Raw genomic sequence first — 61435 nt, 5'->3', positions numbered from 1 at the left:
TATAATGTAAATACCAAAAGGTTCAAGTCAAATGACATGAACCAAACCTACCTTTGGCACTGCTCAGGTCATATAAATGACAAGCGCTTATCCCACTCCATAAGGATGGTTTGTTGGACTCATTTGATTTTGAATCATATGAGATATGAGTCATGCCTACGAGGCAAGATGACCAAGACTCTCTTTAGTGGGCACAGAGAGCAAGCGATTTGTTAGGACTCATACATAATGATGTATGTGGCCCTTTCAATGTTGCTAGAGGCGGTTATAGGTACTTCATCACATTTTGATGATTTCAGAGATATGGTTATGTGTACTTGATGACACATAAGTCTGAATCCTTTGAAAAGTTCAAAGAATTCAAGAATGAAGTACAGAACCAGCTTGGCAAGAGTATTAAGATACTTCGATCCGATCGATGTGGAGAATACCTTAGCCATGAGTTTCGTGACTACCTAGCTGAGTGTGAGATTCTATCCCAACTCACTTCTCCTGAAACACCACAGTGGAATGGTGTATCCGAAAGGAGGAATCATACCCTATTAGATATGGTGCGATCTATGATGAGTCACACAGATCTTCCGACATACCTTTGGGGTTATGCTCTAGACACAGCAGCTTTTATACTCAACTGAGTTCCATCCAAGGCCGTGATAAAGACACCATATAGGATATGGACTGGGAGAGATGCCCAGGTGTCTTTCATGAGGATTTGGGGTTGTGAGACTTACGTTCGACGTCAAGTCTCAGACAAATTAGGACCCAAATATGACAAGTGCTACTTTATTGGATATCCCAAGGAAACTAAGGGATATTACTTCTACATTCCCAGTCAGCACAAGGTAGTTGTGGCAAAGACAGGGGTCTTTCTAGAAAGGGACTTTGTTTCTAGAAGAAGTTCAAGATACGAACAATAGCACTGATGCCTCGATGGAAATTGAACTGGAACCACAAAGTGTTGTGGATGATGTTGTTCCACAAGGAGTTGAGAAACAACAACCAGTTCAAGTAGACATACCTCTTCGCAGGTCTGATAGGGTACGTCGTCAGCCTGAGAGATACTCATTTCTCTTGTCTGACCATGATGACATTATGCTCATAGAGGATGAGCCTACCACCTATCAGGAAGTTGTGATGAGACCAGATTCCGAGAAATGGCTAGAAGCCATGAGATCCGAAATGGAATTCATGTACACCAACCAAGTATGGACTTTGGTTGATCCACCTGAAGGGGTAAAACCCATTGGGTGTAAGTGGGTCTTTAAGAGAAAGACTGACATGGATGGACTTATCTATAAGGGTCGCTTGGTAGCTAAAGGTTTCAAGCAGATTCATGGTATTGACTATGATGAAACTTTTTCTCCAGTAGCGATGTTTAAGTCCATTCGGATCATGCTTGCTATTGCAGCATACCATGACTATGAGATATGGCAGATGGATGTCAAAACCGCATTTCTGAATGGAAACCTGCTCGAGGATGTGTACATGACACAACCTGAGGGTTTTGTAGATCCACAGCATACTAGCAGAGTATGCAAGCTGCATAGGTCCATTTATGGACTAAAGCAAGCTTCTCGGAGCTGGAATCTTCGATTCGATGATGCAATCAAACAGTTTGGTTTCATCAAGAATGAAGATGAACCTTGTGTCTACAAGAAGGTTGTAGGGGACATAGTTGTCTTCCTCATATTGTATGTGGATGACATACTGCTCATTGGGAAGGACATCCCTATGCTTCAGTCTGTCAAGACCTGGCTAGGGAGTTGCTTCTCAATGAAGGACTTAGGTGAGGCATCCCGTATTCTAGGGATACAGATCTATAGAGATAGATCTAAGAGATTGCTTGGCCTAAGTCAGAGTACATATATTAACAAGGTACTCCTTCGGTTTGCCATGCAGAACTCCAAGAAGGGATTTCTGCCGATGTCACATGGCGTGAGTCTTTCGAAGACTCAAGGTCCATCTTCTAGAGAGGAGAGAGACCTTATGGATCAGATCCCTTATGCCTCAGTCATAGGATCGATCATGTACGCCATGCTATGTACTCGACCTGATGACTCGTATGCTTTGAGCATGACGAGCAGATACCAGTCAGATCCAGGTGAAAGTCACTGGATAGCGGTCAAGAATATTCTTAAGTATTTAAGAAGGACTAAAGAATATTTCTTGATATATGGAGGCAATGATGAGCTAGCTGTAAATGGTTACAGTGATGCTAGCTTCCAGACCGACCAGGATGACTATAGATCGCAGTCGGGGTTCGTATTTTACATTAATGGTGGTGCTGTCAGCTGGAAGAGTTCGCTAATTCTACGACAGAGGCCGAGTACATTGCTGCATCAGAGGCAGCAAAGGAGGCAGTTTGGATCCGCAAGTTCATCACTGAACTTGGGGTGGTTCCTAACATTGCTGACCCCATTGAGCTCTATTGTGACAACAATGGAGCTATAGCACAGGCGAAGGAACCTCGCTCACACCAGCGGACCAAACACATACTACGGCGCTTCCATCTCATTCGAGAGATCATCGAGAGAGGAGATGTGAAGATTTGCAGAGTACCTACAGAGGCTAACATCGCAGATCCCTTGACCAAGGCTTTGGCACAGAAGAAGCATGATGGTCACACTAGGTCATTTGGGCTTAGAGCCTACACTGATTGGCACTAGTGCTAGTGGGAGATTGTTAGCTAGAGCCCTAGAGCCAATCATTTGATGATTGTATTTTGGACTTATTATATCATATTCTATATAAATAAAGGCATTTGGATTTTGGTTATTATACTTACTTGTATTGGTGCCAAATAAACTAAGTATAATAATATCCTTAAGTAGACAGTTCTCACCTATATCAATCGGTTAGTTGAACCGATAGTGAGATGATATAGGGAACACTACTCTTAATCATTCCTAGTTGAGTATTAACATTCAGGGGCAATGTTAATGCAATAAGACTAGCATGTAGGTCAACTCGATGACTTGATCTCACAAGTCATGGATATAAAAATATCAAGTTGACACATGGGTATACATTAGAGAATGTATACTGAATGACCCGCCATGAGAAAGTATCATGGATCGTTATATGAGTGTCATATACTTTCTCATGTGGCCATTAGTATGACTACTAGTCCTTAGACCTGAAGTCACCATAGATCCCTACATAAGGAGTTATGTACTTTAGTTTCGTCAAACGTCACCCGTAACTGGGTGAACTATAAAGGCGATTACTGGGTATATAACAAATTATGCAGAGGGATGTGAGTGATGTAGATGGGATCTATCCCTCCTATATGACGGGAGAGACATCGGTATTCTTGATAGAGTGAGACCACGAAGTGCATGGCCATGCCCAAATGAGTCAATATAGGATATTGAGCTCATTTGATTTAGTGAGTCTACTTGGAGTTCAAGATTTAGATTGGTCAGAGGATGACACGGTCTATGCCTCACATTGACCAATCTAGATGTCTAGGATAGAAGGACACTTGTCATATATTGTGAGGAGTCACAATTAGTAATCACAAGATGATGTTGGATCTCAACATTCTTGTAACATTGGGTAGTAATGATGTGTTGCTAGATACCGCTCATTACTTATGTTCCTAAATGGGTTTAGGGGCATTGTCAACGTTACAAGAACCTATAGGGTCACACACTAAGGACAATTAGATGGAGATTAGGTTCATATGATGAACCAAGAGGATTATATTCATTTGATTAATCAAATTGGATTAAGAGTAATCCTAATTGGGCTAACTTGAGTTGGACTCAAGTGGATTCATGTATTCAATGAGTCTAATTTAGATTTTGGCTCATTAAATCAACTTAATTTAATGAATTAGATTCATTATATTAAGTTGACTTGAATCAAATGGTTAAATTAGATCAACCATGGAAGAGATTTGGTCAAGTTTGACTTGACTTGAGAGGAAGATTAAAAGTCAAGTTTGACTTGACTTTATGCCACCTCATTGTTGAGTTGGCATTGATGTGGACTAATGATGTTACTCCACATCATCATGGGGTGCCACCTCATGGAGGTTACAAGCCTCCATTCCATTTAATGTGGCCGGCCACATTAAATGAGTGGGAGTTACTCATGTGGTCGGCCACTCAAGAGGTAATTGTGAATGAATTTTTCATTCAAGGGTAATCACTTCATCTTCTTCCTCTTGGAGCTTTCTATTCTCCCTCTCCTCTTCTCTTGGCCGAACAAGACAAGGTGCTAGCACACCTTTGTTTTGGTCATCTCCACCTAAGTTGTTCGTGTGGATACGTATAGAGAGTTGTCTACGTTGACAACTTCGAGATCCGGCACCGTTTGGACGAGCGGGAAGGCGAAGGGCTTCGCTTCAAAGGTATAACTCTTATCTACTGTAGATTTCGAGTATGAAACTTGTATTCGTATTTGTCGAATGTTTTTCTTCGCACGAGATCCGTTGGCTAGGGTGATTCGGGGTTTCCGTGACGCGGAAAAGCGGTTTTCGCGGCCCGAAAATCCCAACAAAGACATAATGGGTTGGATTTAAGATTCTAATTCAATTCATTAAAGAGGACTATATATTGATATGGTTAAGAGAGAATTAATACACAATTCATTATTGGCTTGATTAGGTTCTGGAAATCTAAACCCAATACCTCTCTCTCCCTCTCCCTCTCCCTCTCTCTTGTTGCCGGCCACAACAAGAGGTTCTCCTTTTGTTGCCGTAAGCCACCCAAAGGAAGAAGATCTTCTTTTTGTTTCTTCTTCCTTTTCTTGATCCTTCTCCTTCGCTCATAGCTAGTACCTTTCAAAGACAAAGCTTGTTCTCTTGAAGTTATCTTGAAAAGCTCGGCGTGGATATGAATAGAGGCAAAATTTGATAACGTCACAAAAAGTTGATGCCCTTTTTGTTACATGTCATCCGTAAGGTATACCTAGAATAATGTTTATTCAATTTCGTTTTGTTTTATGGTCGTGTTTATGCGATTGTGTCTTGCATGTTTATGGTGTGTGTGTGATGTAATAAATTAGTTCATTTATAGTTAAGTCTTCTGCTGTGCATGTTTACAAAACGTGTTTTTAACACACATCGCATGACATATCCTGTAACGACCACCCTTCTTACTACTACAACTCTCTAAAGGTGGACGCTACTTAACTACTAACTCTACTTAACCGGTGTGATTAAAAACCACATGGAAATCCTACCGAAAATTTTCGACAGAATCTCCCCTGTACCGGTGACCTTAAACTGATATACAAACACTGTATACATCAGCCACAGGCGGCTAGAACATATATTAGACAACCACGCAGTTTATATATATGAAAAAGAATCAAAATACTGAAAGAAATAACTCTATCAATGCATGATAAAAACACTCCAATGAAAATAGCATATACAAGTTCTAAACTCTTTTAACAATTCGACGGAAGCAATCTTAATAATTATTTTTAAGCTAAGTCCCAAGATCTCTCCATAGTCCTGGCATCACACACCGTCACAGCATCTCCTTGTCGCCTTCCTTCTTATACTTTTCCTCTTCCTTTATCTTTTATCTGCAGTAGGAGAAATACAGACTATAAGCAAAATGCTTAGTGAGCGCTATCTAACTCACAAAAACTCGATATGCATGTATATAAATAAAAGAAACATGCTAAAACTGAATGCTAACATGTAAAGCTACTCATGCTCATAAATAGCAAAGAAATCAACTAACTGAAAAGCTAACATATAAAGCTAAACATGCTTATCAACTAGCCAATAAATAACATGTAAGAGACTGAACATGTAAAAGCTGCTAGCATAAAAGAAAGCTAAACTTGCTGATCTTTAAAACAAAGTGAAACTTACTTCATTTACTCTAAACTTATTCTTTTATTTCACTTGTTTAAAATTTATACTTTAATACTTGAAAATAATAATCAACTTCTTCTTGGGCCCAGGCGTAGTACCATCTTATGCGCGTTCCCTAATAGGTTGGGGTAGCGAGCCACCAATCCTAAAAGAGCAGACCTCGGTCTACCAGGGCCAAGACCTCGGAATTGGACACCTGGATTTGTTTAACGACAACCTCGGAAGTCGGGTACTAGCCTCTTCTTAAAAGTAAAATACTTATAATCTTAATTACTTCTTCTTTAAATGCCTTGGCATTTTAATAGGCACCTTGTGTGCCAAAAATCCCTAAAGTCTTGACTTTGGGATCTATTTAAGGTCTTGGCCTTTTCTTTCTTTTCTTTATCTTTCTTATACTTTTCTTTATCTTTCTTATACTTTTTCTTAAATCCAAAATACTGTTAGGGTATCCTTCGTATGCATCTATGAATGAAACTAACTATGTAACACATAATCATGCATAGAATACAAAAGAAATCTGCACATACAATACTTATCATAATCTGCAAGTATTACTTATGAAAATCTACTTATTAAAAATCTGCATACTATACTTATAAAAATCTGCATACTAAAACTTAATAGAATCTGCACTAAAACTTAACAGAAATCTGCTCAGCAAGCTCCAAAGCAAACTAAACTTTCTAGAATTTACATACCTATGTAAATCTTGTTTTTATTAGTTCTAAGCTTGTACTTTTATTTTCTTCCTTTGTGATCCACTGCAATGAGTTTAAAGAAATAATCCTCAACTTCTCATCTTCATTTTACACTCACAGCATATACTACGGTAGATGGTGGACCATACTAGTTATAATTGTTTTTCTGTATTTCAACTGGCCTATAACCATACATCCAAGAAATAATTCTAACTGTAGATAGTATTAATCAGGTCATTACTAAAAAGTAGAGACTACATTTCCATGATAGTATATAGGCAGAGGCCACTAGATGGAGTGCCAGTTATCAACCTTAACATGTTTGCTTTTAATATAGCAGTGTAGATCTCCCTGGGACTAGCAATCCAAGCTTCATAAGAATACCTTATGACAACAACTTTCTGAAATTACTATCTAGCAAGGTACATGCAATCTTTCTCATTAATTTCCCGTGATGGAATTAAAATAATAGTTATAGGTAATTCATTAACTTGTCTTCTTTAATTGTAGCACATCTTCCTGTACACATCCCTCTTTAGACACTAAAACGTGGCCATTCACCTCACTTCATCAATTTGATGTTGTTTAGACATGTCTTAACCATCTTAAGCATCCATGTGAATGCCCGAATTAAAAAAAAAATCGTAAGTATGTTGCATGTTAACAACCCAATGGTTAATCCCAAACAACCTTTGAAATAAAAACATCTAAATCTGAAATGCTAACATAAGGGCAGAAGGATCTAACTTACATACCTAACCTATACAAATTTCCTTTCTTTGTTCCCTTTTTGTGACCCACGGCTTCAACCTCAAAACAAGCTTCTTGCGGCATACATCATTATCAAACATATTATATTTTTCAGAATCATCCCTTGAACCTCTTTCTGAATCAACCTACCCGTTTAGTACAGCAGAACCCCAATGCTACCATTGAAAGAACTCGCTTAAAACTTGTATCAAAACTCAAAACATGAAACTAAGTAGCATAGAATCTGATCAAAAACACATAGCACCTACAATCTGTCCCAAGCTTTCAGGAAAAAAGAAAGAAACAAGGAATAAAACCTCGGAGCTATCCTACTGCAGGTGAGTAGCAACTCACCTTCGTTTTCTTGGACTTACAACCGAGAAAGAGAGGTTCTAGGGTTTCGGGTGAGCTCCAAATCCGGCGTTTCCTCGCGTCCGCGTGCTCCCCTCGACGAGATGGCCACGAACGTGTGAGGATCTCGCAAAAACACCCCTTGGCCGGCGCCAGAGACGAAATCCTAACCTCGCTACGTTTTCGACCGAGACCGTCGTGCGCTGTCACGAGCGTGAGAGGAAAGGAAATTTTGAGAGAAATTTCTAGGTTTTTGAAAAAAAAGAAACTCAATTCCTTTCTTATACTAGGGTTTCCTATTATCTAACTACGACTTAAGAATATTTCGCACCATATATATTTAACAAAACTTGCTTAGCTCAGTTGGTTGGCTGACTTTGGTTAGGGTCTAGTTCGGTCCGAGATCTTAGATTCAAAACCCGGCATTAACATATATATTTATTATTATTTTTTTAAACTTCTTCCTCTTGGTAAAAATACCAAACGAACTCCAAAAATAGCATAAAAATACTCTAAAAATTTCTAAAAATCTTTAGAATTTTTCTATAGCATTTCTAAATATTTTTGAATTATTTTTGAGCTCAAAAGGTGGAAATTTGGGTTGTTACATATCCCAACAGTATACTATTCACATGCATTATTCAATTAAGGCATTATACTAAGGGTTCGATCATTTAATCTACATAATGTATTTATTAGTTGGGCTTACTGTATGAAAATTGTAGTATGAGATTTCTCATGTATTTTAACTAGCTGTGCATCAGCATCTTTTCTTCTGCTACTAATTAGAAGAAGAAAATAATTAGAAAGGATATTTGCTATACAAAATTCATACGTTCCAATTATCATAAATAGCCATATCATCCTTGTAAGGCAATTCCATTGTAGGTTGCATGTGTTTTAGTGGTTGGATTAATTAAAATCAAACCTAAAGATCATGCTATAAAGTTAAATAATTTAAATACTGCTTTACTTTGTATTTGGACATCCAAACTTAGCAGTGATGGCATAATGCATGCATGCTTGTTCATATCTCAATAACAATCTCTTTATTGCTTTATAGTTTATGTATCATCAAATGCTAGTATGTTAGATTCCAAGGGATTTGAAACCTTTTATTATAAGATTGGTCCCATAACTTTGGTTCAATAAGCTATCTGTGTTCTTACACTGACACAAGACTCTTTGTTCAACATTCTTGAGATTTAGCGCATTCAAATGATTTGGAATTTTCTTTTCCCATATCAAACTGAAGCTATGAATGTGACTGGACCTTTACTACTATAAAATCATTAACATTGTCAATATGTACTAGAATCAAATTCACTGGGTTAAGATGTATAATTTTACTAGTTATTGGTGCTTAAGTCATAAAAATTGTGTTGTCAAGTTAGGATATCCTTGTAATTAGTTTTTTTCTTTTCAAATTTATTTTGACACCTTAATTTGTATTCATTATATTTACAATTGTATTTTTTTTGGATAGCATCATGCAAAGAATAACAAATATTTTGTCTGCAACAAACTAACTCTTGGCATCTTCAATACAACACGTGAGATAGAAAAAAGATGGTTGAAGGTACATAAGAGGAACTAACAATGATGTGCATCAAACCAAAGGTTACATAAAATATTTTAAAATTTGGTAGAAAAATTATGCTTTCTAGAACTATTAGACACTCTTATTGGTCACGTTGATAATCTATTAGTTTGATATGCCAGATTATGAAAAATAACTGAAAGTTTAACTTCATGTAGAAACGTGATGAGATATCTAATATAACTCAAAGTTTAATTAAAAATAACTTAAAGTTTAACTCCTGATGTAATAGTATATATCATGTTGTTCAAATCTTTTAAATAGTTGGACTAAAATGAAGCATTTGTACTTTTGTTGATAACCTTCTTTAAAATAAAGTTTAAGCATTGTATTGTCGACTACTTTGGTTCTTGCTATCTTTTTTATATGAAAATTGACTTTAGAACTATCTGTCTTCTAGTACTTATAAGATGTCTTAGCACTATTGATGAACTCTAGTATTTTCAACATGCTTTGCTTTGTCCATAATATTTGTTCACATGCTTTTTCTTTGGTTTACATGAGGTATATTTAGATTTGACCTTAATATTTCTTAAAGACAATCCATATAGACAAGGATGATAATGCTTGATGTTAGATACTTTTACGAATAGATGTTCTTACAAACTGATGTAGGGTTATGAATATTCTTGTACCTATCATCTATGATATTTTTATTGTATGTTTACCTCATATGTTCAAGTTTTATGATGATGATTACAGTTACCCTGTATGTTCTAGCATTTTTTTGCCATTACCTTGTAGTTACCTTTACAAATACTTGAAGAAAGATAATAAAACTGAGTATGTCTCATTTGTGGATCCTGATCACATACCTACATGCAGTGTGCACGAAGATGATAGTAAATTATCACAACATATTGTTGCTCAGTTGGGAGCATCAAACAAAGATATCATTTGCTTCATCTCATACAACACTTGGTAAGATTTTAATTATTTATCAATTTTTACTATATTATAGTCAATGTTATATTTTTATTTTTGTAAATATCATTGGATTCTAACTATAATTAATGAAGATAAGAATATGATATATTTATTGGACTATTTGAGTAACAGGAACTGAGACCAAGTAGGTAACCATGCTTGGCAGACTATTGAGACCAAGTATGTAGTAGATTATGTTGATTGTGAATGTCTTCAGTTCATTAGATGTTGAAAAAATAACTTTCTATTTTTTACAATATAATGGGGTCAAGATATACAATGCATCAAAGGGTATTTCAAAAGGATTCAATTTTAAATAATTGATGGTTTGTATTGTAACTATGTATTTAGACATCAATTAATAATTATTATTATTATTTAGATTATGACTAATTTTATTACATTTTTAATTTCATTAGGGTAATCTAAAATAAAATGATTGTGTTGAATGTGGATATTGTATAATATGGTACATGAAACAGATAGTCTTGGATGAAGATTCACAATTGGAGAGGAAGGTGAATTTCTTCTTTATGAAATATCTTCTTTATGAAATATTAAGTCATTTTGTATTAACCCTTGAACTTCTGTTAATACTTTTAGTTTGTTGCATTAAAAAGTAAATAATATTACAATCAATCTTAGTATGATGAAGTCAGAAGTGAATGAAGTAAATTCATCTACTTCTATGTGGGTGACTAAGTGTAGTCTGTGATATAAATTTTGGATTATAATTAGAAATTTATTGATACAAAAGTTTTTGGGTGAAGTTGGTCAAACTTATTTTTTGTGAATATACTTTAGGGTTATGTTTAGAGATTTGTGGATACAAAAAGTTTTGGGTGAAGTTAGTTGCATGTCTTTTATGAATACACTTTTGGATTGTATTTGATAGATATTTGTAATGTATTTGTTCAATTTTGGTGACAAAATATATTATGTTGTAGTAAATATTATGATATATACTTTTATCAATTAAAATTGTATTGTAATAAAATATAGTCAATTATTTCGATACTATGAATAAATTGTGGAGTAATACGATACAAAAGACTTCGACAAATTTAAATAGTGGCCTAGTTAAAAAAAATATTTACTTCTCCACCGATCAAATTGTGAAGTCATTCATATAAATTACTTTGCTAAATTAAAATTTTTATTATAGTAAAATAGGTTCTATTACGTCTACACTATAATGAAGTAATACAACACAAAATACTTCGGCTAAGTCAAATTATGCAGAAGTAAATTTAACATTCACTACACCAGATTACAAAACTTGTAAAGTTGTATACATATTTTACTTCGTTAATCAATGTAACCTATGAAGTAATTTATCATCAACCACTTCAATACTTTTATTGACCTCGATGAAGTAATAAAGCTTTTTTACATCGAAAATGGTCTGATTTTAAACTAATTTTGGACCAGCGATAGACTTTAATAATTGTGTGGGCGAAATTAAAATTTTTGTTATAGCAAAATAGGCTCTATTACGGATCTACACTATGATGAAGTAATACAACACAAAATACTTCGACCAACCCAAATTATGCAGGCGTGAATTTAACATTTACTACACCAGAAAGCAAAACTTGTAAAGTCGTATACATAGTTTACTTCGTTAATCAATGTAACCTATGAAGTAATTTATCATCAACCACTTTAATACTTTTACTAATCTTGATAAAGTAATAGAGCCTTTTTGCTTCGAAAATGGTCTAATTTTGAACTGATTTTGGATTGGTGATAGACTTTAATAATTGTATGACAAAGTAATAAATTGATCCTTTTACTTCACGTGAATATATTTCAGTAATTATCTATCTATTGCTTCAGATAATATTTGAAGTCTATTGTTGATTTTCAATATAGTGCTCCCATGTGGTTAGAGGCGCCTTGGAGCATGACGCGAAGGCGCCCTAGAGAGGACGAAAAGTGCAGTCTGCGGAATTTATCAAGACTAAAGTTTTTGAGATCATTTTGATATTAGAGACGCCCTCATTGGGCTTAGAGGCGCCCTCAATGGTCAATAAGAGGAGTATTCGAACAACAATAAGAACATAACTTGTTTACAACTTCTATACGCGATCTTTTGGGATTCCAGTTGCTCCAACTTCGTCCTCCCGCTGTGTTGCAATGTTGTGACGTCCTACTATTACAGAGAAGTCATACAACACTAAGTTCAATCTGATAATCTTCAAGTGTTGGGTAACAAAATTTTTAATTAAGTATTTAATTATTGTATAAAGGAAAGTTAGGTTGTTAACTTATCCTTAGTACTCGATTCCCTCTTCTAGAGGTTTCGAAAGGGGATTATAGTAGATTGTTTGTCAATATGATCCGAGGGATCGTGGGTCTTGGAGTAGGAGTTGCCGAAGGGTTCAAACCAAGTAGCTCTCTGAGTTCATGTTCTTACTTTTTGTTTTTGTGTTGTTTTATTTTGCTACGTACTAGTTGTCAAAATCAAAAAAGACAAGTTTTTAAAATATGTACATATGATTCACCTCCTTTTACGTGTGCATCGATCCTACATAAATGATGTCCGTGACATATCTAGCACAAACAGTGCAGTCAGTCGAACTCTTACCTCCTTTGACTAGATTCGAGGGGATGCTTATGATGCGGAGATAAGAATCCATGTGGCGGGCCCTTAACAAGATCAATGGGACGTGGGATGAAGTGACCCCCTATTATCAGAATAGTGACGGGCATCTCCCATACTCCTATAAAAGATTATCGTAAGCACATGGACATCATTTCTCACCCAAAGGGAATGTATAAAAACAAGCCCACTCTTCTGGGTGGAGGTATGCGCATTAAACCCTTCTCCAAGCACTTCCCTTTCAGCTATTGTTAATCTCCTCTTCTATACCGGATAGAGATCTTACTTGAGCATTAGAATAGCTGAGCTACAGCACCCCCTCCTAGCCTCTATTCTAATCCTTCTTCTTTCTCTCCCTTTCAAAATTGGCTAGCATCCTTGATGACCCATTCCTCCTCTTGGTGATCGATGACTTTTTCAACATCAGAAACAACTCATCGATGATTCATTCTTTAGCTATCTCACGCATGAACATCTATATTTTAAAAAGATAGTTAATTATTTGACATATTAAAGAAAAAATTAATACAAACTTAATTCCTTAATAAAAAATGTCTATTGAATTAAAATTTGATCCTTGAGATCATTGATTGACTTGGTAGGCTTGATTGTTAGACAGATTGACTTGTCCTCTATCCTTGAAAAGTCAAACATCACCATAACTCACTGCAATCCCATTGTTTTATGCTCTGTTTACTCTAAAGTGCAGATGGGGAATAGATAGACATGCACGATGAAAACTATAAGGAGGGAAGTAAAAGGGAAAGAAAATAGATAATATGAAAGAAACAGCGAGAAGGGTACAAAGAGATGGAAAGCTGAAGATAATGTTGAAGCATATATAGAATACGACAATGACATCGACGACAGTTTCATTATGAGCATATGATAACAAAAAATTATAGATCCATCATTATCCAATCAAAATAGATTTTTTTTTTACCTTCAAAATTTTCTACCTTCAATTGCAAATCAACGTAAATGTACAATAACAGTCGTTGAGATTAGCTAAAAGATCGATCTTCCTAAAATGTAAGACCACTCACCGAGCCTTCCTGTGGGACTTGAAGGAGAAACCTCCCGACGACGATGGGGAGAATTAAAGAGGGAGGTGTGGAGGTTCTAACTCACTGATGAGCATTCTAAGTATGTCATTGGTTAAGGGCCAACAAATAGGAGACCTCTGCAGGTAGAACAATGCCACCATGATACAGAGAAGGGTATGCTCCCTGTCAACACACTAAAGGGAGGGATCAAGAAGATCCAACAACCTCCCTGAGTGGGTGAGACGGCGTACCCATGAGATGAGGTTGGCTTGCTCAAACTCTGACATGGTCGATGCTATTGTTGGTACGGTTAGCACTAACGATTTAACCCAGGTTTTGATGAATGACAAATCAGGTTAAGTTAGTTTGGTGTTGTCTGACACTTTGATCGAGTGTGCAGGAGAAGTCCAGACAGGTCGACGGGCTGACCGGATGTCTGGCACGAAGCCCAGCTAGGTCGACGGGCTGACCGGATAGTTGGCGAGAAGTCCAAGCGGGTCAACGGGCTGACCGGACGCTTGGCGAGAAGTCCAGCTAGGTCGACGGGCTGACCAGATAGCTGGCGAGAAGTCCAGACGGGTCGAAGGGCTGACCGGACGTCTGGCAGGTAAATGAGGTAAGTCACTGGAGGGGAGTGACTGCGAGGACGCGTTCCCGGGAAGGGAACATTAGGCGTCGATCCAGCTTAGATCCATTTCGGATATCTAAGTCGAGATCGTGACTAGATTCCGGTCTCGGAAAGACGGAATCTAAGTCATACTCTTTGCTATTACTTTGTTGAACTGTAATTATGCTAACACTTTAATTTGCAGGATCTATTTTGTCTCGGACTAACCTTGTTTTGCAGGAAAGTTGGTCGCTGGAAAAAGGCGGTCCGGGCGCCCGGGAGGCACCCGGGCGCCCTGGAGGCAAAATTTATCCTGACCACGCGTCGCCACTTGGAGCTCGCTGGTTGGACTTGCCACGTCTCACCAGGGCGCCTGGAAGGGATCCAGGGCGCCCCGAACTTCATATAAAAGATGGGGCGGAGGCAGAAACAAAGATGAACTCAGAACTCTCAGACTGCCTGCTCTACTGCTCTGCGCTCCTGTGACGCTAACGAAGATCCGACGATATACTCTTTTTCTGTTCTTAATTCTTGTCGGTATTTTCTTTATTTTGCTAAGCATTACTGTACCTTAAATTGTAATCATTTTCGAACTGCTAGTAATTGCCCAACGAAAGTACTCACGGAGTACGGGCCTTCGAGTAGGAGTCGTCACAGGCTCTGAATGAAGTAAAATTCATTGTGTCCAATTTTTATTCCGCTGCGTTTATACTCGTTATTTTTCGAATCGATATTCACCCCCCCTCTATCGACGTTTCACGATCCAACAAGTGGTATCAGAGCAGGTACCGCTCTGATTTGGTGCAACCACCAATCAGACAGGGGGTGAAAATTTTTTACGCCTAATTATAATATGATATTATTATTATTAATCTGGGAAGTTTTTTCTTTTCCTTTTTCTTTCCTCCGTTGCAATTAAATCCATATTGGTGTAACACTAATATAGATATTCTTATTATCTTTCCCGCACTGCTAATCCAAGACCAAGTCTTGGGATATTTTTTTTCGTTGTTTACTTGTGTGCAGAATGTCTCAACTAGAAGGCTTTAGCACAGTACGTCCTCCCCTATTCAACGGGGATGACTTCTCGTACTGGAAGAAAAGAATGGAAGTATACCTAAAGACGGATTACGATCAGTGGTTCAGCGTTATAAAGGCCTACCGAGCTCCAACCGACAATTCCGGAAATCCACTAGATATGGAACAGTGGACTCCGGACATGAGGAAAAAGGCGTCGACAGAAAACAAAGCGATCAATACGCTACACTGCTGCCTAACACGAGAAGAGCTGAACCGGGTCGGACCACATCAGAATGCTAAAGAATTGTGGGACAAACTGATCGAGTTGCACGAAGGAACAAGCGACGCAAAGGTAACAAAAAGAGACCTACTTTTAAATAAAATATTTAATATAAAAATGCAGGAAGGGGAAACGGCAAGTCAACTGCATGCAAGAATCAAAGACGTCCTCAACGAACTCTACGCGATAGGCCACCAGATGGAAAACAGAGATTTAATAAGGTACGCTCTAAATGCTTTTCCTCGTAATAGCTTGTGGGCATCAATCGTAGATGCCTACAAAATTTCAAAAAATTTATCGAAGTTAAAATTAGACGAGCTTTTCTGTGAATTAGAATTACACGAACAAACTAATGCTGGAGCCGAGAAAGGTATTGCTTTATTTGCAGGCTCATCTAAAGAAAAGAAAAACAAGCCTGAATCTGAAGAAGATTCTGATCAAGATTCCGAAGACGAAGAACACCTGGTGAACCTGGTAAGAAAAATGTTCACCAGGAGAAAAAGAAGCTTCAGCAAGAAGGACCTTCAAAAGATCAGTTCTCCCTCGGAACAAAAGAACGTGACGTGCTTCGGATGCAACAAAAAGGGGCACTACAAGAACGAATGCCCAAGACTGAAATTCGACAAACCGAAGCCAACCAAAAAGAAGGCCCTCAAAGCAACGTGGGACGACTCCTCGGACGAATCTGAGGGAGAAGAGCAGAAACACCAGAGCCACCTCGCGCTGATGGCCCGCGAAGCTGAAACAGAAGACGAGTCGGAAGATGAAGACGGGTCTGAACCCGAATCAAGCCACGAGTCCGTACTCGTTTCCGAAGGCCCGGATGAGGTATATTTTAATTTAAACAAAAAATTCTTTAAAATTATTTCTTGCTTAAATAGTAAGTTAATTAAAATAGAAAATGAAAACAAATCACTCCTTGAGGAAAATCAAGACCTCAAGGAACAAATAAAGAATTTAAATCCAACTCAAGATATAATACTTGAAGAGAACTCAACGTTAAAATCAGAAATTAATAACTTAAAAGAAATACTAGAGAAATTCACTACAAGGTCAAAAAAATCTAGACTTAATCCTGAACAATCAAAAAGCATGTTATAATAAAACCGGACTTGAATACAAGTCGAATTCAAATAAAACTTTCAAATCGTTAATAACCCAATACAAATCAACTAATCAAGCTTGGGTTCCGAAAGCGTGTTTGACCACGCAAGTAGGAATTAATCAATATTACATACCTAAAGAAAAAATATGCTATATTAACTCGAATAAACTAAATCAAAACCCAAAACACAAATCAAAGAAATCAAAATTTAAAAATATTAAAACTCAATAAAATATAAATTATCACCAAGTTAATTATAACTATAAAAGGAATCGACACAAACCTAAAACCAAAATTTAAATTAATGGCCAATAATTCAGGGGGAAGCTCCAGAATAGCTGACACCTCCAAAACTAACTTACCCGATAGGGTAACCTAAACAAACTAACCCGGCAGGGTAATTAGGATTAGTTAAAAAGAGACCAAGTTTAACTTGAATCATGGTACTGGTGAAGTTTTTGGATGATAGTACGTTAGGGAAGCTTGGGCATCGCATGTCTAGAAAGATATGGTTTCGATCTGGTGCATTTGGCCAAGTGGAACTGACCGAAGCTACCCTTAAATGAATCCCAACCAGTTAGACCAAGTTTTAGTACTAAGCTCCGTGGACAGGACTATTCGGAAAACCTCGAAAGGTTGGTTACTTCTAATGACGTCCATGTGACTCACCAAGCTTAGAAGTTTATCCGAAGAATGCCTGTTTGTAGAGATCAAAGCTAAAACTGAATCTAACACAAGTTAAACCAAAACTCCATAATTAAAAATCCAATCCATCTCATAAAATTATAGGATTCCCTGATTGACAACTTAGATCAGGTGAGATGACTAAGAATCAAAATTAAATTTCAAATTGAATTAATTAAATTAAAATTTAAATTAATTAAATTAAATTTTGAATTAAATAAATTAAATCTCAAATTAAATTAATTAAATTAAATTTCGAATTTCAAATCAAATTTCGAACTGAATCAGTTAAATTTCAAACTTCGAATTAAATAACTAAAATGAATTATGATTAATTTACTTTTAATTCTAAAACCAAATTAACCTGAAAAACTATTTTTAAAACTAACCTTAAATCCTACTCATTGTAGGAAACCAAGTGAATTTTGGACAGTGGTTGCTCCAAACACATGACTGGAGATCACACCAAGTTCACTCAACTCACCTACAAAAGCTTAGGAACAGTTGCCTTTGGAAACAACGGCAAACTCAAGGTGATCGGAATAGGTAATATTGAACTAAAAATAGATTTCATAATTACAAATGTTCTACTTGTCGAGAATTTTAAATACAATCTCCTAAGTATAAGTCAATTGTGTGATACTAGGTATAAGGTTAAATTTCTATCCACAAAGTATTTAATCAAATATCTAGATAATCCTACTATAAGCCTAAAAGGTTTTAGAAAAGACAACATCTATGCTATCAACTTAACCACCTCTTCAATTAAGTGTTTTTTAACACAAAAAGAATAGACTTGGTTATGGCATAGGAGAATGTCTCACACCAACTTTAGAAATATAAGCAAATTAAATGGACTAGTGAGAGGCTTACCGAAATTACCTAACCTAGATTCAACCATATGTAATGCTTGTCAACAAGGTAAACAAACAAAATCCACTCACAAACCAACCAATCAACCATAAACCTACTCGATATTAGAACTTCTACATTTAGACCTTTTTGACTCCCATGGGGTCAAATCCATAAATGGAAACTTATACTACTTAGTAATAATAGATGACTATTCTAGGTTTACTTGGGTTAAATTCTTAAAACAAAAAGACGAAACTTTTGAAATCTTTGCAAACTTTTACAAACAAATTGAAAACGAAAAAGATATTAAAATTAAAAGAATTAGGAGTGACAACGGGGGATAATTTAAAAATCATAATTTCAACAAGTTCTGTCTTGAGAGTGGCTACCATCACGAATTTTCGTGTCCTAAAACCCCCCAACAAAATGGAATTGTAGAAAGAAAAAATAGAACCTTACTAGAAGCCTCTAGAACTATGTTAAATGAATATAACCTACCTAAATATTTTTGGGCAGAAGATGTAAGTATAGAACAACATTAAATAAAAGACATAATAAAACTTTCTTTGAAATATTTTATAACAAACAACCCAACATAAAATATTTTAAAGTATTTGGGTGTCCAGCCTACATCTTAAATACTAGAGAACACTTAGGAAAATTTACATCTAAAGTAGAAAATGAAATTTTTGTAGGTTATTCTCTAAACAGTAGGGGTTACAGAATATATAATAAAATTACGCTAAAAATCGAGGAAACCACAAATGTAAAATTTGAAGAACCCCAAGAACAAACTCAACTTTAACCTGTTGAAAATAATAATTCTAAAGAAACCAATCAATCCCTAGATCATGAAGAAGATGAACGCACTCAAGCAAATCAACCTCCTAGAACTATAAGAATCAACCCTAACCATCCAACTGATCAAATAATTGGTGACCCAGACCTAAGGGTTCAGACCAGATCATCCTTTAGGAACCTAAGTCAAATTTCCCTGATTTCAAAAATTGAACCCAAAACTGTAGCTGAATCCCTACTTGATCCAGATTGGATCATTGCTATGCAAGAGGAACTAGCTCAATTTGAGCGTAATGAAGTTTGGGATCTAGTACCACCACCTAAAGATAAGAAAATAATAGAAACAAAATGGGTATTTAGAAACAAATTAAGTGAATATGGGGAAATTACTAGGAATAAAGCTAGGCTAGTTGCTAAAGGGTTCAGTCAAGTTGAAGGACTTGACTACGATGAAACCTATGCTCCAGTAGCCAGATTAGAATCCATTAGAATGCTACTAAGTTATGCAGTCCATAAGGGATTCAAACTATATCAAATGGATGTTAAATCAGCCTTTCTCAATGGACTAATAAAAGAAGAAGTTTATGTAGGTCAGCCTCCTGGATTTGAAAATCTAGAACATCCTGATTATGTTTTTAAATTAAAGAAAGCATTATATGGACTTAAACAAGCACCTAGGGCATGGTATGAAAGGCTAACATCTTACTTAACATCCAAAGGATTCAACCAAGGTCAAATTGACCCAACCTTGTTTGTTAAATTACTAAAAAATGACATATTTATAGCACAAATATATGTAGATGATATAATATTTGGTTCAACTAACTCAGACTTTTTAGAAGAATTTATCAACCTAATGGAACAAGAATTTGAAATGAGTTTAGTAGGAAAATTGACATATTTTCTAGGATTATAAATTAAACAAACAAATGAAGGAAATTACATTTATCAACATAAATACACTAAAGAATTACTTAAAAAATTTGGAATGGAAAATACGAAAGAAATAAAAACACCCATGGCAGTAAACACAATCTTAGACAATGACCCAAATGGAAAACCAGTAGATCTAAAGTATTATAGAAGTGCAATAGGCAGTCTACTCTACTTAACTACAAGCCGACCTGATATCTTATTTGTAGTTAGTATGTGTGCAAGATACCAAACCTGTGCTAAAGAATCCCATTTGACTCAAGTCAAAAGGATTTTTAGATATCTTAAGGGAACAACAAACGTAGGAATTTGGTATCCTAGGACCAGTGACTTTGAATTAATAGGATATTCTGATTCATATTATGCTGGATGCAAATTAGACCGCAAAAGCACAAGTGGTGGATGTCAACTACTAGGCTCATCACTTGTTAGCTGGTTTAGTAGAAAGCAACATTGTGTTGCACTATCTACAACTGAGTCAGAATACATAGCCATAGGAGAATGTGTAGCCCAATTATTATTAATGATGCACACCTTAAAAGATTTCAACTTAAAAATCACAAATGTAAAAGTTTTAATTGACAATATTAGCTCAATAAATCTAACAAAAAATCCAGTGCATCATTCAAGAACCAAACATATTGAAATCAGGCACCACTTTATCAGGGATCATGTTACTAAGGGTGACATTGAGCTCAAATACGTTGAGTCCAAGTCAAACTTAGCTAACATATTCACTAAACCACTCCCTGAAAATGAATTTAGTCATTTACGTAGAAAACTAGGAATGTGTCTAATAGACTAGGAGTTTCGAATTTCAAAAATATTTTCAAAAATGGTTATTCTCAAATTATAGGTTAAAACATATTTTGTTTTCAAAACTTTCCTATTTTTTTAGATTTTCAAATAAAGTTTTAGCCTTAGACTAGTTCAAAATCCTTAGAGAACATGTACCTACAGGACTAGTTTTGAGCATCTCACCAAAACCCTAGGCTTACCTTGAGTGTGTTTGACAAACATAGAAAGGGGTGAGATGCATATGCCATTTGCCTAAGACTTAAGATGCTTATTTTAGTGCATCGACATAAGTCTGGGCGTTAAATACAAAATATATATTAAGCTAAGGTTGACCTTAACTTGACTAACCAAGTGAAAGCTGCTATCTTTTGATAAGTCAGTCGGTAACAAACTGGTTAGAATTTTGATTTAATGTCAGGTTCAGGGGGAGAAATACAACTACTTCAGTCTTTCAAATTAAAATTATTTCTGAAAAAGAATTTTACAAAATCATTTTAAAACTCCTTTATCTACTGTGAATATTTTAAAACTATGTTTGCAAACTAACTTGTATACAATAAGTTGTATTGGGTTTCACTTTTTTGATTTTTAGATTTAACTCAGTTTTGAAAATTAAATCTAGTTCTCAAAATTTGATTGTACTTGATTTGAAAGTTAAATTTTGCAAAAATTAGTTTTATTGTTATTGAAAATTGTGGAAATTAGATTTTTTTTTCAAAACTTAAGTTTACAAACTAAGCTTCTCAAAATCATTTTCCTTAATTTTGAAAATTGAATCTTTTACAAACTTGAAACGTTTTGGAATTTTGATTTTGAACACTTATGTTTGAAAAACGTTTCAAAATTGAAACGTGTTTTGAAACTTTAAAACTTGATCTTGAAATTTAGAACTTATATACTTATGTTTGAAAATTAGACTATCTAAACTTAGCTATTTTTATAAAAGCTAAAAGCTAATGCTTTAAACAAGTTTTCAAAAGTTTAAACTCCCCCAGATTAACTTGACATTATTTCTTACTTTGTCTGAAGTCTATGTTTACTTAATCCATACTTATTTTTTGATGAATGCCAAAGGGGGAGGGTTAGGTGGTTAAGTTAGCTGGAACCAAACTGAAAATTCAAACTAACTTAAAAACCACATAAATGCATGTTTCTTGCATATGTTTTCACTAACTTAACCAGATTGTCATTCCATCAAAAAGGGGGAGATTGTTGGTGCGGTTAGCACTAACGATTTAACCCAGGCTTTGATGAATGACAAATCAGGTTAAGTTAGTTTGGTGTTGTCTGACACTTTGATCGAGTGTGCAGGAGAAGTCCAGACAGGTCGACAGGCTGACCGAATGTCTGGCACGAAACCCAGCTAGGTCGACGGGCTGACCGGATAGCTGGCGAGAAGTCCAAGCGGGTCAACGGGCTGACCGGACGCTTGGTGAGAAGTCCAGCTAGGTCGACGGGCTGACCGGATAGCTGGCGAGAAGTCCAGACGGGTCGAAGGGCTGACCGGACGTCTGGCAGGTAAGTGAGGTAAGTCACTGGAGGGGAGTGACTGCGAGGACGCATTCCCGGGAAGGGAACATTACGCGTCGATCCAGCTTAGATCCATTTCGAATATCTAAGTCGAGATCGTGACTAGATTCCGGTCTCGAAAAGACGGAATCTAAGTCATACTCTTTGCTATTACTTTGTTGAACTGTAATTATGCTAACACTTTATTTTGCAAGATCTATTTTATCTCGGACTAACCTTGTTTTGCAGGAAAGTTGGTCGCTGGAAAAAGGTGGTCCGGGCGCCCTGGAGGCAAAATTTATCCTAACCACGCGTCGCCACTTGGAGCTCGCTGGTTGGACTTGCCACGTCTCACCAGGGCGCCTGGAAGGGATCCAGGGCGCCCCGAGCTTCATATAAAAGATGGGGCGGAGGCAGAAACAAAGATGAACTCAGAACTCTCAGACTGCCTGCTCTACTGCTCTGCGCTTCTGCGACGCTAACGAAGATCCGACGATATACTCCTTTTCTGTTCTTAATTCTTGTCGGTATTTTCTTTATTTTGCTAAGCATTACTGTACCTTAAATTGTAATCATTTTTAAACTGCTAGTAATTGCCCAACGAAAGTACTCACGGAGTACGGGCCTTCGAGTAGGAGTCGTCACAGGCTCCGAACGAAGTAAAATTCATTGTGTCCAATTTTTATTCCGCTGCGTTTATACTCGTTATTTTTCGAATCGATATTCACCCCCCCTCTATCGACGTTTCACGATCCAACAGCTATCACCTGCAGCGGCCGCTGCCTGAAACGATGACCAGAAGAAGAACGCGGAAGCTGTAAATGTCATATTTTTCTGAGAGTGGTCCGCCACCGCTGTACTTTAGCATAACGTAGCATACGGTGCCCCTCATGCTGGAGGACGCATTTCACGGGCAGCGTGTAGGAGACTGTTTAGCAACTAGCTTCCATCTGCTCGCTTCCACTTGATTTTAAGTGGACAAAAAATATGTTGGTGCAGTACAAGGCTAGTGCTAAAAAATAAGACCAATCTTGAACTACAAATCTTTTCTCAAACACTATCCTTCATGCTTTATTTGGTCTATAAATTATGCACCACAAAGACCAAATACTCTATAGGATTAGATAAAGCTAATTGTCTATACTTTGTACTGAGTAAAATAATTTAGAAAACAAAGGAAATGAGAGCAAGAATGTGTGTTTCTTTTTTATTCAACTTAGCCACTTTTATAGACAACCAAGCACATTAAAGATGGCCAAAAGTTGTGACTTTTTTTAAAAGTTATGATTTTTCCTAAAAATTGTGAATTTTCTTTTAAGCCTTTTTCATTTTTTTTAAAATATCCAACAATCCCTCGCCATTTTCAATAATTGAAAATTATTTTATTCATGAATTACAAAACACATCTTGATAATTTATACATTAATAATACTATCTTTTGATTGAACCACTGTCTTAGTGATAGTTTCTTAGAAGTTTGTAAACCATTTTGGCAGCTAAGCTTTGAACCAAAGGTTTATGTAACAAACTACATGAACCATCACACATAGATTCACTTCTTTGCACTTGTTATAACAACATACACTTTAATTGCTACAATCCTTTCATGAATGTGTCAAAGTTTAAGTCCAAAACTTTCATAGATAATTAAATCCTACATTCATATAGGCAAGTTCTCAAATACCTCCACCATTTGTAGCATTTTCTGAAACTTGTTAAGAATCATTAAGTTCATCCTCACTTTACTAGCAGGAATCTAAACACTTATCTTTGATATAGTGTTTCAACTTTTGTTCAATGTACTTTTCACTATATTGAATCCAAGACATGCAATGTGGTAGTGTTGGATTGAAGTTTCCATTGTTAAAGGTTTATATCATGGACTTTAACCCTATCTCAATGGAGGTTCTTTCAACTATATCTCTAGTTAATATCCTTTTGTTAAAGGATCAACTAAGTTTTCTTTGGACTTAACATAATCTATGGTTATAACTCCACTTTTTATCAAACCTTTAACCATACTATGTCTTGACTTACCATTATAGACCTCACTATAAGCCTTGGCAATCATACTCGTGCTATCACAATGTATAGTTATAGGAGAGATAGACTTTGGTCACATTGGTATTTCATACAACAAGTTTCTTATCCATTCGGCTTCCTTACTAGCTACAAGTAAAGCTACAAACTCAACTGTCATGGTGGAGTCGGTTATGCATGTTTGTTTCTTAAATGCCCAGGAAACAACTCCACTACCTAGGGTAAAGATCCAACCATTTGTTGAAGAGTGATCGTCTTTATTTGTTATCCAACTAGCATATGAGTATCCTTCAAATACTGAAGGATCTCCTTTATAGCTCAGACTATAATTTATTGTGTTTTTGAGATATCTTAGAATTCGTAACACTCAACCAATGTTGTTTGCTGGGGTTACTTGTATACCTACTTAACACCCCTACTACATAAGAAATATCTGGACATGTACAAGTCATGGCATACATCAAACTTCCTATCACTTGTGAATATTCCAACTATGATACTGTTGAACCCTCATTCTTGACATGGTCAATTTTAGGATCAATGGGAGTTAAAATTGATTTATAATTATAGTGATTGAACCTTCTCAATATAATGAGACTACGAGAATAGGATTGATCCTTGTTCTCTTTCGATCTTTATGTCTAGGATGACATCAACTTCTCCCATATCTTTCATATCAAACTTGTTTGATAGTAACTTTTTGGTTTCGAAGACTTGTTCTAAGTCTAAACCAAAGATCAATATGTCATCCACATACAAACATATTATGATATAATTATTAGATTTTGAGGGATGTCCTAAGGCAATCACCTTATGACTTTACTATTTATTTGATAAATATAGATTCACTATTTGAGTGCATATTATATGTTTGAATAGTCTTAAATTTATTTACTGGATGTTTGTAATACAATTCATAGCATGAGAGAATTTATGATGGGATCACAACTTGTAATTATCTCTATATATGCAATTATAAATATATTAAAATTTTCCTAATCGTCGAATGGGTGCATTTAGACATCATTAATTCTATAAGACTAGCACAGGTTATACTCCTTGGTTCAGTCAAGCAGTTGTTTCTCACTAGCTAGAGATATTGGAATGTTGAGAGTTAAATGTGGGTGCTAGTTATAGTAATTAGTTCATTGGAGTGATTTGCTGTAAGACTTCATATAGTTCTCTACATACATGGATATGTCTTTGAAGTTCTTACTATAGCTCGAGTGCAAATTTTCTTCAACTTGAAATATACATGTCATCTTGGTCATGGAGAGTTATACTTTAACATCTTAAGCAAACATATCTTAGAGGTATTGACCCGAGATGATTGGGTATAAGTCAAAGCATCCAAAGGTATTTGGACAGCTCACAGAGGTTTCACCGCTCCTTGCGAAGAGATCTATACCCTAGGTGTTGGTGCATTTAGAACTAATGATTAAACCTGAGTTTTGATGAATGATAAGTGAATTAAAGTTAGATATGTTGTTGATCTAACCTTTTTACCGAGTGTGCAGAATTGACTAACTTGACGGATCAAGAGAACTAGACACCAAGCAAGAAGCCCAGTCAAGATGTGCAATTTCCAATAAGCAAAGTCTAGATGTGGGATTCTGGCAGGAAGTTGGTACATTCAATTTTTGATGGGTTGAAGTATGAATGTGTGATTTTGGCAAGAGGTTGGGATGTTCAATTCCTAATTGGTGAAGTCCAGATGTGCGATTTCAACAGGAAGACCTGGTAGGTCAGATTGGAGGTCAATGAGATAACTTAACATTTGGTAAGTGGAGGTAAGTTACTGGAGGAGAGTGACTTAGTGAGGATGTATCTCGGTTGAGGGGGAAGTAGGCGTTGGTCCAATTTAGGTCCATTATAGAAACCTAAATTGAGACTGTGACTAGATTCTGGTCTCGAAAAGATAGGATCTAACTCATAAATCTATATAAACTATTCATGCATATATTTTTATAACTCTATGTTGTAGAGATAAACGTAGACCTTCGAATTATGCACGTGTGATAACTAACAGAGCTTGATTCGGAGTTTGGAGTCAAAAGTTATAGCCTCCGGAAGATTGCTATGTTAAACCAATAGTTGGAGGCACCTTGAGCTTGCTGGAAGGCGCCTTGAAGAGCTTTGAAGGCGCCTTCTAGAGGATAAAATCTAAAGTTTGCATATTTTATCATCATCGAAGATAGGGGGATAAAATTTACTTGTGGAGGCACCATAGAGGAGGTTGAAGGTGCCTTCCACAACCTATATAAGCTTTGTTTGAGCAGTATTCAAGAAACAACTCTTCTACAAGTTTCTACGCGTTCGTTTAGAGTTCCGACTACCCCAGCTTCCTACCACTACTCTACTATGACGCTGCTACACCCAACTACTATTGAGGAGCCATCCAACACCGAGCCTAATCTGATTATCTTCGAGGGTGTTAGGTAACGAAATTTTAATACTGTACTTAATTGTTGTATAAAGAAAAGTGTAGTGTGTTACACTCTTTCTTATTCTTTCATTGTACTCGATTGCTTATTCTGACGGTTCCGAAAGAGACATTTAGTGGATTACTCATCGATAGGTCCACATAACTTGGGTCTTGAAAAAGGAGTTGCCGAAGGCTCAGAACTAAGTAAAACCGAATGCATGCTCTTTTGCTTGCTTTCTGTTTTACTTTCTTACTTAGTTTTCAGCTACGCACTTTGTTTTCAAAATAAAAAAGAATAAGTTTTTGAAAATCATGTGATTCATCCCCCTCCCTCTCAAAGTCTTGATCCAACACTATGGCCACTTGTTAGGATTATTATTCAAAGTTGTTGGTCTAAACATCACATGTTAAGGATATAGGACTTTTGTACACATGTATAAGTAATTTGAATTTGTAAAATGAGGAAGTATTACTTGCACTAGGTGTAACATAGTTAGTCTAGTAGGGTAGACACATAGATCATGTCTTAAATCAAGTGAATATAAGACAAGTGAAAGGAATAAGGCATGACACACTGAAGTTGTTGAAGAGTTCAGAATTAGTTCTGAGATCAACTATAATTTTTTAGTTAATTAGGGATCATGATATACTACTAGATGTCACTCATGATCATTCCATAATTAAGTAGTTAATTATGGACAACCAAGATAAATTTTTTAACCTATTAGATCACACACACTACGAGTCTTTAAAAGACATAAAATAAGTTAGAGAATATGATTATCAAATCAAGAGATAAATATTTGGTTGGACCATACATAAGACAAATATGGAAAAATTTGTCAGAACAAAAAAGTGGATGGGCCACATCTCTTATGAAAGAGTTAGACCCCATAAACCAATTTGGTTTAGCTATGAACCAACTTGATTTAGTTGTGAACTAAACCAAGGAGTCAATCGACTAATTTTTGGTTAAGATAAAATGGGTTGGATTTGAGTTTTCTAATCTAACTCATTAAATAAAATTATATATTGATATAGTTAAGAGAGAATTAATACACAATTCATTATTGGCTTGATTAGGTTTTAAAAACCTAAACCTAATACACCTCTCTCCCTCTCCCTCTCCCTCTCCCTCTCTCTTACCACCAACCACAATAAAAGGAAGTCACCCAATTCATTGTTGTAAGTCGCCCAAAGGAAGAAGATCTTGCTTTTACTTTTTTTCATCTTCTTGATCCTTTTCCTTCACTCGTGGCTAGTACCTTCTGAAGGCGAAGCTTGTTCTCTTAAAGTTGTCTTGAAGAGCTCGGCATGGATACGAATAGAGGCAAAGTTTGATAACATCGCAAAAGGTTGATGTCCTTCTCGTTATAGGTCATCCGTAAGATATACTTAGAATAATTATTATTTGATTTCATTTGATTTTATGATTTTATCTGTACGATTACATCTTGTATGCGTGTGGTGTGTGTGATGTAATATATTAGTTTATTTATCGTTAAGTCTTCTACTGTGCATGTTTATGAAATATGTTTTTAGCACACATTGTATCGACCATATCCCAACAACATTTGCCATTTGAATACTTGCTGTATATACATTTATTTAATTCATTGATTTTGAATCCACTAGCAAGTATTACTTGATCAAATTTTTGATGTCATTTCTTTGAAACTTGTTTAAGTCCATACAATGACTTCACAAGTTTACACACTTTGTGCTCTTATCCAAGTGCCACAAATCCTTCGGGTTGTTTCATATACACCTCTTCATCTAACTCACCATTTAAAAATATAATTTTAATATCCATTTGGTGGATTACCCATTTTTGGATTGATGCAATTGTAAGTAGTACACTTATGGTAGCTATCCTTGCAATTGGTGAGTATGTATTCAAATAATCAAGACCCTATTTTTGGATATATCCTTTGACTACCAATCTGACCTTGTATTTATCTATAATTCTGTCAACTTTCAAATTCTTTTTGAAAATCCATTTAGAAGCCACTGGCTTGGGTCTAGGAGGTAAATTCATTAGAACGCAAGTATTATTTGACAATATTGAGTCTATTTCATCATTGATTGTCTCTTTCCAAAATGATGCATCTTATGATTTCATAACTTGATTATATGTTCTAGGATCATCTTTTATATTAAAACAGAAGGCTATTTTGTTACTTAGTTCATTTCTTGTACCTTTAACAAGATAAGTAACAAAATTTGAACCAAATGATTTGACCTTCTTTACCCTTTTGCTTCTTCTTAGCTCAATGACCTCATTTTGGTCATTTGAGTTAGCAATATCATCATTTCTCAAGTCATTATTTTTGTTCTTGGAAATGGAATTGAATCTTTGTTCATCAAAGATTGCATCTCTTGATTCTATGATCATGTTGATTCCTATAAAATCATTGTTCAATTACCATGAACCTATAACTGTTATTTTGTGCATAGCTTACAAAGATGCACTCTATATCTCTTTCTCCCAATTTTCTCTTTTTGGATTCAGGAAGCCTCACAATGACTCTATAGCCCCACACTCTTAAGTGTTTGAGGTTAGGCTTCCTTTTGTGCCAAAGTTCATAAGGAGTTATTGAACTTATTTTCTTTGGTACTCTATTGAGTATATATAACAAGTTGTAAGTATAGCTTCACCCCAAAATCTAACGGGAAGTTCGACTGGATCTGCGGGACCTGACAGCTGGCTGAAGTCTAGTTGGGTCTATGGACTTGACAATTGGTGGAAAGACCTAGTGGACCGAAATAAAGTTAAGCAATTCTGCGTGATAAGTAAGTTAAGTCGCTGAAGAAGAGTGTCTAGTGAGGAGGAGTCCCAATTAGGGACTTTAGGCGTAGGTCCAGTTTAGGTTTATTTTGGAAACCTAAATTAAGACCATGACTAGTTCTTGATCTTGGAAAGACAAGAACTAATTAATAATATTATTTTATTATTGTGCTAACTCTGTTTTGCAGGCTACACTTTACTTTTGGATTAACATATTTTTGCAAGAGTTAGAAAGCAAATTCAGCCTTGGTGAACAATGCTCAAGGCGCTTCCTGGTCAATTGGAGGCACCCTAGATAATCGCGCAGAGGTGTCCTGAAGGCTTCAGCCATGGGTTTGCGCAAAAAGGCGCGAAGGCGACTCCTGTGCGATTGGAGGCACCCTAGAGCAAGGTGTGGAGGTGCCTTGGACTGCTTAAAGGCGCCCTTTAAAGGATAAAAATCGAAGGTTACAGAGGTTGTCATTTCCGAAGATATGGCAATCAGATTCGCTACTGGAGGTGCCTCGAACAAGGAAGAGAGGCACCCTCAACAACCTATAAAAGGAAGGCTCACCTAAGCTCTCAATATAACTCAATTACAACATCTACAAGCGAACTTTCGAGCTTCTAGCCGCTCTGACTTCGTCCTCTTACTGTGCTGCGACGCTGCTGAGCTCGACTACTGCTGGGTAACGAAAGTTTTTTTAAGTTCTTAATTACTACATAAAGAAAAGTGTAGGTTCCAAAAGAGGATTATAGTGGATTTCCCATCGATATGGTCCAAGGGATCGTGGGTCTTGGAGTAGAAGTTGTCGAAGACTCCGAACCAAGTAACTCCTCAAGTTATTGTGTTCGTTCCTTTTTATTTCTGTTTTTATCTCTTATACTGCTTATTGCTTTTGAAAAAGTTATGTTTTTAAAACTATATGATTTAAACCCCTACCTCTCACATGCGTAACGATCCTACAATTACTTGCAAGTTCATCTTCTTGTTTATAAGACTTGAATATTTACAAGGCTTGATATTTAAAGTGCAATAAATAAACATAACAAAATTTTGTACAATCATCTATAAATGTTACAAAATATTTGTTTCATCTGAAAGTTTGAAATTGTATGCAAATCACATAAATCACTATGCACTAATTCAAATTGTCGAAAAGATATTTTGATTATTTTATTAAGCATACAAGTGTTGTATTTTTTATTATTATTTTGTGCACATTTAGTCAAAAATCTAATTTAATCATGTCATAGATTCTTTTATAATGAACATGATCTAATATAGAATGTCATAAAACAATTGAACACTCAGTCAAGTAAACAAAAGATACATTCTTATTGATAGGTATAACATTTAGCTTAAATATGTCATTACAAAGATAACCCTTCCTAACAAACATTCCACCCTTGGAAAGCACAAATTTATCAACCTCAAAAACTGGTTTGAACCCAAACTTATTCAAAAGACTACCTAATACAAGATTTTTCCTAACTTCGGGAACAAATAACATATTAGTTAAAGTTACAACTTTCCCCAAAGTAAAATTTATATTCATCTCCCCTATGACCTTAATGGGTACTGTTGAGAAATTCTCCATGTAGATAACGGAGTTTGAATCTTCAATTTCCTTCAAGGACTTAAAGAAACCCTTATTCTTGCATATGTGTTGAGTGGCTCCCGAGTCAATCCACAAGGTGAATTCTTCATCAACCATATTAATTTCAGTGATCATGGCTACAAGTACCTTCTCATCATTGCCTTTGTTGTAGAAGTTTGGAGCATTTTCATTCTTCTTGAGAAGACGACACTCATACTTGTAGTGTCCCTCCTTGCAATTATAGTACTTGTCTTTTTTTTTCTTGATTTTGTCATTCTCCTTGCCATAAAAAGCCTTCTTCTTGAATTTACTATTTTGGCTTTCTTCTATGACATTCACCTTGGTGGTTGGCTCATTGCCTTTATCATCCTCCTTTGATTAAGGGGTTTCCCGCTTTCTCAATTCTTCTTTAATATGAAGAGAATTAGTTAGACTTTCATGTGAGTTTTTTATATTTGAGATCTCTCTTGAAGTCTTTTCAAGAGGGGGGAAGTTTATCAAAGCACTAATTATTATTGTCTCTTCCATAACCAAATTGTGTTGAGAAAAATGATTTAGCATTCTTTCTAAATCAGCGAATTGTTGCATGATGGACCTATTGTCCATCATTTTATAATTGAAGAATGTTGAGACAAGAAATTTCTTACTTGTGGAGACTTCTCTTATGTACCTTGGCTCAAGTTTTTCTTATAGCTCCTTGGCGGTTCTTACCGTATGGTAGATGTCAAATAGGTTGTCCCCCATGATGTTAAGGATGTGACCTCTACAGATTTCATCGTCCTTTTTCCACTTCTGTTTTGCAGGGAGCTCTCCTCCTCCTCTCCTTCATGCGTTGGCCTTAGGGTGTTGAGCATATAAATCACTTTTAGGGCCACAAAGAGGAAATGAACCCCCCTTTTTTTCAACGGATGAAGTTACCGTCATCAAACCTGTCAAGCTTTACTATATTGGATGTTAGATCTTTCACAACACTAACTATTTTGGATGGTAACATAAAGCCTTAAGATTGTTGGTATAGTACGAAGCTAGTGCTAAAAAATAAGACTAATCTTAAACTCTAAATCGTGTCTTAAATATTATCCTTAAGGCTTTATTTGATTTATAAATTGTGCACTATAAAGATTAAATATCATATATGATTAGATGAAGCTAATTGTCTATATTTTACAATTGAGTAAGGAAATTCAAAAAAAATGAAATAAAGGAGAATAAAAATATATATTTATTTTCCATCTAACTTAACCTCCTTTATAGATAGTGAAGCACATGGAAAATGATCAAAATGATAGAACTTTTCCTAAAAATTATGACTCTTTCCAGCTTTTTTAATTTATTGACAATATCCAATAAAATAGAGGCAAAGTCTCACCGATGGATGGGAAATTTATCAGTCCATTATTAGTTTTTACATGTAAATAGATGAATGGTTCGATTCGGGTGTAATCCGTCCTTTTCTTCTTCTCCGCTTTCAATTAAACTGACCATTAGATACTATTGGGTCGGATCTCGCATTGGATCCTCATTCGCGTTTCATCCTATTAACGGAGATTAGATGCAGCAAGCAATAAAAAAAGAATCTCTTCTGTATTAATTGTGCGGACGAGAATAGGAACGGCTGTCCACAGGTAAATAAAGAAGATAACGGAGGTAAATAAAATCAATTAATGTCGAATTGCCTTGTCGGATTAAATATTCCAATTTCGGGTCCTATTTAGCGGGCCCCACTCAACCCCGGGGCCGCACCATCGGGCTCATCATCACGTCTTGCACGCGATGATTGCCAGTCTCTTATGCGGTTACGATCTTCTGTTCCTTGCTCCACCCGCTGCATATAATCTCGCCGGCGAGAGAGCCGTCGTCGAGTTGAGTCAAGGCTATCTCTGTTCAGCGATTGCCGTCGCCGGGAGAGGAGATAGGAGAGGAAAAGAATCGATGGCTTCCGTTCGCCTCTTTCGCATGCTCTTCTGCTTCCTTCTCTCCGCTTCAGCAGCGGCAAGATTGGCGCCTTTGATAGAGGAGTTTCTCGGGCCGAGCGGGGTTGTTGACATCTTCGACACCTCCAACTATGGCAAGTTGCAGCTCAACAATGGATTGGCTCGCACCCCTCAAATGGGGTCCGTTTCTGAGATCCCTCTTTTTTTGCATGGACTTCGTGTATCTCGTAGTCCAACGTCTTCTTGGTCTGGTCTGAGCCGAGTGTTACCTTTCCTTCTGAACCTTCTTTGTTTTTTTTTTAATTTATTTTTATTGTTTATCTTTTCTACCTTATTTTCGGGTCAGAGGTAGATTTTTGTTATGTTGGGACTTTGTAGTTTGTACAATGACGCGTTTGTATTGATTTGCCTTCCTTTGATTTATATGACCGACTGGAATTTGGTGATGCAGATGGAATAGTTGGAACTTCTTTGCTTGCAATATCGACGAGACGGTGATTAAGGAAACAGGTGCGGTAATTCTCACCATGTCCGTTTGTTCTCGCTTGATGGAACAGACATAGTGCAGATTATGATATGCATATGCAGCATATGTAGATTCCTGTAGTATTGCACATAGAGCTGTTTTTTCTTATTAAATGAAACAATAATACTGATCACCTATGCACCCACCTACTGTATCTGTAATGCGCAGTGCCTCTGCCTGCATATGTTTTCTGAAAGCAGATTAGTCACTTTGCTCACTTGATGTTCATAGAATCTAATTAGGATCCCGCAGTTTTGTAATTGGTTTTTTGGCTATTAGTTTCAATTAAATTATTGATATTTTGTTTGTTTTCTTCTACTTTCCTATTTACTTTCTCTATTTCCCACATTTCGTTTCCATTTCAATACAATTGATATAAAGCTACTCAGTCATCTTTTCCCTTAAAAGTGCCTGATCTGGGGAAAATTATCGTATCCAAGTGTTGTGCCTTATCCAAAACATCTCAAATCTGATAGACAAAACCTCAGCCTTAAATTAAATGTATTGGTGAATCCCTAGTTAGATTAGTATTCAAATCGGCACAAATATGTGCATATTTTAGCCAACTGGTTGAAGTTGACTGTTACAATTTGTTGATTGATTAATTGAGATAAAGACAGGTGGATTTACATGTAGCATACTGGGCATTACTTCCACTTAGCTTAAAAGAATAAGCTAACATAGTTTTTATGATATTAATATGTATATATGTCTATATAATTAGTGTATTATTGTTGTTTGAAATCACATTACATGTCAATCAACATAGGTGAAACGTGTCTTGAGAAAGGTGAAACATGTCATTCCTCACAGGGACTGAAACCAAAACCAAGTTAGCATGAATAAAATAACATGCTTCACATTATTGCTCGATTGCAACCATGTATTGTTTGTACTGGTGATATAAACATTTATCTCATATGGTTTTAAGCAAAATTGACATTCCATTTGGTGCGAAGAAAGGGTGGATTAAAGACAGAAGTGGATCTGGAAGCTTGAGATGCGGGTTTGTGATAAATGTCCAAAGGTGGAATGGTTTTTGTTGCAGTGAGGGAATGAGTTATTAAATCACTTTGTGGAAATCAGTGGAGGAGGTGATTAGCCATGAAGGTTAGGAATTGATCATCACACAGAGCAGATCAGGTGCAAGAGTTTGATAACCCCAAATCATATGACTATTAATTAATACATATATAATATACTATATACCTAGTTCTGATAGCTTGGTTTAACATGATTTTGACTCTAGCTCAAACCATTATCAGACCAAAATTGAACCTACATGTTGCCTGATTCTTATATCACCCACCAGGGATGTAATTTGGCCTAACTAGACCTTACTTGAAGCCAATTAGGTTCAAATTTACCAATTGGTTAATGTGTCAAAACAAATTAAAAAATACATAATTGTTACAAATATAAAAGATATGGCGTACTCAAATTTAAGTCATGCACCGTGCCTAGCCTATGGTCCTATGTATATTGTTAGGATATGAGGCTTCATATTCTTGAACCTAGTGTGATACATGATAGGATGTACTCATATTGCATGTTTTTGTCTATATAATCATCATCTTCTTGAATAACATTTTACCCCTAGACCATTGATATCTGAATTTACATAAAAAGTGTTGACCATTTTTCCAAAACTAATCCCTACTAACTTAGAATTGATTTTTTTCAAGTAATGTGCACCATATTGACTCCTTTTTTTTCTAATGCTAAATTGGGCCTTAAAAAACAAAATTGTATATCATGTTTTGAATTCTCAAATGTTAACATAGAGTTATCATCCCAAGGGTCAAACACTCAAGTGTAGTTAGTGGTGTTCGTTGAATGAGCATTTTCTTAACTCCTTGTAGTTTTTTGTTTGATATTCTTATTTGTGTTCAAATGCAAACACAAATGATTGAGTTTAGTCCTGGTGTTGGAGAGGAGGAATCAAAAGGTACGAATGCAAGACAAATGGGGTCTACTAATGAGGAAATGTAATTTTTGATTAGTTAGGGTGTAGTTTAAGATATAGCTACAATTGTGAAGCTTGCTTAAGAGTTAAGCATAGTTCATATTCAGACTTTAGGCCTGCCTTGGTGTAGACTAACTAATGAAGCCTGGAAGGAAGCACGATGAAGTACGAAACAAGGGCTCACTTACAATAGCTTATGAAATTGAAACTCATGTTGTAAATTTAATCTAATTAATAGAAATCATACTTGTGTCTGAAAATCGTAGATTGTGTGTAGAGTTTCTTGTAAGAGGAACGACTTTAGTAATCAAGTTTGGGTGATTGAATTGCATATCTATTTGTTTGTGCGAATTTAGAAGTTATATGCTTAGTTTTACCTTTTTGTAATTTGCAAGGTTTAAAATCTCATTTGGGTCAGTCATTGATATCTAACTAGATGAAATTAACATAATGTAAGTATGAGATGGTGTCGATAAAAAATTCAAGAGGAGGAGAAGAGTAAGAAGAGGATTAGAGGAGGATGGATGAAGAAGAAGAGGCAGGGAATGAGACATAATATTCACATTCAACATCATTCTTAGATAGAGTTCTGTAGTTTTCCTATAGAAATCACATTCGGCAAAGATCTGTTTCCTGTCTGTCATAAACTACATGATGTAGTTATTGATAAGAGATAGTTTTTTGTTTAGTAAACTTCTTACTTCAACTATGAAGTGTGCATTACTATTCTTTATGATTGTGCTCAACTTTCTTTTCAGATGAGATATTTTTTTAGATTTATGGAAACCATTACAGTATTTGATAAACAGTACAGTTACTAACTCTAATTTTTTTTTTATTCATTTTCCAGCTGATGCTCTTGTTTCTTCTGGACTGGCTGCATTAGGATACAACTATGTAAATATAGGTGAATCATGGGTTAATGTCTTCCCACCTGAATGTTCAAATTCATTAATCAGTTTTGCTTCTCTGGTTTTGGCATATTTTTGAACAGATGATTGCTGGTCCTCTTCATCACGAAATCAACAGGTTTGTTCTAAAGTGGTATTCCATCTCCAAGCATTGCACAAATACTGGGACTTACCATATGCTTGAAATTAACTTCTTTATTGGAATGGCAACAAAAGAATATGATGAGTTGGCAGATTTGCTTACCTGTTGAATTTTGCTTTTGCTAAGGGATCAACTCTGATTAATTGAAATGGGATCAAAAGAATATGATGAGTTGGTAGATTTGCATACTGGTTGAATTTTTCTTCTGCTATGGGATCAACTCTGATTAGTATTTTCATACATGAATTAGTATGTCTTAATACTGAGTTACTGACACAGAGAAGTTCTAGCTGCATCTTTTCAGAATGTTAAAGTTGATAATTTCGAAAAGTGAATTATTTTTGTATTATTATATCCTTTGAAATTGAGAACATATGGTTCAATTCTTTTAAGCATTCTCTGATCCAATTTATCATTATTTAGATTGGTTTTCTATATTTTTAACTAGGAATAGTATGTGGTAGTCCTGTTGACTCCAGATAATCCAGTGGCATAGTTGTGTTAGTAACCAGAGTTGCAAGTCAGGATCAGAAAACATTTAGTTAAAGCTCAGACTTGTAGCCAACTCTCAAAAGTCAGGAATCTTGTATGTTAAAGAGTCGCTTTTCTCAATTTTGTATTTAACAAAATTGAATACACCACTATCTTTTGTCTGCTAATGAGGAACCTCATGTTATTGTTTACATGTAAAGTAGTATGTAGTATACTTCCTGATATGGTTCTGGGCAAGATTCACTCATATGATGCAATGAATTGACAATCTAATTCTGTTCAGTCCTGAGAGTAGGTTCTCTAAAACTGCTCTTTGTTTGAAAATTTCTCTCTTAGCAGGTGTCATTTCCTTTGATTTATTTTCTTATATAGATCCTAGCATTACTTCGTCAAATTTCAGTAAATAGGCAGTGTAGCAATATTGATGCAACATGCTATGCTATTTTGTTAGAGAAAATTGAGAGGAGGATAAGAGGACAAGATGGACAATTGGAACACAATAATCTTTTACACTTCCATTAAATCATAAAACATGTAGCCTATTTATAAGCTATCTACATAACTCATTACAACCCACTAACTCCACAATTCACCCCACTAACTCAACTACTCTACCCCACTACTACCACTACTACCACTCATTGCCACTTCATCAATCCACTAACTCAATTGTTAATTTTGAGTCATTTATCAACACTCCCCTTGATTCAAAATTACAAACACCAAAACACGATCTAAAATAAATAAACTTTTCTCTTGGAAGTGACTTCGTCAAGATATCCGCCACTTGTTCATGTGTGCTACAGTGCTCCAACATAATTTCTTTATTTGCAACTAAGTCTCGAATGAAATGTAGACGAATATCAATATGTTTAGTCCTCGCATAGAAAGATGGATTTTTTGTCATTGCAATTGTCGCCTTATTATCACAAAAAATAGTAGTTGCATCATTTTGTTGTTGGTGAAGATCTGCAAGTAATCTTCTAACCCAAATTGCTTGACATGCTGCTGAAGTTGCTACTACATATTCTGCTTTTGAAGACGATAAGGCTGTAGTAGCTTGTTTCTTTGAACTCCATAAAATTGCTCCTGATCCAATATTAAAAACACTAGCTGAGGTGCTCTTTCGATCATCCACTGAACTTGCCCAATCACTATCAGTGAACCCGTAAAGATCAAATTTTGAAACTTCAGTATAATAAATTCTATAATTCATGGTTTCAGCAACATAGCGTAATATCCTTTTAGCTGCTCCAAGATGATGCTTCATAGGATTTTGCATAAATCTGGAGATTACACCAACAGAAAAAGCAATATCTGGTCTAGTATGAGTTAGATAAATTAAACCTCCAACCAAACTTCTGAAATTTCTTGCATTAGCTTTTTCTAAACCATCTTCCAGTTGTAATTTCTCATTTATATTCATAGGTGTAGTAGCTTGATTGCAATTGAATAAGTTGATCTTTTTCAGAAGATCTGTTGCATATTTTCTTTGTGAGATAAAAATCCCATCAACTCCTTGCTTCACTTCAAGACCAAGAAAATAATGTAATATTCCCATATCTGACATCTCAAACCTCTTCATCATATTATATTTAAAATCAGCCAAGAGAGAATCAGAAGAACTCATATAAATTATATCATCGACATAAAGACACACAATAATATAATCATCTCTACCTTGTTTTTTCACATAAAGAGTGGCTTCATTTTCACTTCTTATGAAACCATGTTGTCGAAAATAACCATCAATCTTGCTATACCATGCCCGTGGGGCTTGTTTTAACCCATAAAGTGTCTTTCTCAATTTATACACCTTATTCTCTTTGCCTTCAATTATAAAACCTTCTGGCTGATCTACATAAACTTCTTCTTGTAAATCGCCATTTAGAAATGCAGATTTAACATCAAATTGATAAACTGGCTAATGTAATTGTGCAGCTAATGCTAGGATAATTCTCACAGTTTCAAATCTAGCAACTGGAGAAAAGGTTTCTTCGAAATCAATACCTTGTTGTTGCCAATACCCTTTTGCAACAAGTCGAGCTTTGTGTTTTTGAATGGTTCCATCGGCATGATATTTTGTTGTAAACACCCACTTGAGACTGATCACATTCTTACCTTCGGGTAGATCTACCATCTCCCATGTTTCATTTTTATGGATTGCAATTAACTCTTCTTTCATTGCATTCCTCCATTCCTCTTTTGTTACTGCTTCTTCAAAAGTTGTAGGATTTGTAACCAAAAAAGCAAATTGACTTGACTCATATATTTCTCTTAAAGATCTAACCTTTGCTGGAGGTGCTTCATCAGAAGATTCTTGTAAGGAAGATGAACTGCTACTTCTTGAATTTGATGGTGAGGGAGCTAGTGATTCCAAAGGAGAGATGATTCAACACCTTCTGTTGTTGTTCTATCTTCCATTGGGATGTGAATTTGAGTCTCTTCACCTTGTGTATTCCAATTCCACTTTGAATTTTCATCAAAATCTACATCTCTCCTTATAATTAATTTTCCAGTAAGAGGATTATACGACCGATATGCTTTTGATTGAGTGCAATATCCAACAAATATGCATTTTTCAGATTTCTTCTCAAGTTTATGACGAAATTGAGAGTTAATCAAAGCATATGCAATACAACCAAAAAATCTTAAGTGATTTACCGATGGTTTTCTACCTCGCCATGCTTCATATGGTGTTTGATTTAAAATGACCCTTGTTGGAGAAATATTCAGTAAGTAAACTGATGTGGCCACTGCTTCAGCCCAGAAAATATTTGGAAGTCCTCTGATATTCAGCAAACTTCTAGCCATTTTTACAACGGTTCGATTTTTCCGTTCGACAACACCATTTTGCTCTGGTGTATAAGGCATTGTTAATTCCCTGTGAATACCATGTTCTTCCCAAAATTTACTAAATTCTTTAGATAAGAACTCACCTCCTCGATCTATACGAAGAGTCTTTATTAAAATAGCATTTTGATTTTCCACAAGCACCTTGAATTTTCTGAAATTTTCAAAAGTCTCTGACTTGCTGCTAGAAAATATACCCAAGTCGTCCGACTAAAATCATCAGTAAACATTAAAAAATATTTACTCCCACCAAACGATGTAGTTCTCATAGGACCACATAAATCAGCGTGAATTAACTCAAGGCATTCTGAAGCTCTCCATGATTGCCCACTTGGAAAAGACTTCCTTGTTTGCTTTCCATAAATACATCTTTCGCATAAACCAATTTGAGGTAATCCAAAAATCATACCTTTCTGATTTAAAAGTTGCATGCCTTTGATGTTGAGATGCCCATATCTCAAGTATCATCCATTAGGGGATGTTTTAGCATATAAGGGCCCAAGTAATTTTCCCAGATTCAGGATATAATTCCTTGCATAGTTTAATAGCCCTAGCCAGGATCTCATTCCCTTGGTTGTTTTCAGCTCATTATCATTAAAATCAGCGATTTTTGTAATCACATGGGGCTGAAGCTTGATCTTACAGTTTCCAATAATAGCTCCCAAAAATTCAATTTCAGGTACCGCAATTTCCATTTTTGTGGGACTCAGAATTAACCCATTCTTCTGACAGATATTTAACATCTTTTGGAGGTGCTGCTCATGACTTTTCTCATTCGGAGAGAATACCAAAATGTCATCTATATATACTGCAATGAAATCTTCCGTTCCCTTAAAACATAAGTCCATTTTCCTTTGGAAAATTGCAGGTGCATTTTTGAGACCAAATGACATAACTAGTCATTCATATAGGCCATTGGGAACTTAGAATGCAGTCCATTCAATAGAATCAGGATGCATAGCAACCTGATGAAAGCCACTTTTCAAATCGAATTTAGAGAAAATATAGCTATTACTGACCTTTTTAAGTATGTTGTTGATGCCTGGTAGACTATACTGGTCTTTATGTGTGATGTCATTTAGGCGTTTGTAATTGAATACCAATCTTTCCTTTCCTTTCCTTTCTTTTCCTCCTTTGTAATAGGGTCAATAGTAGTTCCAGAATTTACAATAATTGTTGTTCTTCGATGTCGGCTCTTACTGGGTCGAATGATACCAAGATCTAATAAGGCCTTAACTTGCTTTGTGAAAGCTTCCTTCTGAGTGGGGGTTAAGTGCTATAGAGGTCTGTCTTCAATAATAAACTCCTGATTCTTGATATATAACTAGCATAAAATCTGATTTTTCTGCCAATGTTGTAGGGGATTTTCCCCAATTATACCCTGATCTTTTAGTTTTTGCAAGAGAGGCCTAAACTTTTGCTTAAAGGATAGGTTTCTTTTTCTGACTAATATATGAACCATCTCCTTTATTTGAACCATCTCCGACGGAAAAATTTTGGCTCAAAATGCCTGGAGACCTTGGGAACAGAATTAAGGCAACTTTTGAGGCAAACTATCCTGGTCTTACAGTAGGAGTATTCCTAAGAATAATCTTCGCCCATAAATTTCTGGAACAAGAATGTAAAGATGTTGCATTTAAGAGGTCATTAAAGGATCTATCATTCTGTAGCCAAATTCCTATCCCTGGCTATTATCAGAAGTCTGGAGCTAAGAAAATGGGGGTGCGGCAATCAAAAACCTATAAAGGTAAACCCCATAATTCCCATGCAAGAATTGAAAAGAGATAACATTTATTACGAAATAAAAAATGTAAATGTTACTTATGCGGACAAGAAGGGCATTTTGCCAGAGACTGCCCTAATGAGTAAAGAAATGTGAAGAGAGTTGCAATTTTTGAATAACTAGACCTTCCAGAAGATTGTGATATACTATCAGTACAAGAAGGGGAGGCTCAGAGTGATGCAATTTTCAGCTTATCTGAAGGAGAAGACAACCTGTATGAGGTACAACAGTCTCTTCAAACTCTTCAAATAAATTCTATATATATGCTTGGCCTAGAAGATGGAGGATAAAGGCAACAAATTCAGCTAACGGAAGGGCAATCTAACTACCTTCATCAATGGAAGAACAATGAGAGGATATTCACTCCTCAGTCTCACATGTGTACCTGCTGCAAACGAGCAATTGTGCAAAGGGCGCGAATACACTGCCCAGATTGTTTCCTTACGGTTTGCAATCTCTGCGGACCCTATTACTTTAATAAGGAGGTACCAATTACTCCTGCTCCACCATTCAATCCTAATAATCTGATACATGAACAGCGTAATTATATTATATGGTGTGAAGAAGAAATAAAAAGGCTGCAGGAAGAAGTCAAGTATTTTAAGTCCCAGTTTGAAGCATTGCAACTGGAAAAGGAATTGCAAAAGGATTTCCAAGATTTGGAGGAGGAAGATGAGGAGGCAGCTCATATGTTAATAGAAGAAGTGGTAGCTTCAAATCCAAGTCCGAGGTTAGTAAAAAACATGCTGTATAACCTATCGGTTGAAATGGACATTCCAGGGATTCCAAGATTCAAGTTGAAAGCAATATTGGACACAGGGGCTACCACCTGCTGTGTTGATCAAAGGTCAGTTCCCAAAGAATCATTAGAACAAAATACATTTATAGTAAGTTTCAGTGGAGTAAATTCTCAGCAAACAGCAAAGATGAAGTTAAAGAATGGTTGTATGATGATTGGTGATAATATTTTTAGAATCCCCTACACCTACAGTTTTCCTATGACTTTGGGAGACAATATTCAATTCATCATTGGATGTAATTTCATAAGAGTTATGCATAGAGGACTAAGGATTGAAGGAAATATGGTAACCTTTTACAAAAATCTAACAACTATCAATACTTTACCCTCTGTGAATACAACTATTGAAGAACTGGAGTTAGAAGAAGAAGAATACATTCAAATAAAGGAGATGGTTCATATATCAGTCGGAAAAAGAAACCTATCCTTTGAGCAAAAGTTTAGGCCTCTCTTGCAAAAACTAAAAGATCAAGGTATAATTGGGGAAAATCCCCTACAACATTGGCAGAAAAATCAGATTTTATGCCAGTTAGATATCAAGAATCAGGAGTTTATTATTGAAGATAGACCTCTAAAGCACTTAACCCCCACTCAGAAGGAAGCTTTCACAAAGCATGTTAAGGCCTTATTAGATCTTGGTATCATTCGACCTAGTAAGAGCCGACATCGAACAACAACAATTATTGTAAATTCTGGAACTACTATTGACCCTATTACAAAGGAGGAAAAGAAAGGAAAGGAAAGATTGGTGTTCAATTACAAACGCCTAAATGACATCACACATAAAGACCAGTATAATCTACCAGGCATCAACACCATACTTAAAAAGGTCAGTAATAGTTGTATTTTCTCTAAATTCGATTTGAAAAGTGGCTTTCATCAGGTTGTTATGCATCCTGATTCTATTGAATGGACTGCATTCTGGTTCCCAATGGCCTATATGAATGGCCGGTTATGCCATTTGGTCTCAAAAATGCACCTGTAATTTTCCAAAGGAAAATGGACTTATGTTTTAAGGGAACGGAAGATTTCATTGCAGTATATATAGATGACATTTTGGTATTCTCTCCCGATGAGAAAAGCAATGAGCAGCACCTCCAAAAGATATTAAATATCTGTCAGAAGAATGGGTTAATTCTGAGTCCCACAAAAATGAAAATTGCGGTACCTGAAATTGAATTTTTGGGAGCTATTATTGGAAACTATAAGATCAAGCTTCAGCCCCATGTGATTACAAAAATCGCTGATTTTAATGATAATCAGCTGAAAACAACCAAGAGAATGAGATCCTGGCTAGGGCTATTAAACTATGCAAGGAATTATATCCCGAATTTGGGAAAATTACTTGGGCCCTTATATGCTAAAACATCCCCTAATGGAGAGAAGAGATTAAACTAGCAAGATTGGGATCTAATTCATCATATCAAGACCAGAGTAAAACAGTTGCCTGATCTTGAGCTACCTCTACCTGAGTGTTATATAATTTTAGAAGTAGACGGATGCATGGACGGATGGGGAGGTATTTGTAAATGGAAGAAAAGAAAATTTGATCCCATTTCTTTAGAAAAAATATGTGCTTATTGCAGCGGCAAATTTAATCCACCCAAATCAACAATTGATGCAGAGATCTATGCAGTCATGAATACCATGGAAGCCTTAAAAATCTATTTCTTAGACAAAACTGAGCTTCTTATCAGAACAGATTGCCAGACAATTATTAGTTTTTTCGGAAAAACGGCAAATCATAAACCTTCTAGAGTATGATGGATCTCTTTTACGGATTATATTACTGGAGCCGGACCAACAATACAATTCGAGCATATAGATGGGAAAAATAATCAGGTAGCTGACTCTTTATCTCATCTAATTTCTGTGTTAATATTTTCAGAATGGCCAGAGCAGCAGTTAAGTCAACTAGCCTTATTGGCACCAGCCATCAAAGAAGTCAAGAGCCAGCCACATCCTCATGCTCAGGAGCTATTGAACAAGATGATACAAACCCTCTTAGCTTCGCTGAACAATACCAATGCAAGCTTGACACAAGGCATGGGAAACCAGTCCCACTTGACGAATTCCACCAGATCTCAGAAGATTTACACACTATTGAACAAAGGACAGCTGCCCAAGCCTTACAGCAACTCAGACTTATCCATTCCCTTAAGAAACAGGAATGTAATAAATGTCGAGGGAAGGATAATTGGTGGAACGACTGGTATCCCGCAGTAGAGCAATGCGACAAACAACTATCACATGCTGCATATCTTATCCAAGATTGTGTGACAAAGATGAGCAACTTCAAAATCTAAAGGCAGCAGCGTGATGGACCCAAAAGAAAGTTTCGCATGTCAATAATGCATTACTTTTAGAAAAGTAAATGTGACAGATGTAACTCTATAATAGAGTGTAGTCAATAATGCACTACTTTTAGAAAAGTAGATGTGATTCCTTCCTATCTTCTTATTAGCAAACGTGACGATGGGGCCCACAGAGCACCCGGCATTTGCTATAAGAAAGGAAGCTCAGCCTCTTGCAAGGGCATCGAGCGTTCACTCGAACCTTACCCGAGGGATTAGTACTTGTAGTATGTGTGTTTGCTTGTAAGTTGTGTGCTTTTACTTATAAAAAATTTCCCAATTGGATTCATTATCTTCGCTAGCAATAAAAGCTTGGTTTCCCACATTAGATATCTTCAATGGAAACATCTTATTTTCTGTCATTTGTACGCTAACAATAGACTTTCCTGAATCTTTATAAGAAATAACACAAGCTCCGTTATCAAATATAATAGCATAGCCACCCATCATCAATTGCCCAACACTTAGCAAACTATGTGCTAAACTAGGAACAAAATAGACATTGTAAAGTAATTTTACATTGCCATCGCTAGTCTCCACGGCAATTGTGCCTTTGCCTTTGACTTGTATCTACTTATTATCTCCAAGTCTTACTAGCATCTTCTGTGATTCATTAAACTCTTTAAATAATGACTTATTTCTAGTCATGTGATTTGAACATCCACTATCCAAAAACCAAATATTGTTTTGAACTTTGTTAGAATGAGAATGAACCATAAATAGCTTACTTCCCTCGTTTTCTTCTTTCACACAGTTTGCTTGTGAGCCATTTCTGCAATTTGCCTTTATATGCCCAAATCTTTTGCAGCCATAACACTGAATGGAATTTTTATTTCATTTTTGATCCCCATTAAATTGCTTCTCTTGTCCATTAAAATGATTTCTTCCTCTACCACAGAAATCTCCTCTTCCACGACCTCTGCCAACGAAGTCTTCCTTTTTTTCTATCTCCCCTTTCACTTGAGAAGCCTGAAATGTCTTTTCTACATTCTTCTCAGCGGATCTATTTTCCCTTGCCTTATGAGCTTGCAAGGAACCCATTAGTTCATCAAAAGATAAAATCGAAAGATCTTTTGCCTCCCCGATCGCAGTTACTATGTAATCATATTTAGGAGTCAAACTTCGCAAAACTTTCGAAACAATAATTGCATCAGTGATCATTTCTCCATAAGATCTCATTTGACTGATAATCAAAATTACTCTAGATAAAAAGTCTTGTAAAGTTTCATTACCCTTCATAAGCAAGGCCTCAAACTCACTTCTGAGAGTCTGGAGTTTCACTGCTATCACCTTGGAGCCTTGGAATTCTTTCTGCAATATTTCCCATGCTTCTTTGGAAAATGAGGCAGCTGCAATTCTTGAGAAAATCGTCTCATTTACTGCTTGTTGAAGAATGAACAGTGCCTTCGAATCTTTCTTTCTATTCTCCTTCAATCGACCTTCATCGACATCCTTGTCGTCAAAGCCTTTCTCTACTAAATCCCAAAGATCTTGAGATCTAAATAGAGGCTTCATTTTGATACTCCAAAATTCATAGCACTCTCCTTTGAAAATGGAGATGAAGGGTTGAGAAACTCCGTTGATTGTCATTGCGAGCAAACTAGGACACGTCGAACTCGGCGCTCTGATACCACTGTTAGAGAAAATTGAGAGGAGGATAAGAGGACAAGATGGACAAGTGGAACACAATAATCTTTTACACTTCCATTAAATCATAAAACATGTAGCCTATTTATAAGCTACCTACATAACTCATTACAACCCACTAACTCCACAATTCACCCCACTAACTCAACTACTCTACCCCACTACTACCACTCATTGCCACCTTATTAAATCCACTAACTCAATTGTTAATTTTGAGTCATTTATCAATAATTTTGACAGTAAAGAGTACTAGCCTTGATAATGTTTTTTCCTCATCACATCTGTATAAGGTACTGAATACCCAACACATCAATTTCTATTGCCATTCTATGTTGAAGAGACTTTTGTACAGTATTATCCAAAAATGAGAACATACCTCCAATTTCAATGAAACACATGAAAATAGAAGGCTTAAGCACGAAATTCCATCTTATTTATGTTTAGCCTTAAATAATCCGGGATCACAATTATATTGGATAGTGCTGAACTTGCTAGCAAAATGACATGACATTTCTTCTTGAAAATTGATTCACAGTTGAATTTTGAATATCCATGGTGTTTTCTCTTTAAATAAATGTTAATGACATTTAATCTAATATTCGGTGTCTTCCCATGGCATAGGTTAATTGTTAAAATAAGATTTAGTTTGCTTTTGCTAGCATATTTGTGCTTATTCTCTTTCATATTATGTTGAATTTCCAGGGAAACCTTGTTCCTGATCCAAAGACATTTTCTTCTGGAATAAAAGCATTAGCAGATTATGTACATCTAAAAGGCCTCAAGCTTGGTATTTACTCTGATGCTGGGTAGGAGATGTTGCTATGTAATTGCATAACATTAAAAAAATACATGGATAACATTGTAATTGATAGGCTCTATAGTATGATAACCAAGAAAACACTCTTTATTACTAGAGAGCTTATCTCTTTGATAAAATTAAATTTCAGGGCGTTCACATGTCAAGTTCGACCTGGATCCTTATACCATGAAAGCGATGATGCAAAAACTTTTGCCTCATGGGTTAGTTATTATTTATTGGATTTTAATGTTTTCTATAATTTTAATGTTTTCTATAATTTTAATGTTTAGTTTCTTAGAGATGGTAGTTCAGCCTATTCACCCATCTATTAGCTGTTAATATTTGCTGATTCTGTTGTTTACTTGATTCTTTAGGGAGTTGATTATTTGAAGTATGACAATTGTTACAATTTGGGAATAAAACCTGAGAAACGGTACTTGTTTTCGCATTCATAAGTGTAATGTGTTAATGAACTAGATATGCATTTTTGTATAGTTATATCTTTGAAATATTTTTCATTTCAGTTACCCCCCAATGCGAGATGCACTGAATTCCACTGGGCATGCAATTTTCTATTCTCTGTGTGAATGGTAAACTTCTTACCCTGATTCGGGACATTTGTACCTAAACGTAGTTATCTATTCATTGATTTTTTTTTTCTAGGGGTGTTGATGATCCAGCCTTATGGGCTGGGAAAGTTGGTAACAGTTGGCGAACAACAGATGACATCTCTGATTCATGGGAAAGGTGAGTCTATATATCCCCATTTTATTACAAGGAATTAAAAGTTTTATTTTGTTAATTAATGAATTTATGATTATTTCAAGCATGATCACCATTGCTGATATAAATGACAAGTGGGCATCTTATGCGGGCCCTGGTGGATGGAATGGTATATTTCCCCTACTAATTTTGCTATGTCATGCAATCAAGTGTTTTCAACTGATTGAATTACCATGAACTTTCATGGCTCCCCAATTTGCCTATGGATAGATCCCGATATGTTGGAGGTTGGTAATGGTGGCATGACCTATGCAGAGTATCGATCTCACTTTAGCATCTGGGCTCTGATGAAGGTATATTCTCTTCCTGAAAAACTATAGGAACAACAATTAATGTATTAGCATTTCCAAGAAACTTAAATGCTCTATAGCTATATAAAGTAAACATCTAGAATATGTACATTTCTGGAATTGCCCTTCAGTTAAAAAGTATGATGGCTTGGCCATTGATTTTCACAGAGACAGAACTGTATTGCTCTTATACTTTGATTCGCTTGACATTCCTCATAGGTATCAATATTTGCAGGCTCCTCTTCTGGTAGGTTGTGACGTGAGAAACATGACTGCTGAAACATTTGAAATTTTAAGCAACAAAGAAGTCATTGCCGTCAACCAAGGTAAAGTTGTTATACCATCAATGCACTAATACGTCATTAGGACATTAGAATAATTGTCATCTGCATCAAAAACATTATTAAAACATCCATTGACATAATATCTAAGATGTTTTTATGATATCTCAAATGCTGTTACAATTTTGAAAATATGTTAAGTTCAGTTTCTATACAACTATTAAAGAATCTAGTAAAGAAATAAAAATAACCATCATATCTTAATGAACTTGAACTTTTTCCGAAACAGCTTCCTATATTGCTCATTAGAATCTTGAATAAAAATATTGAAGTAATAGGGGTTAACACAACCACTAAGTAGGATTTTTCTAAATGAAGACCAAATGCTCCCAGGGCATAGCGCAAACGGTGGGCGCATAGCAATATGACATCTCTGGCGTAATGGTCAAGGGTCGATTCTCAGAAACTGATGACCTGGGATTTATACATGTATTTACCTTCTTACATATCCGTGGGGCCGATACTAGAAGGGTCATTAAGATAGTGAATCTACCTTTTTTCTAAATGAAAGACCAAATGCTTATTAAAAAAATTACATATACCAAAGCAAATTAGATAATTAAGGACTTCTATAAAGTACAGCAAAATAGTGTCAATAACATGGTCATCAATCATAACAAAAGCATAGAACACAAAAAAAAGGCATAGAGCGTATACTCGAGACATTAATGACGAATGGAGGAACTTCTGCACTCCTTGGGAGTTGTGTAGTGCCCACGAATACAATATTATCCTCACAAGGACAGTGAACCTCATAGTTGCCACGTCTAACAACTCAAATCCTAAAAATGATCGCTAGTTAACACAAAACTATCAATACAAGCAAATGAGTTCTCAAGGCAAACGAGTATAACATAAATATAAACCATACTAAAATAATTTATCATGGTTAACGAAATAACAAAATTATGCTAGGTAACTAGTTAATTGAATAAATCTTAATTTGAGTATTCTCAGCTTCATATTCCTATAATGTCATCATGTGTATTCCTATTTGAGTAGCCAAATTTAAATGAAAAATTGTATGTTTAATAATCTAGAATTATAGTTTTAGTCTAGTTAGAAACCCTGATTTTATTAAACCAGTAATATTTTAAATTAATTAGAAATTTTGGTTTTGATTAAACCAGTAATCTTTATATTAATAAAAACCATTTTTTTATCATACCAATAAATTTAGGTTTCAACTAATCCGATAACTTGGTTTGGTTAGACCATAAAATTTAGGCTGAAATGATCAGAAACTTAGTTTTATTACACCAGTAACTTAGATTTATTAATTAACCAATATTTTTTTATTAAGAAACTTAGGTTTATTAATCAATTAAATCTTGATTTAATTAATTCAGAAAACTTAGATTTATTAATTAACCAGACTTTTGATTTAATTAAACCAGAAAATGTAGGTTTATCAATTAACTAGAATCTTAATTTAATTAAAATTAAAAATTGTGATCTGTTAAGTAACCATTTTCTTAGACCCGAAAAGACAACTTTTCTCCAACATAAAGATAAGAGGGTGTTTATATAAAAACTGGATCAGACATTTTCTATTTTTCTGAATTCACAAAATTAATAAAATTTGAGAAATCTTCAATTTCTAAAGCAATAATTATCCTATAAATTTCAAATGCAAAATTTAAAAGTTAAGACAAGTTGAGTTATAAAACTTGAGAATTTACAATGATTCATATTTCTCATTAAATTTAATTTGATAATTATCATTAAATAAAATTCTAATACTTAATTATTATTAAAAATAAAATAAACCCAGAAAAAGTCAAAAATAAATATGTAAAAAAATGTGCTCCCAAGTTTTTATGTACTCTTTTACTCATTTCCCCTTGGATGTTTTTAGTTGTTTTATTATAAATCATTGATTAGTATTATATATTATGATTTTCTATGAATAGGGAGGTAAATTGCATGGTACCTTTGAACTAAATAGAAAATATATTTAAATACTCAGAACCATTACCATCATAGCTGGAAAAAAAAAGTTGGAACCGTCTAACAATCACTTCTGGAAAAGAGACATTAATTGAACCCATCATATACTAGTTAGTTCTTAACTATCTGATGGTTTCCATTGTTTTTTGCTGCAGATCCTCTTGGTATTCAAGGAAGGAAAATTTATTCTCAAGGAAATGATGGTTGTAGTCAGGTTCTCTATCTTGCACTCTTTTCGTCTCTCTTTGAACTTTGAAATGTATGCTCTATTTCTAAAATTTTTTTCCATTCTTATCCACATGGATTCTCATTCAGGTTTAGTAGTCAACATGATCAAATTAACTAGGATGTATCCTTCAAATTTTTTCTGTACTTCAAGGGTCTTCCTGCAATTTTGGTTGTGGTACTTAAATAGCTGTAGTCATATGGTTTTAGTTGTTGTTGCCATTCTACGTATGTTCGTGATTCAACCCATGTTTGTTCAAATTTATTACAGCTACTTGCAATAGATTGATGTAATAGAAACATGCTTAAATCATCATGTTGGAGATCAAGGGTTTCTTGGTATTTTATCCCATATTTACATAACTATGTTTGCCTCATCCAGGTGTGGGCTGGTCCACTTTCTGAAAGTCGCTTAGTTGTGGCTTTATGGAATCGTTGTTCTGAAGTTGTCACAATCACTGTCAGCTGGGAAATACTTGGACTCGACAATGCAGCCAGCTTTTCACTAAGAGATATTTGGAAGGTTTGTGTAGCTATATTCTTGTTACTTGCAACACAAATTTTTATGGATACTTTAGGCTACAGTTTTGCATGGTTCATCGGTGGATATCTCTGAGTCCATCTTTTTAGTATAGAAAATAAACTATTCTCCATATTCAGAATATTAAATGTTTTCTATAGATATCTGTTTCGATCTGTTTAGTGATCAAGTGATCTGAAACTTAGCATTCACAATGTCTTAATGTTAGAAGGTGACATTTAGCTCCAAGGAACGTTATCATTGCTTTGCGGTCCATCTGAAATATGCAGTTGTGTATTAACCACTGTTAGTCATTAAGCAGCTGTTCTTTTGTAACATTCAATGGGTATTACATGGCTCATGTTCTGTTTTTCTACATGGAGAATAATCTACACGGATACTTTTGTATTGTCTATTATGTTCAGTGAGCTTTCCCGGTAGAACTAATAATGTACTTAGTTCACAGAATAAAATTGATAAGGAATAAGCATAGTTATTCCTAGGGAATAGAATTAGTAAAGAATAGTAATGGAATAAGCTTTTCTTGCCTTAGCTTAGAGTAGCAGTGCACATAGAAGAGAGGGAAGGGGGGAGACAGAGAGGGAACTAGTGGTGGGTTGGGGTGGTGTCATGTGCATGTGGTGAGGGAGAGATCAAGCGACAATGTCACATGAAGAGGAAAAAGGGAGGATCAAGAACAGAGGGGTGAGAATAAGCAAAGAGACAGAGAGGAGATATAAATAACTTCTAACCTCCCAATAATTCCACTAATTCAACCTAACACAGGAGAACTGACTATTCCAAATACATACTTGGTTCAGCTCTAAACTTAACAAACAAAACGAGTTCATATCGTGTTCAGTTTGAACTCACACAACTTTAGTCATCATGTGTATTTGATGAGCTCCATCTAGCCCTATTTCAACTCAAGACTTAAAACTCAAAATAATGGTTCAGTTCACCGCTTAATTTGTTGTCTAAAAATTTTAAATAGGTTCAAATTTAGTATTTAACAGAAATAAAATTTCAATACTTTGAATAGAGAGAAGAGTTATATTTACAAAAAAATTTACTTTCCAACATGGTGACGTCAAAAAATAAAAAGATTACAAATATTAATCTCCATAATTAATTGATGATTAATGAAACTTTTTAAATTTTAATGGAACTTTGTAGCAACCAAGTTCTTAAAAGTACTTGTCATCATGATATGATAATAATTTAGACACTTAAATGGTAACTAATTAAACACATTCTGATTTAATGACATTTTGTAACATGAAATGAAAATTATTCTATAGTCCATTATAAAAATTTCTACATGTACGTGATACAGATAAACAAATGTAATTAACCTAATTATTTCTCATGTATTAATAATTCTGATTTCAAATGTATGAAAATTGAAAAATGAAAGTTTTGACTGAGCGTTCTCTTTTTTCATTATTTTTGTCCTTGTGTTTCTTTTTTGTTCTTTGCTTCATGATTTAAATTTCTAGCTCATGTAAGTTTTTTCCTTACTACAGCATGAGATTCTTTGATCATTTCTGTTTTTTGTTTTGTTTAACGATTTACATCTCCAGTTATCTTATCCTTGTCTTTCTGCAGCATGACACCCTGCAAGCCGAAGTTACTGGAAATTTCTCTGCAGAGGTGGACACTCATGACTGCAAATTATACATACTCTCGCCAATACCTACCCGTTTTGTCGATCGATCAAATTCGGTTATTCTTGTTCTCTAGTTTCCACGCATTAACCACTTCTTGTACAAATTGAACGCACCGAACTTGAGGGGTTGGATTCTTGAATAAAATCTCAGTGAATAAAAAAAATGCAATATACTCTCTTTGGTCGCCCAACTAACAACATTTCCGGAGTTAAGATCAGTGTGATTACTTGGGTCTGTCTTTCACTTTGTTCTCGTTTACGTTCTGGCTCAAATTCAAGCCCATCATGAAGACCTAATGCTTCTGTTCAAAACTGTGAAAAATGTTGTTTATCTCATGTTCAAAGATATTCTTGTTTTTCCCCTTTTCATCCAGTCACAGTTGTCTCGTCCTGCCCTTCTAGAGATGATGTAGCTTGAAGATCTCCTTGATGTCAGCTTTAGGCAGTGCAAAGGACGGAGGTTGCCGATGCTAAAGGTGCAGAGGAGCACTTAGCACTCGTACCATATCTTGACTCTTCAGTCGATGAACTCATTGCCCTCCATCTCCATGCTTGCCGCGGAGTTAGCATCAGTCAGCACCATAATTTCCAACTGGAGCAGCTCGTCCAGCCACTGTTGGGTCTCCAGCCGCCGGCACTGTAAAATGCTCCGGTGATGAGCTGGCCGACCTCCAGTTAACTCAGCACCACCTCATCATAGTGCTCATGTCTAAGAGAAAGGATTCTCCTCTGATGTGAAGGAGGACGACATGGTACCCAAGTGATAGACTTGCGTCAATGTTAGCTGTTTATGAATTATCACCTTGGAATATTGTGTATCTGCTTGTGTCAAGTGAAAATAAGAAAGGACAGTGAAACATGCTCTTGTCCGTTGCTTTTTAGAAACATAAAAATTATCATTGATCCACTTTTGTGGTTGGCTTCGAGTCTCAATGTCATCGACATTGTCGAAGCGATGAAGAAGACAACAACAGTACTAGACGATGAGAGAGGAGTAGAAGATAAGATTGCTTCGTATTTACTCTACCAGAGTCGGCCCTGGGCCAGGGCTACCAGGGCCCAAAATTTTAAGGGACCTAATATATATATATATATATATATATATATATATATATAATAAGTTTTTTTTTAATTGAAGCAAGACCTCGCGATTCTACTCCGCCATCGCCAAAACCCTCCCTTGCGGCACCTTCCCTCGTCGCTCCCTCCTTCGTCGCCGAAACCCTTCCTTGCAGACTCGCCGTCACCGCACCCTCCCTCGTCGCACCTTCCCTCATCGCTCCCTCCTTCGTCGCCGAAACCCTTCCTTGCAGACTCGCCGTCACTGCACCCTCCCTCGCCACCGCCGCACCTTCCCTCCCTTGTCGCCGAAACAACGAAATCCTCTCTGGCCCAGGGACAGATTTGCCTCTCTCAGAGGCACCCTCCATCGGTGAGACGAGCAGTCTCTAGCTCTCTCTTCTATTGTTGTTTTCCCCACTGTGTCGGTGTCCTAGTTTTGTTTTCCTTCTCAAAGGTGTAAGGTGTATTTTATTCATTCAAATTTCTTTATAATGCATTGAATAGAAAAATGAGACCCCCTGCGTTCCCTTCGATTACTTCTCCCCTCCCTGCCTCTGTATCGTTGTTTGCACTTTGAGGAGCGGCTCACCCCTCATTGATTGATGCTAGCTTTGTGCTCATTTGCCTATTCCGCTGTTCCATATTCTTTGTCGTCTTCTGTAGTTCCTGAACTAGTTTCAAGCTCTACCCTCCCTCGCCTCGTGCATTTCATTTTCTTATTAATCATGTTTTATTTCGGTATAAATTGGAAATTTCTGCTCCATTCATTTTTAGATCTTAATCAGCCTAATTGATCCTGTCCGAAGGCTGAATCAACGGACGCTGGGCACGTGGCGCTCTCCGGTTGCTGACGTGGGTCTTCGAATGCTGGTGCGAACTTCCGGCGATTCTGCAAAGAAGTCGGGCCGGGAAGGGGTTCCCGGCGGCGACCCTCCGACGCTCAAGTCAGGCAAGCTAACCGTGAAGAAGTGGCTCCCAAAGTTGTAGAACGCGTACCTTCGGCGAAGGATGAGGGCCTTTATATAGGGCAGTAGAGAAGCGAGTGCACACATACAAAGGTGTACACGTGTCCTCAGCCCATACCCCAATAAGGGCCTGTCAGTGAGCTTACCTGACCCCATACTGCTACAGTCCAAGCATGTCTTCGATGGGACAGCGGAACCCCCTGTCGTAAGATTTGGAGTATGGCCTAAACGTAGAACATGCCCGCTGTCAGAAAAAGATGTCCCTTGTCCTTTTTTCCCTTTTGCTTCCGGTCGGGCGTCCGGCCGGCCCGCCTCCGGGCGTCCGGCCGGCAAGCCTCTGCCTTACGTCCGGCCGGGCACATATAGTGGTCTACTTGGAAGACTCTCTGTGATGTGCTTTGTGGATACTGTTAGCAGTATGCTACCTCATGTTTCGACAGAGCGTGCCCTCCGCTCGGCCCTACAATCCTGTACCATGAGCGTCGGGGCCCAGCTTCCTGCTAGGGCGCCCTTTGCCATCAGTTAGACACCGGTCAGCCGGCCGGGTGTTCGACCCACCCATCTCCGGTCGGCCACCTGGCCCTTTGACTTCCACGCGGCGTTGACTCCCTAGAACGGAGGTCCCCTGTTCTTACCACCGGATCACTTGCCTCCTCTTCAAGTCTAGTCGAAGGAGGCGATTAGTCCGACTGACTGGACTGCGAGTCTAGCCTGGCTGCGCCTTCGTGCCATTATCCTCCGCTCGGCCTACCACAGGGATGGCCTTAAGGTTAGTCAACAGCCACATTCCTTGGACCTCCTTGTAATTTGCGCCAATCTTCAACATTAAGGCTGAGCATGCGCTCATTAAATGCTTCGAATGGCTGACTGCCACGTGGCGCACTGTCATCATCGTACGGCGACAACGGCGTGGTGCTTTGATAGGATCGAAGCGGTTCGAAATGGACGGTGCGATGCACGCTTTGATTCCCGTGACCTAGATCCAACGGTGGAGGCCGCCCGGCCTCCGCCCTATAAAATCTCATTTTCTCCTCCGTCGCCGTACTCCTTCTTTCGCGTGCTCCCAGTTATCCCTCGCGTTCTAAATCTCCGGCGATCGTATTCTTCTGCTTCCGTCGATCCCAGGTGTTCTTCCTTCGATCCTCCTTTTTCTCGTAGGATTCTCCCCTTTTCTTTCTCGTTTCCGGTGTTCTCTCTGCATTTCTTTCCCCAGTTTTCGCTTCCAGGGTACTTTTTTCGCTTGCTATCGTCTTTTTTCTGCCTTTTTGATTTCTCCCGCTCGGACCATGGCTAGTTCTTCTCATCCTGAAGACCAGTCTCTCGGCCCATGGTACACTACCATGCAATCACGATTCGACCAGCGTGACTTTGATGTTCTGACAGATAATTTTGAAATTCCCGCTGACTTTGAACTTCTTTTAGCCGGTCCCTCCGCTCGGCCACATAGGCCGCCGCGCGGAACTTTCTGTGTCTTCCGCGACCAGTTTACTGTCGGTCTGCGTTTCCCTGTACATCCTTTCATTACAGATGTTTGTAACTTTTTCAGCGTTCCGCTCGGCTAAATATTTCGAATGCGTAACATTCCAATTTGATAGCAGAGATCGCTCGCTAGAAACCGACAAGTACCTTTGGGCTCTGAGCCGAGTGGGACGTAGAGTCGGTCGAACGATATTGACGGCGAGTTTCTCGGACACTTGCAGTCCTTTTTTATTGCCTCCTTTCGCTCGGAATATTTATAGACGCCGACTCGTCTCTCGATATTTAACGTCGGAGCTCGACGGTCTTCCGCTCGGAGGGTTTATAGACGCCGGCTCGTCTCTCGATTTTTAACGTCAGAACTCGACGGTCTTCCGCTCGAAGGGTTTACAGACGCCGGCTCGTCTCTCAATATTTAACGTCGGAGCTCGACGGTATTCCGCTCGGAGGGTTTATAGATGCCGGCTCGTCTCTCGATATTTAACGTCGAAGCTCGACGGTCTTCCGCTCGAAGGGTTTATAGACGCCGACTCGTCTCTCGATATTTAACGTCGGAGCTCGACGGTCTTCCGCTCGGAGGGTTTACAGACGCCGGCTCGTCTCTCGATATTTAACGTCGGAGCTCGACGGTCTTCCGCTCGGAGGGTTTATAGACGCCGGCTCGTCTCTCGATATTTAACGTCGAAGCTCGACGGTCTTCCGCTCGGAGGGTTTATAGACGCCGGCTCGTCTCTCGATTTTTAACGTCGGAGCTCGACGGTCTTCCGCTCGGAGGGTTTATAGACGCCGGCTCGTCTCTCGATATTTAACGTCGGAGCTTGACGGTCTTCCGCTCGGAGGGTTTATAGACGCCGGCTCGTCTCTCGATATTTAACGTCGGAGCTCGACGGTCTTCCGCTCGGAGGGTTTATAGACGCCGGCTCGTCTCTCGATATTTAACGTCGGAGCTCGACGGTCTTCCGCTCGGAGGGTTTATAGATGCCGCTCGTCTCGATATTTAACGTCGAGCTCGGCGGTCTTCCGCTCGGAGGGTTTATAGACGTCGGCTCGTCTCTCGATATTTAACGTCGGAGCTCGACGGTCTTCCGCCGGAGGGTTTAAAGACGCCGGCTCTCGATTTTTAACGTCGGAGCTCAACGGTCTTCCGCTCGAGGGTTTATAGACGCCTCGCTCTCGATTTTAACGTCGAGCTCAATGGTCTTCCGCCGAGGGTTTATAGACGCCGGCTCGTCTCGATATTTAACGCCGGAGCTCGGCGGTCTTCCGCCGGAAGGTTTATAACGCCGGTTCGTCTCGATTTTTAACGCCGGAGCTCGGCGGTCTTCCGCCGGAGGGTTTATAGGCTGGCTCGTCTCTTGATATTTAACGTCGGAGCTCGGCGGTCTTCCGAGGGTTTATAGACGCCGGCTCGTCTCTCGATTTTAACGTCGGAGCTCGGCGGTCTTCCGCTCGAGGCGTTTATGACGCCGCTCGTCTCGATATTTAACGTCGAAGCTCGACGGTCTTCCGCTCGGAGGGTTTATAGACGCCGGCTCGTCTCTCGATTTTTAACGTCGGAGCTCGACGGTCTTCCGCTCGGAGGGTTTATAGACGCCGGCTCGTCTCTCGATTTTTAACGTCGGAGCTCGACGGTCTTCCGCTCGGAGGGTTTATAGACGCCGGCTCGTCTCTCGATTTTTAACGTCGGAGATGATAAAATAATAGAAACGAGAACGAGAAGATCAAACCTTAGACGCAGCGATGTAACGAGGTTCGGAGATGATACTCCTACTCCTCGGCGTGTCCGTAAGGTGGACGAAGCCTATCAATCCGTCGGTGGATGAAACCCCGGATAACCGGCTAATATGAACTCCTTCTGAGTGGAGAAACCTCACCACAAAGTCTTTGCAACAGCAAAACAGAGGAGTACAACAATAGAGGAAGCAAATAAGAACAATAGAAATTGTAAACACACTTGCTTGCCTTCTCGTCTGGAGTCCGTTGATGAAGCAGCAGCTTCACGGATGCCAGCAGCAGGGAAGCTCACGCGAAGCTTCAAGACGTATGAGCTCAGCAAAGCTCGCAGAAGGAACCAGGAAGAACTTGCAGAAGCAAGAAGAATGTCCTGTAGAGTCGCTCGACTCTTTATATAGCTGAACCTGCAAACCTGTGTAGGCAAAAGAAGACACAAAAGACCGAGATCTAGCCGTTGTCACTCACAACGGCTAGGTCTGGACCGATCAGGCTCCAACCTGATCGGTCCACACTGTCCCTGATCGGTCTTGGGGACCGATCAGGCTAAGCCTGGACCGATCAGGCTATGTCCTGATCGGTCCAGGAGGAGTCTGATCGGTCTACTGATCGATCACTGATTGGTCTGCTGACCGATCAGATAATCCTCAAGGCTACAGTTTGGTTACTGATCGGTCACCAGACCGATCAGCCGTATCACTGGATCGGTCCCCAGATCGATCCAGAGCTTGGTTTTTCCCAATACCAAGTCCCAAGTCTCCCACACCAACATCCGGTCAACCTTGACCTGTTGGTACATCATGCTTAGCATCTGGTCACTCCCTTGACCTGCTAAGACTCCCCACCAAGTGTCCGGTCAATCCCTTTGACCCACTTGGACTTTTCTCTTCGTGCCAAGTATCCGGTCACTCCCTTGACCTACTTGACCTTCTCAACACCAGATGTCCGATCATCCTTGATCCATCTGGATTTTTCCTTGCCCGGCTTCACTCACCAGGACTTTCACCTAGCTTTACTCACTAGGGTTTCCAATCTGCCTGGCTTCACTCACCAGGACTTCCAAACTGCCTAGCTTCACTCACTAGGACTTTTACCTGGCTTCACTCACCAGATTTTCCATCTGCCTTCCTGGTCTAGAGAATGAGCTACCGAGCCCTCTCTGACCTAGTCCGAAGAACGAGCTACCGAGCCCTCTCCGACTTCGTCCGGTCCAGAGAACGAGCTACCAAGCCCTCTCTGACATAGTCCGGAGAACGAGCTACCGAGCCCTCTCCGACTTCCACATCAGGTCCAGAGAACGAGCTACCGAGCCCTCTCTGACCATAGTCCGGAGAACGAGCTACCGAGCCCTCTCCGACTCCATCAGGTCCAGAGAATGAGCTACCGAGCCCTCTCTGACCACAGTCCGGAGAACGAGCTACCAAGCCCTCTCCGACTTCCACATGCCAAGCTTCCATACTTGTACTTCTCCGTGCCAAGTCCCTGCTTGGACTTTTCCCATGTCAAGCTCCCTGCTTGGACTTCTCGAAATAGATCAACTCAAGTCGGGTCAACCAGGTCAACCTTGACCAAGGGTTGCACCCACAACCTCCCAAGTTTTCCAATATTCTTGATACAACTCTTCTATTCTCGTCAAACATCAGAATAGAACTTTTCTATTATCGTCAAACATCAAAATACAACTCGAGTCAGGTCAACCTTGACCTAAGGTTGCACCAACAATCTCCCTCTTTTTGATGTTTGACAAAACCCATAATCAAGTTAGGTTAAACCGATAACTTAACTTAGGTTTTCTAATGTTCTTCCTTGAACATTCTTTGGACATTCTCCCATTCTCCCCCTTTTTGACACACATCAAAAAGAGTGAATCAAGGTCAAGAGTTTCTTCCTAATGAAAGTCCCATACCTTTCATTGAAACTCTTAATTTCCCCCTTGATACTAAGGTCAACAATTAACTTAGTGATAATGTCATATCACTCAAGTCTTTAGGAGTAAAAACTCCCCCTAAAGGTCAACTCCCCCTTGACCATTGGGTAAAACTCCCCCTGAAGGTCGACTCCCCCTTGACCATTGCACCAAAAATGTCTTGGAGAGTTTCAAACCTTTAGAAATCTAAACCACCAACTTCCATAGCTAAAATTTCAGTCAACAGTCGAAAAATCAGCATTTGGCACGCTCTCAGCCTTCACTGGATCGGTCACCAGACCGATCCACACTCTCCTGGATCGGTCCTAGTGACCGATCCACACTTTCCTGGACCGATCAGAATCCTCTCTGATCGGTCCACAAGTCTGATATCAGAATTTCTGATTTTCCTCCCGAAATTCAGAAACTCCTAGAAAATTCCAGAAAATTTCAAAAATTGTAAAACTTTGAGGATACATTCCTCATAACATATACTATCAAGAAAAAATAGTTTTCTATGAAAATAACTTCCATTTTCAAATCTTGATACAAAGTTCGAAAAGTTTTGAAATAGCTCAAAGTTTCAAAACTTTGTATCAAATTGCTCAATGATGAATGCTATCACTAGAAAAGCTTCATCAAGGTTTTTCAAATCAATTTTGAAATGATTTTAAACCATTTAATTTAGGACCACAATCTTAGGGCTAAATGTACATGACTTGTACACAAGCTTTCCCTATGATCCTCAATTTCGAATTAGGCTCATCTAGGTACAAGAACTATGCACCTTGATCCTAACTCATAATCCTAATATCTCACACACATCTAAGGTGTATCAAACGCATCCAAGTCAATTTTGATGTGAGATATGAGTTTAGGTCATCTTAAGCTAAGTTCTCATGCATTTTCTAAACAACAATTTGATTTCCGTATCAAATTATGTTTTTGTCCTTAAATCAAATTAATTGATTATAAATGCAAAAGATGATGACATGGCATATAATGATATCATAAGTAAAAACATGTGCCAATGTCATGATGTCATGGCATAAAGTATGAAACTTAAATAAGGC

The 61435-nt window shown here is 37.2% G+C and overlaps 1 protein-coding gene across 1 annotated transcript; it reads left to right on the top strand.

Moving 5' to 3' along the window:
• Nucleotides 1-32991: 32991 nt before the first annotated feature.
• Nucleotides 32992-53413, top strand: LOC122019750 (alpha-galactosidase 3-like). Its single transcript, XM_042577256.1, has 15 exons — nucleotides 32992-33352; nucleotides 33624-33682; nucleotides 36515-36571; nucleotides 36659-36693; nucleotides 47348-47451; nucleotides 47593-47665; nucleotides 47819-47877; nucleotides 47969-48034; nucleotides 48108-48191; nucleotides 48272-48336; nucleotides 48438-48520; nucleotides 48753-48843; nucleotides 50964-51022; nucleotides 51416-51556; nucleotides 53162-53413. Exons 1-15 carry the CDS (start codon nucleotides 33012-33014, stop codon nucleotides 53294-53296), a joined length of 1452 nt encoding a protein of 483 aa, XP_042433190.1. The 5' UTR covers nucleotides 32992-33011; the 3' UTR covers nucleotides 53297-53413.
• The last annotated feature ends 8022 nt before the right edge of the window (nucleotides 53414-61435 follow it).

The sequence above is a fragment of the Zingiber officinale genome, chromosome 9A (assembly GCF_018446385.1).
Source record: "Zingiber officinale cultivar Zhangliang chromosome 9A, Zo_v1.1, whole genome shotgun sequence".
Classification (NCBI taxonomy): Eukaryota; Viridiplantae; Streptophyta; class Magnoliopsida; order Zingiberales; family Zingiberaceae; genus Zingiber; species Zingiber officinale.
The sequence above is the reverse complement of the archived record's forward strand: the minus strand, read 5'-3'. Positions and strand labels throughout refer to the sequence as shown.

Bases quoted from the DNA above. Each gene is read 5' to 3' on its own strand.
- LOC122019750 (XM_042577256.1), top strand. From the start codon at position 33,012: ATGATTGCCAGTCTCTTATGCGGTTACGATCTTCTGTTCCTTGCTCCA. The intron at 51,023-51,415 runs GTTCTCTATCTT...TGCCTCATCCAG, and splicing joins GAAATGATGGTTGTAGTCAG to GTGTGGGCTGGTCCACTTTC. The intron at 51,557-53,161 runs GTTTGTGTAGCT...GTCTTTCTGCAG, and splicing joins CACTAAGAGATATTTGGAAG to CATGACACCCTGCAAGCCGA.